We start from the raw sequence: 72,089 nt of genomic DNA, 5'->3' as shown, positions 1-72,089 counted from the left end.
ACAAAAGCCAATGTTTTTTTCCAGTTAACTAGCTCTCTGCCTCATGCTTATGGATGAAAATGTCATCTCTTAGCTACTTTTTCAGCACCACCTCTGCCTGCTCTTGGACATTCTCTCCACTATGATGTTCATAGACTTACCCTCTGAAATTGACAGTTCCTAATAGATTCTTCTATTAGCTGTTTTAGTCTTGGTATCTTATCACAGAAATAGAAAAATAATTAAGCCAGATGACAAAATTTGGGCCTTCTCATTTACTAATAATGGTCATTAGTGATAGCAATAAAAGTTTAAAGATACGGTAAAAATATTTTGTATTTTAAAATCTGACTAAAAATTATTAAAAGACATAGTAGGGCAGTAAAATTTGGACCACAATGTAGATTCTTATGTAACACAATTATCATATATATATATATATATATATATATATATATATATATATATATGGTGTGTGTGTGTGTGTGTGTGTGTGTGTGTGTGTGTGTGGCATTTTTATATAAGGCATCAGAACTTAAGGAAATATTCTTCTTTGGAAATTCCTCTTTGGAAATATTCTAACTAATTTGTATTAACATATAGTTTATTAATAATTTCATTTAAGTAATTTTTAGAACATGAAAGGCTTTTGGAACTGTCAGAGTGACTCTCTAAATTTAGATAGTCTTTTCTCATGAAACTTTATTTTTTAAAAATTTATACAAGGGACTAAACTATCCAAAATGATTTATTCAAATCAAATAGGAAGAAAAATTATCAGTATCATTACTCAAATTTAAGCTATAATTAGTATCGAACTGGTGTAACTCTTCAACTTCATATTCACATTACATGTACAAGCCTGCTAAACTATCACTCTTTCAGAAATGAGCACAGAAAGATTTTCAAAAGTAAGTTTCTAAGAATCACAAAGACCTTAGAGAAAAATTGTAAATGAGTTAAATATCAACACTGAGCAATGGCTCAGCATTTAAGAGTGCTTACTGCTGTTGCAGAGAACTACAATTTAGTTACAAGTACTCACATGATGTGGCTCACAGCTACCTGGAACTTGAGAGGCAGGGGAGTGCTTGCCTCACTCGTTGCCTCTGCAGTAATGTTGCACATACAGCCATATCAGAGCACACACATACACCTAAATTTAAAATAAATAATATAATAGTAAGCTAAACTTAGCTTTTTAGACATTTTTAATCCATTACATTATACAAAAACCTTTTGCCACTATACTCACTGTTACATAGTGGTTTTTCTATGGTCAATATTTCTGTTGTGTAGGAAATTCAAGCCACAATTGAAAATTTTATACAATTATTTATTCTTATAATTTCATGGTTCTTGTAAGCCCTTGACACTAACTAACAAATAAAGGTTGAAAGATTTGTTTTGGTTCAGAGATTCTGGGGTTTTCATCCATCATCACTAATCTCCAACATGTGAAGACCTTTACATAGGGAAATAGAGCATCATGATTGTGAGAACAGGGTAGATCACTCATGTCAGATAGGGCACATAGAGAAATGTAAAGCAGATAGAAAGCAGGTAAATCATCCCAGAGGACATGTTTTCTAATGACTTTCTCCAAGTTACTTCCCATCCAAACTTTTACCACCTCAACTATCAGTAATTCTATCAAGTTATGAATCCATTAGTGAAGTTAAACATTGATGAGGTTAGATCTCTCATCAATGTAGATCTTAGTAGAGCTACTATCTGAAGATTAATACTTTAACACATTTATGGCCACACTTTGCATTTGATCAATAGTGAAGACTCTTCCTGTTTAACCTTGTTGCCTGTAAAGTAAATGAATGATTTGGAAATGACTTTGTAACAAAGATATTCTATGGGATATTCCAAACATATGATTCTTCAATATTTTCTTTTAGGACTGATATAAGAAAATTGCATTTATATTTCAAATAAGCAATAAATAATTCTTAGAAAAATTATGTTTCAAAAATTCCATGGAGACGCATTTTTGTTATTTTTTCCCTTTTAGTTCATCGAAGAATGCATCACTACTTTTACCACTGTCAATAAAAGTCTCTTTCAGTAGACACAACAATATGTGTATCACTTGAGTGATGTAAAGAATTCCAAAGAGTATTGAATTTGCACACAATTGTATTAACAATGAATTATTGTTAATGATTTGTAGAGGAAAGATTGTGCCTAGATTTTCTATCCAAAAGGCACAACAGTACATATTTCATATAAGATATTATTTTTGCTCCTAAACACTTTAAAACTTATTTACACACTCCACAAATAAACTGTTATTACTCTACATATAATAAACTTCAGAAACTATATGACATGTCCATGGTTTAATTTTATTTTATACAATGAATTTATCCAAAGGCATTATAAATAGCTCATTTTATATATCAAAGAAAATTGCAGAAACAAAGCTGTGAAGGAGTTAAGAAGCTAAAATAAGAGCAAAAACGTATTCAGATATGATATGTTTATATTTTAGTTGTCAATGGAAAAATGTTAATTATTCACCATTCTGTTGAGAAGAAAAAAATTCTCAGAATATGTACCAAACAGTGCTGTACTGTTAAAAGTGTATATTACTTGGCAAATACAATGGTCAAAATTAGTTAAACAGCAAAAAAAAATGTTTCTGATGAACAGTCAAAAGAGAACAAATTTAAGCGGTTGTAGGAAAACTTTGGAAATTATTCTCCAAGACCCTTTATCCAAATCTCCTGGACTGTGAATTTAAGATAATGACCTCTGATTTTTTTTAAACTTTATTTGGCAAAAGAGATTCTTCCAGATATACCCAAAGTTACTAGTGTTACTCTTCTGGTTTTTAGTAGTGATTAAAAATATTAAATAAACATTTCAAAGCCTGTATAAAAGTTTATTGAAATATTCAAGAAAAGGAAATGATAAATATTCAGTAAGGAAACAATCTTCAATTTGATCTTAAAAACTTTGTGCTAAACGCTTCTATTGCCTTTAGATTTTCTTATCATACAGGCAAACCTATTACTAAAAAACTTGTAAGATCATATTTTGTCCATGATTACCATAATGTCACTAGATATATATTTTAAAAGTTGTTAATGAATATATAAAATTTAAAATGGTACATATCTAAGGGGTACTATGACATGTTTAAGCATGTTTATAGTACATCAAACTTGAGTCTAGTCTCCTGGAGTCTAAAATTATTGCTACAATAGCAAAAAGGAAAACGAGGGCCTCATTTCATAATCATGGTACTTTGATTTAGTTAACAACTTTAAGGAGCCTAGAAACCCACTATTTTCCAACAAGTTCCTACAAAAAAGACATTTGATACAATACACTGATTTCTGATTCTTTCATCCATAAGCACAGAACCTAAGCAATTATACTACAAATTACAACATAGTAAATTGCAATCTGATATTGTTAAGCTACTATAATTTTGACAAATTGCTAAATAGACACAGAAAACTTAGGCAATTATCATCAAAAATACCATCAATAGAAGTAAAAGTACTTTTATTATATAATACAAAATGTTCCTAGTTTTCTCTTTTTCCTACATCCCATTTATCAATTTTGATCATCTGTGCCTTTGAGGGAAGGAGAAAAGTAAGGGACACAAGACATTATTTTTTTGAAACAAATTATCTCCAAATTCTTAAAAATAGAGCCACCATGACACAATAACATATGATTTTGTCAGGTCAATTGGCATCTTATTGCCATGATACTGTCATGCTAAATTGACTGTCAGTCTAGAAAAATCCCAAAGAAAGAGTCAATTCAGAGAATGACTCCAGGCTGCGGTATCCATTTTCAAGATTCTGAATCTCCTGAAAAAAAAAAATAAATTTATTTATTTTACAATACTATTCAGTTTTACATAATAGCCACAGATTCCCTTGTTCTCTCCCTTTCTGCCCTCCTCCCCTTCCTCCCAGCCCACCCCCCATTCCCACCTCCTCCAAATCAAGGTCTCCCCCAAGGACTGGGATCGACCTGATAGACTCAGTCCAGGCAGGTCCAGTCCCCTCCTCCCAGATTGAGCCAAGTGTCCCTGCATAAGTCCCAGGTTTCAAACAGCTAACTCATGCAGCGAGCCCAGGACCTGGTTCCACTGCCTAGATGCCTCCCAAACAGATCAAGCTAATCAACTGTCTCACCTATTCAGAGGGCCTGATCCAGTTGGGGGACCCTCAGCTATTGGTTCATAGTTCATGTTTCCATTCATTTGGATATTTGTCCTTGTGCTTTATCCAACCTTGGTTTCAACAATTCTCGCTCATATAGACCCTCCTCTTTCTTACTAATTAGACTCCCAGCGCTCCACTCAGGGCCTAGCAGTGAATGTCTGCATCCAGATTCCACAGTCCTTGGATGGGGTTTCTGGCACAACTATTAGGGTGTTTGGCCATCCCATCACCAGAGTAGGTCAGTCCCGGCTGTCTCTCGACCATTGCCAGCAGTCTTTTGTGGGGGGTTCTTTGTGGATTTCTGTGGGCCTCTTTAGCTCTTTGTTTCTTCCTTTTCTCATGTGGTCTTCATTTACCATGGTCTCCTATTCCTTGTTCTCCCTCTCTTTTCTTGATCCAGCTAGGATCTCCCTCTCTCTTTCCCTCAACCCTCGCCCTTCATTGCTCCCACTCATGTCCAGGCTGTTCATGTAGATCTCATCCATTTCTCCGTGTCTTTCTTGGGGTCCTGTTTTCCAGGTAGCCTCACTGGTGATGTGAGTAGCAGTCCAGTCATCCTTGTTCCACATCTAGCATCTTCCTATGAGTGAGTACATACCATATTTGTCTTTATGAGTCTGGGTTACCTCACTCAGGATGATTTTTTCTAGATCCATCCATTTGCCTGCAAATCTCATGATGTCATTGTTTTTCTCTGCTGAGTAGTATTCCATTGTGTATATGTGCCACAATTTATTATCCATTCTTCAGTTGAAGGGCATCTGGGTTGTTTCCAGATTTTGGCTATTACAAACAATGCTGATATGAACATAGCTGAGCAAATGCTCTTGTGGTATGATTGAGCATTTCTTGGGTATATGCCCAGGAGTGGTATAGCTGGAACTTGGAGGAGATTGATTCCCAATTTTCTGAGAAACCGCCATACTGATTTCCACAGTGGTTGTACAAGTTTACATTCCCACCAACAGTGGAGGAGTGTACCCTTTGCTCCACATCCTCTCCAACATTGACTGTCATTGGTGTTTTTGATAGTAGCCATTCTGACAGGTGTAAGGTGGTATCTCAGAGTCATTTTGATTTGCATTTCTCTGATGATTAAGGATGATGAGCATTTCTTTAAATGTCTTTCAGCCATTTGTAGTTCTTGTTTTGTGAATTCTCTGTTTAGCTCTTTAGCCCATTTTTTAATTGACTGTTCCAATATTTTGATGTCTAGTTTCTTGAGTTCTTTATATACTGTGGAGATCAATCCTCTGTCAGATGTGGGGTTGGCGAAGATCTTTTCCCATTCTGTAAGCTGTCACTTTGCCTTGTTGACCTTATCCTTTGCTCTACAAAAGCTTCTCACTTTCAAGAGGTCCTATTGATTGATTGTTTGTCTCAGTGTCTGTGCTACTGGTGTTATATTTAGGAAGTGATCTCCTATGCCAATGCGTTCAAGACTACTTCCTACTTTCTCTTCTAGAAGGTTCAGAGTAGCTGGATTTATGTTGAGGTCCTTGATTCACTTGGACTTAAGTTTTGTGCACCATGACAGATATGGATTTATTTGCAGCCTTCTACATGTTGATATCCAGTTATGCCAGCACCATTTGTTGAAGATGCTTTCTTTTTTCCATTGTACACTTTTGGCTTCTTTGTCAAAAATTATATGTCCATAGGTGTGTGGGTTAATGTCAGGGTCTTCAATTCAATTCCATTGGTCCACATGTCGGTTTTTATGCCAATACCAAGCTGTTTTTATTACTGTAGCTCTATAATAGAGCTTGAAGTCAGGGATTGTGATGCCTCCAGAGGTTGCTTTACTGTACAGGATTCTTTTGGCTATCCTGGGTTTTTTGTTTTTCCATATGAAGTTGAGTATTATTCTTTCCAGGTCTGTGAAGAATTGTGTTGGTATTTTGATAGGGATTGCATTGAATCTGTAGATGGCTTTTGGTAAGATTGTCATTTTTACTATGTTAACACTGCCTATCCACGAGCATGGGAGAACTTTTCATTTTCTGACATCTTCTTCAATTTCTTTTTTCAGGGACTTAAAGTTCTTGTCATATAGGTCCTTCACTTGCTTGGTTAGTGTTACCCCAAGGAATTTTATGTCATTTGTGGCTATTGTAAAGGGTGATGTATCTCTGATTTCCTTCTCAGCTTCTTTGTCCATTTTATATAGGAGGGCTACTGATTTTTTTGAGTTGATCATGTATCCTACTATGTTGCTGAAAGTGTTTATAAGCTTTATCAGTTCCTGGGTGGAATCTTTGGGGTCACTCAAGTATACTATCATGTCATCTGCAAATAGGGAAAGCTTGACTTCTTCCTTTCCAATTTGTATCCACTTGTTGTCTTATTGCTCTGGCTAGAACTTCAAGTACTATATTGAATAAGTATGGGGAGAGTGGACAGCCTTGCCTCTTTCCTGATTTTAGTGGAATTGCTTTGAGTTTCTGTCCATTTAATTTGATGTTGGCTGTTGGCTTGCTGTAAATTGCCTTTATTATGTTTAGGTATGTTCCCTGTATTCCTCATCGCTCCAAGACTTTTATCATAGAGGGGTGTTGGATTTTGTCAAATGCCTTTTCTGCATCTAGTGAGATGATCATGTGGTTTTTTTTCTTTGAGTTTGTTTATATGGTGTATTACATTGATGGACTTTCATATGTTGAACCACCCTTGCATCCCTGGGATGAAGCCTACTTGATCATGGTGGATAATTGTTCTGATGTGTTCTTAGAGTCTGTTTGCCAGTATTTTATTGAATATTTTTGCATCAATGTTCATGAGGGAGATTGGTCTGTAGTTCTCTTTCTTTGTTGCATCCTTGTTTGGTTTAGGAATCAGGGTAATTGTAGCCTCATAGAAGGAGTTTGGTAATGTTCCTTCTGTTTCTATTATGTGGAACAATTTAGAGAGTATTGGTATTAACTCTTCTTTGAAGATCTGGTAGAATTCTGAGGTGAAACCATCTGGTCCTGTACTTTTTTTGGTTGGGAGACTTTTAATGACTGTTTCTATTTCCTTAGGGGTTATTGGACTATTTAAATAGTTTATCTGGTCTTGATTTAACTTAGGTATGTGGTACCTATCCAGAAAAATGTCTATTTCTTTTAGGTTTTCCAGTTTTGTGGAGTAGAGGTTTTTAAAATATGACCTTATAATTCTCTGGATTTCCTCAATGTCTGATGTTATGTCCCACTTTTCATTTCTGATTTTGTTGATTTGGATTCTCTCTCTCTGTCTTTTCATTAGTTTGGATAAGGGCTTGTCTATCTTGTTGATTTTCTCAAAGAACCAACGCTTTGTTTCATTAATTTTTTGTATTATTCTCTTAGTTTCTAATTTATTAATTTCACCTCTCACTTTGATAATTTCCTGGCATCTATTCTTCCTGGGAGACTTTGCTTCTTCTTGTTCTAGAGCTTTCAGGTGTGCTGTTAAGTCACTGGTGTGGGATTTCTCCAACTTCTTTATGTGGGCATTTAGTGCTATGAATTTCCCTCTTAGCACTGCTTTCATAGTGCCCCATAAGTTTGGGTATGTGGTGTCTTCATTTTCATTGATCTCTAGGAAGTCTTTAATTTCTTTCTTTATTTCTTCCTTAACCCATTGGTGATTCAGGTGAGCATTAGTCAGTTTCCATGAGATTGTACGTTTTCTGTAGTTTTTGTTGTTGTTGAAATCTAACTTTAAACCATGGTGGTCTGATAGAACACAGGAGGTTATTCCAATTGTTTTGTATCTGTTGAGATTTGCTTTGTGGCCAAGTATGTGGTCGATTTTAGAGAAAGTTCCATGGGGGTGCTGAGAAGAAGGTATATTCTTTCTTGTTAGGATGGAATGTTCTGTAGATATCTATTAGGACCAATTGGGTCATGACATCAGTTAAGTCCTTTATTTCTCTGTTAAGTTTCGATTTCGGAGATCTGTCCAGTGGTGAAAGTGGGGTGTTGAGATCTCCCACTATTAATGTGGGGTTTCATATGTGGTTTAAGCTTTAGTAATGTTTCTTTTACATATGTGGGTGCCCTTGTGTTTGGGGCATAAATGTTCAGAATTGAAACTTCATCTTGGTGGATCATTCCTGTGATGAGAATGTAATGCCCTTCTTGATCTCTTTTGATTGATTTTAGTTTGAAGTCTATTTTGTTGGATATCAGGATGGCTACCCCTGCTTGTTTCTTAAGACCATTTGATTGGAAAGTCTTTTCCCAGCCTTTTATTCTTAGGTAGTGTCTGTCTTTGAATTTGAGATGTGTTTCTTGTATGCAGCAGAAAGATTGGTCCTGCTTTCTTATCCATTCTGTAAGCCTATGTCTTTTTATAGGTGAATTAAGTCTGTTGATATTAAGGGATACTAACGACCAGTGATTGTTCATCCCTGTTATTTTTGGTGGTAGTGTGTCTGTACTTCTCTTCTTTGGGGTTTACTGTTGTGGCTTTATCTATTGCCTGTGTTTTCGAGTGTGTATCTGACTTCCTTTGGTCGGAATTTCCCTTCTAGTGCTTTCTGTAGGGCTGGGTTTGTGGATAGGTATTGTTTAAATCTGGCTTTGTCTTCGGATGTCTTGTTCCTTCTGTCTATGATGTGTGAAAGTTTTGCTGGGTATATTAGTCTGGGCTGACATCCATGGTCTCTTAGTGTCTGCATTACATCTGTCCAGGTCCTTCTGGCTTTCAAAGTCTCCATTGAGAAATCGGGTGTTATTCTGATGGGTTTTCCTTTATAGGTCACTTGGCCTTTTTCCTTTGCTGCTCTTAATATTCTTTCTTTATTCTGTACATTCAGTTGTTTAATTATTATGTGGTGAGGGGACTTTTTTGGGGGTCTAGTCTTTTTCGTGTTCTACAGGCTTCTTGTATCTTCATAGGCATTTCCTTCTTTAAGTTGGGAAAGTTTTCTTCTATAATTTTGTTGAATATATTTTCTTTGCCTTTGAGTTGGTATTCTTCATCTTCTTCTATCCCTATAATTCGTAGGTTTGGTCTTTTCATGGTGTCCCAAATTTCTTGGACATTTAAAGTTCCTGACTTTGTTGGCTTTAGTGTTTTCTTTCACTGATGAAACTATTTATTTTACTGTATCTTCAATGCCAGAGATCTTCTCTTCCATCTCTTGCATTCTGTTGGTTATACTTGCATCTGAAGTTCCCAATCTTTTACTCAGGTTTTCTATTTCCAGCATTCCCTCTGTGTCTTCTTTATTTTTTTCAATTTCACTTTTCAGGTCTTGGACTGTTTCCTTTTTTTGTTTCATTGCTTTTTCATGATTTTCTTTCAGTACTTTATTGTTTTCTTCCAGGACTTTATTGTTTTCTTCCAGGACTTTATTGTTTTCTTGTAGGACTTTATTGTTTTTTTTCTACTTTGTTTGCCATTTCCTCTAGTTGTTTACAGCGTTCTTCCAATTTTCTTGTCTTTTCCTCTACACAAGCCTCTAACTTCTTCATGATGTTACTCATAAGGCTACTTTCTTCTGCTTCTTCCAATTTTTGATGTTCAGGTCTAGATGTTGGATGCGGGCTAGGTTCTGGTGATGCTGTATTGCTCTTCATTTTGTTGTATGTACTTCTGCCTTGACGTCTGCCCATCTCTTTGTGGTTCCTTCTTGGTATTATCAGTGTACTTTTTTCAGAAAGAGCTGACAGATTCAGGAAGTCTCTCTCTCTTGTCCAGATGGGAGTTCTCTTGTCCAAATGGGAACTCCGAGGCAGGATGGAAGCTCTTATCCGTACTGGAAGTCTCTATTCCAGAAGCGAGGTTGAGAGCAGGATGGGAGCTGGCGGCCAGTCTCTAAGTCTCAGGAAGTGGCTGGGGTCTCAGGCAGATGGTCGTGGGGGTAGGGCATGGAGATTGCAGGGGCTGCCTGGGGGGGGCTTGGAAAAGGGGGATCCCTCCCGGTGGGCTAGAAGGGGACCTGCCCGGTGACCAGAACCTGGGGCCAAGTTGGGCAGTTCTTCCCGGAGTGGCTAGTACCCAGGGATGGGGTCCAGGTTGGGCCCGGATACTTACCTCTGGTCCAGAAGGGAAGTCGGGGGCAGGATGGGAGCTGGGGCCGGTCTCTAAGTCTCAGGAGTGGCTGGGGTCTCAGGCAGATGGGCATGGGTGCAGGGCGTGGAGATTGCAGGGGCTGCTGGGGGGCTTAGAGAAGGGGATCCCTCCCAGTCAGGCTAGAAGGGGACCTGTCTGGTGGCCAGAACCTGGGGCCAAGTTAGGCAGGTCTTCTCAGAGTGGCTGGTGCCCAGGGATAGGGTCCGGGTTGGGCCCGGATACTCACCTCTGGTCCAGAAGGAAAATTGGGGGCAGGATCCTGAAAAATTTTTAAATTGCTCAGAGATCTTTGAGAACAAAATATGTTAGGTTTATAGTAAATGAGTTTTTGGCTTTGTGTATTGCCAAATAGTAGTATTAGGTGGAATAATAATAATAATAATAATAATAATAATAATAATAATTAGAGGGGGAGGAGGAGGAAGAGAGAAGGAGGGAGAAAGGAGGTGGAGGACAAGGAGGAGGAGAAGTACAAGCAGTAGTAGTGGTAGTAGTAGTAGTAGTAGTAGAAAGTAGTAGTAGAGAAGGAGAAGAGAGGAGGAGGAGAGAGAGGAGGAGGAGAATAAGAAGAAGAAGAAAAAGAGGAAGAAGAAGAAGAGGAGAAGAAGAAGAAGAAGAAGAAGAAGAAGAAGAAGAAGAAGAAGAAGAAGAAGAAGAAGAAAATACCTTAGAATTCTATGCTAATCTTCATGCACTATTGCTAAATGTAGATGTACCCATCCTTCTAGACTTCATGTAGAACCTCCTTAGAGCTTCATTTAGACTGTTCTTATACTCATATTCACTTTGAAATAGAATGAAAACTATAAAATACAGTTCTTCCACTATGATCTGTATTACTCCTGACTTCAATAGATGATGAACAGTGATAAGATCTGTTCTTCATGGCTATGAATAAGAGACAAGGGGAAACAATAGAAGAGCAATTCTTTCCAAACATTTTCATGTGTGGTATTTTCTAAGTGAAAAATAATATTTCTCCTAATCATTACTAATGGTTGTATAGGCAAGTTTAGTGTATAATTTTTGTGTTATGTTGAGAAAAAAATGTTTTAAATTTTTAAAGGACATACACACTTTAAACAGGTAAGCATTGCAATTATTAAGAAAAAACAATTGGACATCTAATCTCACTATTCATATTCCAACAATGTGGAGTTGGGGTTGTTCTAATAATAGCATGCACAATATTATGAATTCATTATTTTGGTAAGTTTTGAAATGTTTCTTTTTGGTTGGTATTTTTATACAGAAACCAAGAAAAGAAAAACAACCAAACCTTTTTTTAATTGGAAGAGTAATGAGTTATTCATTTTTTTAATTTTTTTAGTGAATCTACAGTCAATAATTTAAGAAATATTTTACAGCCTGACATTCACAGATGGACAGACTGACGGGATATGTAGTCATTTTTCTTTCTACACTTTTGCTCTTTCCAGGGTTTTACTATGACTTTTTTTTTTTTTTTTTTTTTGGTTTTCCGAGACAGGGTTTCTCTGTGTAGCTTTGCGCCATTCCTGGGACTCACTTGGTAGCCCAGGCTGGCCTCGAACTCACAGAGATCCACCTGGCTCTGCCTCCCGAGTGCTGGGATTAAAGGCGTGCGCCACCACTGCCCGGCATACTATGACTTTTTTATCTTCCTTACATTCTTCTGTTGTTTTTATGATGCATGGGAATTATAGATGACTCAAAATGAAATACTTTCTAGGTTATACAATATTTATCATTGTTATATAAAATTATGGTGAGCTGAATTTAAAAGTATGTGTTCAACTTAGAATGTATGTATCTCACAGACTTCAATCATTCTATCCTCTTTAACCTGACTTTGACTCAATAGTGCCACAAGCATCATAGTTAGAAATACTCAAACCAGATAACCCCATAAGCTAATACACATCAATATCGGTAAAGGGATAAGGAGAGGTAAAAGAAATAGAAACAATTTTTTTTCATATGCAAAGTTTCATAAATTCCCACTTGCATTTCTGTAGACATTTAACTGGGCTTCCAAAATCCATTTGGCTTAACTTCTCAATTAAAAACAATCATTTTCTGAGGTAAATTAAATTGTGATGATTTTTTTCCTGTCAGTCTGTCCATCTGTGAATGTCAGGCTGTAAAATATTTCTTAAAATTGTTTTCTTTGTACTAAAAAGCAACGAGCACCTTTATCAAAGGATCACTACCTCAATAACCAGAATTATCTGATATTGTAATTACTACAATGTTATGAAAAACTTTATCTCTCTTCAGAAAACTTTACAGTATTTTAATAATGTTTTATAGTCCTCAGAGATGTATCACAAATTCATGGCAATACAGAAGAAATAGATTGTTTAGATCAGAGTTCATATCATGTAGATCTGCTACACAGATCATATATCCAATTCCATATATTTACTGATTAATATGTTACACAAAATTTGAATAGTCCTACTTTATTTTTCATTCATCTTCTTTACAGGTATGTGTATGATGTTTATTTCATATTTGTGTGTGGCATTCTTCATGTATGTATGCAAGTGTCTATCTGATCTATCTTCTATCATTTATCAGACTGTGTGTGCATCTGTGTGTATGTATAATTTAATATATCTCATTCTAGTAAAATATAAAACATATCTATTATGGCATAAAATGCAAAATATTATCAGTATCTTTGGCACACATCTCAGCATTTCTTTCTGTCTTCCCAAAATGAATTACACACCATCAAAAACCTCCTATTTATCCTCTCAGTATTGCTGTATTATCTATATCCACAACTCTGTCTACAACCTTATTATAAAATGTACTAGCTTTTCTTCTATAAATATGGTCATCTTCATTTCATTCAGATGCACATTTATAGTAACTAAAGAACTCTGTATTTTTATAGTATTATTTAATAGTTTTTTTCCAGTTTTTTCTTACAGTTCTCTTTCTATAGTTGAGTACCACACTGTTGTAGCATGAATCTTAAAGAGTCTTATTAATAAAATCAAACCTCAGGCCAGTTATTTGGGTGAATGCTAAAAGATCAGAGAATCAGAACAAGCCAAAGCTACCTCACCTTGCCAGTTACTCAGCTATCCTTTTTCCTCAGACCAGAAGCCTCTGAGTCCTCATCCAGAATGGGTCTCAGCTGAACTGTTGCTCAAAAGCCTAAATGCTTCTAGTTTGTGGTCCTCATACCTTATATACCTTTCTGCTTTCTGCTATCACTCCCTGGGATTAAAGGCTCACTTTCTGGGATTAAAGGCATGAGTCACCATGCCTGGCTGTTTCCAATGTGGCCTTGAACTCACAGAGATTTCTAGCTCTGGAATGCTAGGATTAAAGGCGTGTGCTACCACTGCCTATCCTCTATGTTTAATATTGTGGCTGTTCTGTTCTCTGACCCCAGATAAATTTATTATGGTGTACAATATTTTGGGAAACACAATACCACCACACACTGTGATGGCTGACTTTGTCTAGTCATACTCCTCTTGGCTGTGAATTTTTGTTGTTTTTATTACCTTTTATAATCTGAACAATGTTGAAGAGTTTTGGTGATGTTTCATAACATCTGCCCAATTGAGAATTTCATAAATTTTTATGATTAAATTCACTATTACAGTGTAAACTTCAGCTGCCAAAATAATTCATTACAGTTATATTCTATATGTGTTGTTTTTGAATATCAATCTTGTTACTGACTACATGGCTGAAGATGTCTTTTTTAAACTTTTGCACTGTAAATTTACTCTCCACAACCCTTGCTCTCATCTTCTTTTATCCTCTATTTGAAAGGAATATTTTCTCAAAAAATATTTTTAAAAAAGTTATTTCCCTCTTTTTGAGACATTTTCTGCACACTTCATCTGAAACTTGATCTATATTGAAGGTTTCTCACACCACATCACTTTTATTTACTAATTTTTCCATGTATTATATCAATTTTGATTCATGATTTATTTTTACTCTAAAAACAATCCAAGGCTACTTTATTCATTATATTCCCCACATTGTTCCAGGAGTTGCCATTGCAAACCTTTACATTTGGTGTTCTACCTTTTGATATACTCCTTATTTGCTTTGATTTATTTTGATCAATGAGTACTTTTTGCCACTGAAAGATACTTTAGGCTTAACTCCTACATTCCCTGTTCTAGTATGAAAGTGACCACTTCTCAAAGGGCTACTCATTTTTTCAAATAGAAAGTTGGGTTAAAAATTATTTGAGCATTATGGATGCTTTGCTACTGAAATATCATTTCTTTTGGACTCATGGAAGAACAGAGAAATTTATCTGTGTATCCAAAATTGTATTTGTATACATATTGGTAAGTGCACATTATATATTTATTTTCTACATGTTCATTAAGTTAAACTTGAATGCACACTAGTGTTCAGAATTTTAACTCATCATCACAAATATTATTCTAGCCTACACCATTATTTTTTTGAAAATTGAAACTCCAACAGTGAGAAATATGTTTTCTACCATCTGCCATTCATTTACTTATTAATTTCCAGCATACATGGAAATCAATATTAAAATTCTTAACACATGCCCCAGTGTGAAACTGCTTTATCAGTTGTATCATAGTGTTATTGCATCATTTCTATAGACTTTAGTATTAGAAACTGCCTTCATTTTCAGAATTGAACATCTTTTTCCTCATCAAATGATATTTTATACATATTTTAAAAGAATTATACTACCAATTAAAGTTTAAATGCAGAAATTTTTGCCCTTTCCTTGTGAAGTCTAGTTGGCTTTCCAAACAGAAAGTGCTATATAGTCTAGTTTTTGAGATTTCATTGAAATCCTAAATGGACCCCCACAAGATATATATTTTATAGGCTTAATTCACAATTTACCATACTAAAGGGTGTTAAAATCCTTAACAGGTAGAGACTACTGGGATGTCTTCAAATCATTGTGAAAATGTCATTAATAGATATGACAACTGACCTTTTCTTTTTTTTTCTTGTTTCTTCTCCATTAAAAGAAAAATACTACTCTGTTCAATGTTCTCTGACATAATATATTGCAACAAGTCCAAAGCAAGGAGTTCAGTTGATCATTAGCTGAAACTTCCTAAACTGTGAGCTAAAATAAACATTTATCTGTACAAGTTGATTATCATAGATATTCACCATGATAAGATGAATGCTGCTTAATAGAAAATTGATAGAGAGAGTGGGGTTGTTCCTATGACTATACTTCTTAGTGTGATTCAAAATAACTTAGAAATGATGAATGGAAAAGAGTTTTTTAGGGTGGAGCTCTGGGAGTCCAGTCAAAGAGAGGGAGGAGGGATTATATGAGCAAAGGTGTCAAGATCATGATGGGAAACCCCACAGAGACAGATGATCTGAGGTGTTGGAGCTCACTGACTCTGGACTGATGGGTGGGGAACCTGTATGGAACTGAACTAGGCCCTCTGAATATAGGTGACAGTTATGTGGCTTGGGTCCAGAATTTAACCCTAGTGTGTAAAACTGGCTTTTTGGAGCCCATTCCCTGTGAAGGGATAACTTGTTCAGCCTCAATACAGAGGGAAGGGGCTTGGTCCTGTCACATTACATGCAAGGATTTGTTGACTCCTCATGGGAGACCTTAGCTCCTCTGGAATGGATGGGGGTAGTGAGGTGAAGAGAAGTTGGGGGAGGTGAGCCAGAGCAGGAGAGGGAGGGGGTATTGTGGTTGGTATATAAAGTGGTAAAACAACTTTTACATAAAAATAATAATATTTGAAGCAACAATAACATAAGCACATGGATTATTATGACTAATGCTCACAAGGAAATGAGGATTTTATTAGAAATTGGACTATGGCCTGATGGTGGTAATGCACACCTTTAATCCCAGCACTCAGGAAGCAGATGCAGATGTATATTTGTGAGTTTGAGGACAGCCTGATCTACAAAGTGACTTTGAGGATAACCAGGGCTACACAAAGAAACCTTTTCTAAAACAAAAGCAAAAACAAAAATAAAGAGAAAATCGGGATTAGTGTTTCCCCTTACTAATTCATAGTAAGCAAGTTGACTGCATAATGAATATGATTTGGAGATTTAGAAATTGTAAATCTGGGCACCAAATTGTAGCTGGTATTCATCATCACAGCACTTGGAGAGGTATAAGCAGGAATACCATTGCATGTTTGAGGCCAGCCTGCTCATGACCCTATTTCAAGAAATTAAATTCTGCTTTAACTATTTTCAGAGCATGATCTTATAAGAGAATCCTGAAACATTTTGCTCATTTCCAAGTGCTTAAGACAAAATAGTTCTTTGAGGTATCTGTAGCCTTGTTTCAAGTAGACCCAAGTACTGCTCATACTGGTAGCACCCTCCATGCTATGCAGCTATTGCAGGCAGGCAAATTGCAAGAATTTAGAGATCTTTATAAAACTGTGAGAGTAAAGACAAAAGACACTGGATATTGTTTCTTTCCCTGTTGGGTTGACAAAATGCCCCAAAGAAACAGTTTCACAAAAGAAGTGTTTGGTTTTGATGAGGGTAAAGGAAGATAAAGGCCATCAAAGCTTACTAGGGGCTTACAATGAGTCAAGTCACTAGCATTGCAAAGACACTAATTAGTCAAGAAATAGAAAACATTTCTGGTATCCAGTAACCTGAAACAAAATTCAGAATCTTCCTATTATCACAAATGTTACACAGCATAGTTTTATAATCCCCCAATCTTCTGTTTCGTCAATTTTCCAACCTTCTTTCTTTTCCCTGAGCTAATATTTCTTTTCCTTCTATACTTTTACCTTTTCTTAAATATTCTATTTTAAATATTACCAATCTAGTAGGCCCATTCCTCTTTATTCACAGCCTATAAAATCAAGAGCCAAATCTGTGTGCCTCTGGTTATTGAGCAAAAGAATGAGATCAGCATTGTAGTTCTGACTCTGGTAGAGACTTGTTATTCTAAACTGCTCTGAGGTCATTAATAGATAACCATCTAAACCTTGAAAGCTTAATACCTTGCTGGGGGATTTCAGATAAAAAAGAAGGACCATTGTCCTCTCCCTTAAGAGCCAATCCAAATGAGCCTGTCAATCATCTGGGTAGAAAGTAAAAAAACCTAAGTGAAAGCTACCTCTTCTAGAGGCATTAGAAAAACACTATAAAGCCTATCTAAAATGTTGATGGACATGATGACCCCTTTACCCTTTGCTTACTTTCAGCACTCGAGAGTGTATGAGACTGTACTCTGCTCCATAATTGTCCCTTTTGCCACAGTCCAACTCTCACCTCTGAAAGTGCTAGTTTTCTCTGTAGTAAACACTATCTTCCACTGAGTGCTTTTTCTGGTTCACCTAAATTCTTTTAACAGAGATCAGAAGGACCAAGGAGCCAAGGGACATTCTGAACAAGATTTCAGTTTTAAATAGTAAAGATTCCTTTGGGTTTGATATAGGGAAATGTTAACAGGGGTTTGCAATGAAATATCCTCTAGTAAGTCTGGTGAATTACAGCAAGAATAGTAGAGTTGGGGAACCAATAAACCAGAGAAAAAAGGACATTCCTTCTAAACATAGGCTTTAAAGAAGAGCTCTCTGAGCATATAGAGAAAGGGTCTCCAAGCTTAAAGAGGAAGGGTATCTAAGTTTAGCAGATACTAGGTAGAATATAAGTTTGTAATTTAGGAAATTAATCCTCTTGATCCACCTCATTTGCTGTTTCTTCAGGGTTTAGTAGCTTAGGAAAGGTACTAAATAAGTTCTAACATGTTGTTCATCTCTCAATCCAGGCAGAATATGTGATCTAACATGTCCCATAGAAATATAACACATAATCTTTAAAGACTACTTTATTTTTCAAAGAAACCCTCATCTAAGATGTAGCATTGACTTTTCACATTTGTTAGCTTACTTCTCTATCAGTCACTGGATAATAATTGATGATATGAATGCTCTCTGGTGTTAATTTATTGGCTCACCTTTTGAAAAGAATATGTTGTTTCCTTTAAGTTTTGACTGGTTATGAAAAAACTGATAAACATGCTCACTTTTAGTTTTATGTGAATATAAATTTTCAAATCAAGTGAATAAAGGATGTGATCATAATTAGAAGGTGGGATATTAAGACTATGCTTAACTTCATAAAAAATATTCTGTCAAATTGTATTCTAAATGGTCAGCATTGTTTTGTTTTGTTATCAGTAATTAATCCTCCTCTTCTACATCTTATGCTGCAATTTGAATCTCTAAGCCTATTTTGATTTTCAGTCTTTTTAGTAGGTATGCAGTATTTTCATGATATGGTTTAATTTCCATTTCCCCAATGAAAAATGACTTTGAAGAACTTTTGCATACTTATTGGTCATCAGTGAATCCTCTTTGGTAATGTGATGATATTTATATAATGAATTTTAGTTATTTTTATTTCCATATCCCCCTTTCTCCAACCCTCACTTCCTGCGGAAACTCTTTCCCCAAAAGTCCAATGTCAACTTTCTTGATTTCTTTATTTGTGTGACTCAGTGAGTTTAATGAGTTTCTTGTGTGAAAACGTGGGAGGTAATTTACTGGAGCATGAATAACTTCCCATTTGCTATACCACTCAAAAATAATAATGATGACGCACCCTCCTCCACAAAAATCACTTGCCAAAATTTTAGTCCCTCAAAGAGAGGTGAGTCTTATAGGGTTTGGAATTTACTGATGGATTTTTACATCCACATTTATATTTCTTAATAAAACACACAATCCATGAAAACAATGCCTAGTGAACTTTATAAATGTCGAAGTTCTCTGTGAATGACACAATAAAATATTGATGAGGTCAATCTTCTGTATGTTTCACACTGGCAATCACAGATACAGTAAGTTCATGAATGTAGCAATTATGTCATGTACAGGAAACATCTTTTTGCTAAACATTGACCCATCCTTTGAACCTCACAGTCTTTCTATTCCATCATCTTCAAAGTTCCCTGAGACATAGAAGGTTATATAGCTATCACATTTAGGGCCATGTATTCCATCAACATTTATTCTTGACACTTTGGACAGTTACTGAATTAACTGCTATTTGCTCTAGGAATAACTTTGTCACACGAAGGCCTGATGCAGCTATTCTATGACTATACATACAAGTACTTAGAAAGCATTTTAGGAGAGTATCTATTTAGCAAAACAACAGTAGTGGGTTCCACCCAAAAGCCTAAGATCTCCTTAATCACAGACTTTACAGACATTTTTCTGTCACATTTACAGACATAAATAGGCACCGGTTTCTTCTTATGGAACAGATCTCAAATTCAATCTAAAATTGGTTATCTACATAACAATCTGTATTTATATGATCTTAGTTATGGTTATTTATTTGAGAGATGTGAAAGCAGTATGTCAAGATCTGTAGCACGAATCTTAAAATTTCTTATTAATAAAATCAAACCTGAGGCCAGTTATTGGGGTGAATGCTGGAAGTTCAGAGAAGCAGAACAAGCCACAGCTACCTCACCTCGACAGTTCCTCAGCTGATTCTGTTTCCTTAAGCTGGAAGCCTCTGTGTCCTCCATCCAGAATGGGTCTCAGCTGAAATGTTGCTCAAAAGCCTAAAAAGTTTAACCAGCCAAATGCTTCTAGTTTCTGGTCCTCAGACCTTATATACCTTTCTGCTTTCTGCCATCACTCCCTGGGAATAATCACATTCTGGGAATAAAGGTATGAGTCACCATGCCTGGCTGATTCCAATGTGGCCTTGAACTCACAGAGATCCAGAGGGATTTCTGCCTCTGGAATACTTGGATTAAAGGCATGAGGGCCACCATTTTCTAGCCTCTGTATCTAGTGGCTGTTCTGTTCACTGACCCCAGATAAGTTTATTAGGGTGCACAATATTTTGGGGAACACAATACCACCACAAAGATCAATGAATAAATTTATAGGATCATATTAATATGGGCTAGTGTCTGAATTCAGTATGCACTAATGCAAAGTTTCTAGTTCTCATGTGTGGGAACAAGGAACTGGACAAAGACACATTGGTAGTATAAGACATGGGCAATTTATTAGGAAAAGAAATAGTACTCAAAGGATGAAGTGGGTCAGAACAGATGAAATGTTTAATATCTGGAAATTAGAGCTGCTGTGGTCATTTGCATAGTGTGCATTTTCTGCCTTATTTGCATGGTGCAAGCTTTCTTGTGTGATTCTACATAAAACTTCATGCATTGTATATCTCATTAACAATCAGAAATGCTAGCCCAGGGGCATGTGTTTTAGTATTTTGATATTTCACAGATTTTACCTTTAGGTACACTGTGCTTTGGTGCTTCAGCCTTCCTCTTTGACAATAGTCCTTTTCTACAATGATAATTTTCTGACCTTTTTGTAAGGCCTGTTGAACCTCATTTTCTACTTTCTTCTCCTGCCTCAATCCCAATTTGATGGTATTAAGAGATCGAATTGACTCTTACTGTTTAGGAACTCCATAGTGTTTTTGCATGATGGCTTTAGCAGATATCATTCCTTTAGTGGTGGAGAATGATGTCTTAATGTGCATGTTCTTGCCTTCGCTTACTATTCTTTATCTCTGTGGTAATAGACATTCCAAAAAATGTGAGGTAATATCATGTTTTAATTCTCAGTGTCCCATAGGTCATTTAGCTTCTATTCACCCCTCTCATTTCTTTACCTTTCCCATGCATAAAATTTTCCAATAATAAACCAGGCTTCGAGAACTTAATATTTTCCCTGTCTTTAATTGAGTCTATTGCTGAACCTTCATTTTATTCTGGGGAAACTATTTGTTGTTGTTTGTGTTGTTGTTTCTATTTGTTTCTTATTTGAGACAGGATGTCTCTATATAGGCCTGGCTGTCCTAGAACTTGGTTTGTAGATCAGGGTGGCCTCGAACTCAGAGATATGCCTGACTCTGCCTCTTCATTGCTGGGATTAAAGAGGTGTGCACCACCATTGACAGGACTGGGAACACTAATTTTGGCATCATAATTTCTTTTCTTTTCTGTTATGATTCCTATATTTTTGATATTATCAGATTTTTTTTTTTTCGAGACAGGGTTTCTCTGTGTAGCTTTGCGCCTTTCCTGGAACTCACTCAGTAGTCCAGGCTGGCCTCGAACTCACAATGATCCCCCTGGCTCTGCCTCCCGAGTGCTGGAATTAAAGGCGTGCGCCACCACCGCCCGGCTATTATCAGATTTTTTAACCTATAATGTTTTTCTGAAATTTTTCTTTAGTTCTTGGTCCACATGTCCTAAATGGGTATGAATAGCTTTTTGGGAATACTTAGGAGATGTTTTAGAATAAGGTTTTCTACTGAGCAAATGTAGTTATGCAGAATTTGTTTTGACAATTTTATTGTGTATGAGTCTTCCTGTGTGTGTGTGTGTGTATGCATGCACTTGCATTTGCATACATGTTTGTGAAAGGATTATGCCTTCTTCATTTTTTGTACATTTTCAATTTTTGAATTAATATGAGGTATTTGGAGAATGTTGCTTGTTTGTTTTGTGAATTTTTGAGAAAGGGTGTTTGTCTGCAGTTCTAGCTGTTCTGGATCTTGCTATGTAGACCAGCCTGGCCTTGGACTCACAGAGAACTATTTGCCCCCCTAGTGTTAGGATTAAAACCGAGGGCAACCATGCTCATGACAAGTTAAATAACTGAATGAATGTTCTCTTTCTCCAATTTTGGAAGACTGCCTCTGGGGCCAAAATATTCTTCAGTAAGATGTGGTTTTAATCTTAGGATGAGCTTGAAAGGCTGAATACTTTCTCTGACCCATTCAAACTTTACTGAGAATTTGTATAACATTCAAAAACCTTCCTTTTCACCATTTAAATACAGTCAATATCTTTATTGTAAGTGTTCCCTTGTTTAGGTGATATTGAAATACTGTCAAATTTTTAAATGTTGAGACCTGTGTGTGTGTGGTAGGGGTCATTAGGTAAAGTGCTTTCTGAAAATAGTAATGTAGTATGTAAAGAGCAGTTTCTAACTTTATGTTATATATATATACAGACTCATTCCTGAAACATTTTGCCTTCTGGATTTGTGATATTAGTCTCTCAGCTGATACTTGTAACATTAAAATACCAGCATCACGAGATTTTCAGAAGAACCTCAAACTTTTATCTATGACAGAAACATGATGTCATTGAACATCTTATCTTTATACAATGCCCAGCCTCAGAGATTTTGTTTCATCAACTGAAAACAGAATATGATGTTCCTTATGAATAAAACACAGATGATTTAAAATGCTTTAATTTCCCCTAAATTCTAACTTTGAGTCTTTAATTGCTCAATATCTTCACTCAAAATTTCTTGCTTCAAATATCAGGATTTCTTTATCTTCCTGTCATGTTTAAAGGTAGTATTTGTTTTTAAGGGTAATATTTGTCTTTTATCACTATTTCAGTGTCTGAACTCCAATATAAGCAGTAAAGAGATAAGTCCTCAGATGGCTGTCAAGCAGTTTAGAGCATTAGAAATAGTATTTCTTCTGTTCCTTCTAGTTCTAGTGAGGAAACAGAGATGAGCTGTGAGTTTTTATGGATTGAGACCATGCTGTACTCTGAAAGGAGTTAAAAAAAGAATGAACAAAAGCTGTAAACTTTTTTGTTTTGAATGTGGTTGCAAGTTGGGTTTCTCTCTCTCTCTCTCTCTCTCTCTCTCTCTCTCTCTCTCTCTCTCTCTCTCTCTCTCTGTGTGTGTGTTGTGTGTGTGTATGTGTGTGTTCTTGTTAATCTGTCGGTAACTCTTACCCTCATTACAACAATCCTTATCTTTAATATGTTGGTATGTTATAGGCATTTCAAGTAATCATTAACATGATCATTTCCACTTCTTTTAATATTATGAGCTATATTTTTGTACAATGATGTTATCAAGTTGATTGATATAATTACTTTGTCTTTTATTTAAAACAATTCCCTTTATCTGTTAGTGTTTTTATAGTTCCTCCAAAACTTTCATGTATTAAGATTTATTTATTATTATTCTATGTGTATGAGTGTTTTGCCTGCATGTGTGTATGTGCACCATTTGAGTATCAGGTCAGAAGAGGGTATCTCATTCCCTGGAACTAGAGTTATAGACTAGTGTGAGATGCCATATGGGTGCTGAGAATTAACCTGAGTCCACTGTAATCTCAATCAGTGCTTTTAACTACTACACAATTGCTCCAAGTCCCCAAACAGTATTTATGGTAAGCATTCTCATTGAGAATATTTTGATATCTTCATCACTGTGCTGTGGGGATTAACTTTTTATAGATCTTGCTATTCAGTTATATAAACATTGCATACTCTTTTGTAGCTTCTAGTATTTTTATTTTGTATTTGATATTTCTTTTGTCACTTGTTTTAATCTAGGGAGTTTTACTAACCCTGTAACTTATTTTGCATCTGTACTTATCCAGCTCTTTAGACCATGAATTTACTGTCATTAAAAGGATTATGTTTCTCATGATTAAAATGAGTATGAATTCTTATTCTTACATGTCATTAAAATTTTACTTTTATAATTTTCAGTATATATATATATATATATGATTTATTATCATTTTAAGAACCATTAAAAACAGGTACTATCATCATATTCAAGTGAATTTCAGTTATTTTTTTTTAAAGTTGCTGTATTTCTCAGATTTATATTTTGGCCTGTGACACCTGAATAAGTGTAGCTGAAAATGCACATCACACATCAAAGTTTAGTTAAACTGTAATCCGTGTTCCCCATATTTTTCCTCTGGTAGTAAACTCTAAAAGAAGCAAAGGTGGGCATTTTAGTGAAGAGCCCCTAGTACAGAAAAAATGATTCCCAGTTCCTCCAGTTTTATATAGTCCCCTCCATGCAATTCTTAAGTCAAGGCCTTTCCTTTAGAAACTGAGAGGAAAGCTGTATTTGGACGAGGTAAGCCTTGGATCAGCAGTTGACAAAAGAAAGAAAGAAATACAAAGAAATCCAATGGGACAAATTCAGAACAGACTTGACCTAGTTTTTTACATGCCTTTCACTAGTTTATACATTTTTAAAGGATTATAAGAAATATAAGAATAGTATGTGACAGAGAAAAGTGTGCATACCAAAATGTAAAGTATTTACTACCTATCTTTGCACAAAAAAGTTTCCTAAGCTATATCCTAGATAATCAGATAGGTTTAAGAGACTGAAAGAGGAAAGGAATGTACCTTTATGTTTGGACAGAATTCTTGGAAGAAAGCATGGAAATTACCTTGCCAAATGGTCTGATGCTCAACTTCTAGGCCTCCACTAGAACCTACATACAAATGGTACATATACATAAACTCAGACACACACACACACACACACACACACACACTAACACACACAAATAAGTAACTAAATAAACAAATAAATACATATTCTAAATTTGATATTAGAAGATAAATTCTATCGTTTCTGTGTGTGTTTAATTTTTTCTACTTCACTGTACAAGAAGATCTCATTTTATCTTATCCAGCCACCAGTTTGTGATAGAGGCTACACTATTCTCAGATTATTAAGTATTTGAATAAATGACAACAACAGATATCCCGGATCTCCTAGGTCAGACCATGAATTATCTTATCCTGTACAATCTCCTGAAACAAATTCTCCTAACAACTCAAAAATTACATGATAGGTACACAAGTAAACATTGTTGTATTTGCACATATTTATCAGTGAATAAATATTTGTATGTGTGCATATGTGTGTTTATAACTGTATATGTAAATATATACCTAATAATTGTTTTTTTGTTTTTCACTCTGGAAAGACTGACATATACAGAATTTGACATCAACAGTGATTCTATTTAGAAACTGCTTTTTTAAATGGTTTATTTAGTTTTTACATTTATGAGTCTTTCACCTGCATGGATATATTTGTACCATATGTATATAGTGTCTGTGGAAACCAGAAGAAGGTTTTGGGTCCCCTGGACCTGGGTTTACAGGCAGATAAATGAGCTGTTATGTGGGAGGTTTGAATCAAATCTGGGACTTCTGTAAGTACAACAACTGCTTTTAAACATTGGGTGCCTGCTGCTGAAGTGAGATGATTAAGAGAGAGGGATTGGGAACATCATATGTTGGATAAGCCTGATGAGTCTAGGATCATTGAGCCCTGAATTCGGATTTTCTCCAGCTCCTAGAAACCACTTTTACTAAAAATCATTGACAATGTACTCAGTTCCACAAATGGGCACAATGGAAGCCTTCATTTTACATTTTTCCTTTACTTTGCACATAGGCATGTTAATCACACAAAAAGTGCCAAATTGGAGAATTATGATACCTAACCTATCCTAAGTTTGATGGTTCAGCCTCTTTAGGCCTGAAGACACAAAGACAAGAGTAACTGAAAAATCTTACTGACACTTTTTTTAGAATGTCCTCTTCTAGGTTTCTCAAAGACAGCCTGAGTTACCTTAGATTCCAGAAAAGCAGAATCTGATAGGATAGTCCATCCCCCAATAAGACAAATTTTTAATTTATTTTATTTTACAATACTATTCAGTTCTACATAACCCATGGTGGATGAGACTGCATACTAGAGCAATGGTAATTTTCTCCTGAGAATCAATTTATCTTTACAAACAATAAAGAATTCTCCAGACCATATTGCAGAACCAGAACAGAAACAATGCAAGACCACACCTCAAAGTAGAACTGCTTAATTGTACCTATCTTTTGCTAACTCCCCAAATTCCTCTCCCTTTTAAACCTTACTGTACTAACTGTAATATTTTAACATTCTGAATAGATTTGTGTGTTTCCAGATTTGCTTTTAATTAATATACATGTGTGAGTTTTATGATGATGACTATTTACAATGATAAAGACAAAAGTGATAGTCCACTTTGTGAACTATTTACAGAGATACACAAGTTGTTATTTATGATATTTATAAAACAAATCAGGGCAAAGGAAATGAAGGAAAGTGGAAGTCAGTTAAGTTTGGAGAATACAGCCTGACTTTGGTGTGAACAAAGCTTTAACCAAGAGGGAGGGTTAAACATTGGCATAAAAGTCCTACAAGGTTGGGAAAATAAACTGAATTGAATTTCTTTTTGCAAGCAAAATTTTAGCAATGCTTCATTAAAAAAAGACTAATATTTAATTTTGCTTACAATAATGTGATTTTTGGCATAGAAAAAAGAACAATAACACAGGACTTCCTAAAAAAAATCCTTAATTTTTAATCACACTATTAGTAAAATGTATGTATTTTGAATATTTCAGAGGAATGAATGAGTCTTAAAAGACACATTTCAAACATTACAATTTCCATGAACCCCTTAACCATACATTAAAACCAGATCTGAAACATTTAGAATCTTTCATGGTAGACCACTCCTACTTTCACCATCCAAGAAGTGAACTATTAAATCTGTTTCAAATAGCAAAACTACAAAACAAAGTGTAGAGTTTCTTCGTAGTGGGTCTATGTTAATGAATTTAGTACAATCTAAAGTTCTGTCTCCACTTTTAATATCTGACATATTTCCTTGAATTCCTGTTGTATGCAAATTAGAATACTCAGATAGCTCTTTTAAGTGTAATGTACCCATTCAGGGGTATACGTTTTACTTCCCTATGGTGGTATTTTATTTGTACTGAAATGTGATTTTAATTGTATGTTAATAAATGAAGTTACCCGGGGTCAAAGCTATTAGAGCCATAGCAAGAGCGTGGTGGTGGTGGCACATGCCTTTAATCCTAGCACTTGGTAGAAGAACTAGGTAGATCTCTGTGTGGTCAATGATACAGCCAGCATTGGAGACACAAGCCTTTAATCTCAATACCATAGAAGACCTGGAGGGCTATAGAAACAGGTAGTGAGGAGGCAGTCACGTGTTTGAGTTTACAACCAATGAGAAGGCAGAACAGAAACACTATATAAAGTCAAACACACAGAAAGTAGGTCTTTTTTTCGGAGAAGAAGGACCACCGCAGGAGGAAGGGTAAGGTTTTAGCTCTGAGGTCTGACCTCTTGGCTTTCTTCTTTACATTGGTTCTGTGTTTCTTATTTAATAAAATGGTTGGTTACATCTATACTTCCCTGTCACAGATCTGCCTGGTAAGATTTGAGTCTAGAACCAGGATAAATCATGGTCCTGTATCCCACCATGGATCTCAAATCACTTTCTATCATCTTCCTCCAGGGGAATCACTGGAGCTTTTCAGATTATAAAGAATTAATTTTCATAGATAAAGATAATAAAATGATTATCACTAGGGGTGGGTAGGATATTTTTCTTCTAAGGGTAGGGAAGTGTTCTCACATTATCTGCAGCCAACATTTCTATTTGGTCTTTAAAGAAGAAAGGTGAATCTTAGAAAACAAGAATAGTTCATCTCAGCTTAACAAGATGGCAATTCCTATTATTGCCATAGAGCGTACACATTTTTATTGTTTATTAAAATGAAAACATTCATTGTTACCTAATGGCAGCTTCTCCAAATGTGTTCATATGATCCACTAGGAAAATTTTGATCTAATCTAGCAGAGCCAGCAATACATCCTAGCTGTCCACCTCAAAAGTATAGCAATTTCTAGTTATGTCTTTAATTTAATACATAAATCTTGATTGAGTTTCTTCAACTAAGAATTGTCCATTGTACTGATGACAATACAATATTTTTTCAAAATGAAAAAATGCTAATAGCAACCACTTTCATCTTATTTGCAAACTATTTACATATCATGGGGCTGGAGACAGAACTTGGGTTAAGAGGACTGGCTGTTCTCCCAGAAAACCAAGGTTCAATTCTCAGCACCCACATAGTAGTTGATGAATGTCTGTGACTCTAATTCCAGGGAATACAACATTTTCTTCTTGTCTCCACATGAACTAGGCCTGCACATGGTGCACAGACATATGGGCAGTTCAAACACCCATACACATAAAAAAAAAATCTAAATATACATTTCAAACAAATGGTGGGACTCAAATCAAACTAAAATTCAGCCTTCTATCACATTAAAATGTTCAGAGGTACAGTGTTATGCAGCACACCAAGATATCCATTCTAAGGTAACTGATAAGTTGTTATACTTGGTTCTTCTACAAGTACAAAATAGACATAAAAGCCCTAGTAGATCTCTTCAATTCTTAAAGACAATTCATTCCAGCCATTGCTACAAAACATCAAAAGTCACCAGTTTAGAGAAGATCTCAGCATAAGAGAAAGCTCGGCAGTATGTCTAGGTTTAAATACAACGTCTCAATTTCTTAGATTGTGGAATCCAATAGAAGCAATGATACCTCAACATCAGTGTCAAATATGAGTGCTCTTAGTGACCACAGTTTAACCCTCAAGATAACTAATCTCTTTTGGGAATTAAATTTTCACTTAATACTGAGTCTTAATAGATAACAAATCTTTAATTCATGGTTAACCAATCATCATGCATCCTGAAATGCCCATAATAAACTAGATGTAATAATTACTCCACAAAATATGAAAAGAAAATGTGTGTGTGTGTGTGTGTGTGTGTGTGTGTGTGTGTGTGTGTGTGTGTGTGTAGAGGCTGGTGAAGACCTTAAATACACAAGAAATTTGTATAAACAAATGTCACAAATGTTCTTTTTCTCCCTCCTGGTGAGCCATTTTTCTCTCCCAGTACACACCCATGGTGCTTTGAAAGGTCTGTGTAAGCAGTTGACAGAAGAAAAATGAACAGCCTTATTTACAGATGATGTCCTCCAATATAGTAGCACTACCCAAAAGTAGGTGATTACTTCTCTATAATGGCTTTAAGGGACCTACTTCAATGGAAGAAGAAGATAATCTTTTTTCACATTTATATATTTAATTATAAATAATTATTTATATGGAGGAGGTTGCACATATGCCATGAAAAGCACATGGAGGTCATAGACAACTGAGAATGGGTTCTCTTCTCCTACCACATATATCCTGATGAAACTGAAGTCATTAGCCTTGACACAGAATGTCTTTATCTACTTAGCATTCTTACTGTCCCAAAAAAGTAATATTTAAGAGTTGGGTCTTTTGAGCACTATTCCTAGTTATTCATTTTTCTTACAACAAAATTTTTAGAGATATAATTTTAAACACTTAAATATAGAGAGAGATTTATTATTTGACAAGTTGATTGGGAACTTGCACAAATGTAATCACACAAAGATTGACAAAGAATTATGTGATTAGATTGTTACAGTGAACCAACAGTATGAAGAAAAACCTTGATAGGAGAGGCTATTTTTTTTAGAAGTGGATACTTTTACTGATTAAAAGAAAGAGAATACATGTTGTATGGGCACCACTCAATCTGTTTTCATGTAAACCCCTGCCATTATATAATATATCCAAAAAATAAATGATTATCGTCAAAAAGATAAATGTTAGAATTTTGTATCAGTTACTTTTCTTGTTGATGTAACAAAGTGACTTACAAAACTTTAAGAAAGTATTTATTTTAGTTCACAGTTGCCAGGGAATTCCAACATGGTGAGGAAGTCACAGCAACAGGAGCTTGATGTGTCTGATCACATAGCATCTACAGTCACTAAGTAGATAGTGATGAATGCTAGTGCTCAGTTTACTTTCTCCTTTTGACACATACTGGAAATTTCAGCTCATGAGAAGCTGTCAACCACTCTTAAAGGGGTGATCTTCTTACCTCAGTTAACCTAGCATCTTGAAAATTCCTCATACACATGCTCAGAGTTGATTCTAATAAACAGCTATAGATCTTGTCAACTGGTAAGCATTACTAACCATCATCACATGCAAAACTGTAATCATCAGAAATAATTTGGCTATTGAGATAACCAAGATCACATTCTAGCATCAGAAGAAAGCATTTTCATATATTCTACAGCCAGGGACCTGGAAGCATATTTCTTCTGTCCCAGAAGGGGCAGTCTTTTGTTCTTATTGTAACAGATACTTACTCTGGAAAGAGATTACACTTCTGGGCTTATAAACTTTCGGCCATGTTTAAAATGTGAGAATTTACAGAATGTCATATCTAATAGAAATGGGGTGAGGTATGGATACCAGGAAAGAAATAACCCTATTGAACTTGAAATGACAACTGTCACTCAGCCACATTGGGACTGTTCATACTTCTACATCATAAGACAAATTAAAAATGGAGCTACAGTGTAGGGAAATCAAATATACCTCTCTAGTAGATATAAGAAAGAACAAGTCTATAATAGAAACAATTCTTTAAGGCATTTGTATAATTACAGCCAGTGGAAAACTCAGTGAATAAAATCTAAGCAAGAATATTAATGCTGTCTTAGCTAAGTTTCTTTGGCTGTGATAAAGATCATGACCGAAAGCAACTTTGTGAGGAGAGTGTTTATTTGGATTACATATCCTGAGAGACATTCCATTGGGGGAAGCCAAAATAGGAACTCAAGGCAGAACCTGAAGGCAGTAACTGAAGCATAACAATAGAAGGGTGCTGCTTACTGGCTTATTCAACTTGCTTTCTTCTATGCCCCAGGACCACTATCCATGGAGTTCACCTTTCACTGTAAGCTAGGCTCTATCACATCAAACATTAATCAAGAAAATGCCTCAGAGGCTTTCTCAAAGGTCAGTATGATAGAGTCAGTTTCTCAATCAAGGCTCTCTCTTCTCAGATGACTCAGGCTTGTTCAAGCTGACACAAACAAATAATAAATGGTCTAAACACGTTGGAGCTAAAATTTTTGTTTTTGCTACTAGATGAATATCCACAATCAGCTGAGGTATTTACTAAGAGCAAAGAATATATTATAGCTATGGCAGAAGTATTTATAAATGATCAGTTACAAAAAGAAGACTTATTTTTGAGTGTGAATGTTTTTAATACATTTTAAAGTTTATATATATATATATATATATGTTTTCTATTCATTTTATTTGCTTATCACATAAAATATATTGAGCTTGCATTATAGTGAGGTTGGTTATTTAAATTATGACATGAAAAATCCTATTTGAAAACAGTCAGTACATTTCATTGCAGATTTGAATAGAATAGATATATGTTTAACAGAACTGTAGCCTTGATAGTGTCTTTATTTGACCATTAATTTGTTAATGAGGATGAATATAGGAGCCAAGTGGACAATCCCTAAAATAGTGATGATTAATTTTATGTATCATCTTGATTGGAAATGAAGTGATCATAAAAATATTATTTCTGGGTTTATCTATAAAATAATTTGTTTATTATCTTAACATTAAAAGGGTTCTGTGAAATATATTCCCTTCTACAGTCTAGACAGATATCTTCCTATTTGCTGAAGGACTGACTAGAATACAAAATAAGAGATGACATAATTCTGTTTTTTTCCTCCTTCCCTGACTCTAACAGATCCTCTCATTTTCTCTATCTTTCATAAATTTTCTTTGCATCCTTTTTGTTGTTGTTTTTCTGTGGGCTTTGGCCCCAAATTGAATATTCTCAGCTCTATTTGAGACTAGTTGCCAGATCTCAGAAGTTCTAAGCCTCAGTAGTTATGTTAACAAATTCTTCAGAAGATCTTATGTATGTGTATTTTTACAACAATAGAACACAAAGGTAAATCTATACATTACTATATCTCATTGATTCTATTTATTTACAGATTCATGAGTTTTATTTTAATTACATTAAAAATACATTATTTTATAACACTCTTCAGATACCTTTTCCTGAATTCTAAGGTATTAAACTAAAAAAAATAATATAAGTTAGAAATGACACTTATGTGATATTTCTTTTTATAAAATAATTAAATTTATTCATCTATTTATCTATTTATTTAGTGTATGTTTGTGTGTGTATGTGTGTGCATGCATGTGAGTGTGCATGCCATGATATATGTGTAGAAATCAAAGAACAATTTGCAAAAGTTAAATTTTTTCTTCAACTGTGTACAGTCTTGAGAATCAAACTCAATGTATCTGTAACCTGAAGATTTCCTGTGTGCTGGCCAGCTGGTGGTCAGGACAAATCTCTCCCACAAGTAAACACACAGAGGTTTATATTAATTATAAATGTATTGCCATGGTTCAAGCTTTTTGCCAGCTCTTATATTTTAAGCTAGTCCATAACTATTAATTTAGGTATCACCACATTTCAGCACAAATAAAATATCACCGCATTTCCCCTTTTTTCTAATAAAAATTTTAAAAAGTTATAACTAATATTAGAAAAACTATATACAATAAGTACAAAAACTATATACAATATATACAAGCAATAAATATGTCAACAATGTCTAGTCCATTTGAATTTGACAAATTCATAAAAAATATTCCATTATCTATCCTATTTTTCTAAGTCCAAAATGCACCCAATTCACTTTCTATCCTAACTTGTATTACCAACAAAGAACCATCTTATAATGTCCTTCAAATTTATACACTTCACACCTCTTTAGTGAGTTTCTTTTCTGAACTCTAACTATCTAATCTTTAACTCCCTCATAGACCCAAGAAGGAAATAACATTACCTGGTAAGACAGGAAGTACAAACAAGCAACTTCCAAAAAAAAAAAAAAATGTGAGTTGATTGAAACAGCCAGCTGCCTAGACAGTCACTCATGACAGACTCATTTGTGAATTAAGATGTACACAAGGCCTACAGCTTGACCTCACATTTGGTGAGAGTATTTCATGTACCAGATAAAACTGATTTCCAGCAGAAGGCTGATAGAGGAGATGCCAGTCTGCTGTCCAGGTAGCAGCATGTAATGGCACACAGGTAAACATGTGGTAACATATAAATTAACAAAAATGGGCTGAGTTTAAGTTAAGCTAGTCTGTGGTAGGCCTGAGTTAATGACCTAGCAGTTTAAATTAATATAAACCTCTGTATGTTTACTTGTGTCTGAGCAGCTGCAGGACTGCGGGGCCTTGGGAGCCAGGCAGGACCAGGAAAACTTCGGCTACATTATCAGGCTTGGTGGAAAGTGTCTTTAACACAGCACCACTTCACCAGTCCTATGAGTGATATTTCTGGAAATAAATCTCATAGGTAAAGAACAAGGTACAAGTATCTATAGCATGGATATAGTGATTGTACTTACATGGAAGTAATTCTGAAGCAACATTGCAATCTTTGCTTAACCTTATTGTGCAACTCTACATTCTCTGGCACTTGCTTTTCAGTCTGTATTCATTATGTATAGGTTTAACTAATAATTCAAAATTCACTCAATCATGTACTATTTATATTTTGATTAAGTTATTATTAGATTTAATGTTTATTCTACAAAGCATGGACAGACATGAGGATTTCTTTGGAAAGCAAAAATAAGCAAATAACAACCTCTGTGTTAAAACAAATAAGCATGAACAGAAATAATAATTATATGTAATATATATATAATACATATCTTAAAATAATCTTATTGTTTGAATACACAGCCATTATTAGTTCCTTAAAGAATACAGCAGTACTGAATTATCTCTGATGCCTGGTATTTTAGGATTTTCATGTTAAATATTTATGAAGATCATCAAAACCAGAACATAAAGTAGTACCTGTGAAGTTATTTATTTCTATTTTAGGAAATTCACAAAGACTAAACAAAGCATTGCAATTAATATAGCCTTTAAAATTTTAGTACTTTCTTATTTTCCAGCTTTGATAATGTAGGGGGTTACATTTAAACACTCTATTCCTCAATTCTGACACCTGAAAGTAGTTAATGCTGTGTACTTCTCTGAGTGTAAGTTGGATTAGCAGTGATTCTCAACTTATAGGTCATGATTGTCTGTCTGTCTGTCTATCATCTCTCTCTCTCTCTCTCTCTCTCTCTCTCTCTCTTCTCTATCTATCTGTCTATCTATCTATCTATCTATCTATCTATCTATCTATCTATCTATCTATCTGTTCATCCATCAGTTTCACTAAGTAAATGAAAAATACTTAAAACTCAACAAATTCTGTTTCTGTTCAGTTAATTGTATTATGATGCTAAAGAAGACTTAGAGGAGAAAGGAGAAGAAGGAAGAATCTTGTTACAAACAACACTACAGTGGAAACTTGATGGTAACTAGTTAGTAACAGAATCAATCTTTCATACATTTTAGATTCATTTTTTGTCATGCTAGAGATTGAGGTTGAACCAGGGGTTCACACATGCTGGCCAGCACTGTACTACTGAACTGGATCTCTAGCCCCAAAATTTTTAGATTTTAATGCAAAAATTACATATATACCACTTGAACTTAGTCACTTATGACGATGATGTACTGTGTTAAAATGGATTAGATGGTATTTGGTAACAGATATGGTATATGATGTGAAAATCTCTTCTAACAAAGACAATGATAGGAAAAATTGGAATGTGGATATTGAAAAGGATACAGAAAAAAATTAATAACAAACATAATTATAACAGCAAAGACAGAAACATGACATACTAGAAATAGAGACTTAAAATGTATATTCATAAAGACTGTGAGAGCAGAGAAAGCCAGAGGTTGAGCCAATAAGCAGCATTCTTCCATAGGTTCTGCTTCACATTATTGCTTAAATTCCTGCTCTGATGTCTCTTAATGATGTGTGGTGTCCTGTAAGTAGTTAATCCAGCTGAGCCTGTCAATCACGTGGTTAGGAATCCAGTCCCCAGGAAAACTGCTTCACCAGAAGACATGCCAGGAAAGAGGGTCTAATTATCCCACTAATGATATACTGGCCAAAGTCTAAGAATGTTTTTCCTGGCATTGTGTGCTTCCTCATTCTGTGAAGCTGTCTTACCTTCCTTTGTGCCTCAGATTTGTTCTCCTACATCACCAAATACACAGCTATCTCTCTTCCTTCATGTGTCTATCAAGATTTTATGCTTGCCTGCCCAGTTGTGTTTCTTTAAAAGTCTAATAAATTTGTCATAGATTTAAAAAAGAAATGACTGAGAGAAGTTTCACTAGATAGTTCAATCCAACACATGAAATCAGAAAACCAAGAAATAGATCAAGAATATCCATATTTTTAGATGATGGTGTATACCATTAATCCCAACATTTGGGAGGCAGAAGCAGGTGGTTGTTAGTTGAAGCCACTCTTGTTTTCATAATAAATTCTAGCCTAGTCAGAACTAAATATTGAGACATTCTTTTAAAACAAACTGACAGATAGATAGATAAATAAATGATTATAAATTTTAAGTTTTTTTTATGATATGTTTCATATTGTGGGTGAAAACTACCTAAACTATTTGACAAATGTTGCCAACAATTAGTCTTCTATGTGGCAAACAAAGTAAAGTAATTTCTGCACTTACTATCACATAGTTAAGTTTTGTATAACATAAGCAAAAGTGTCTACAAAATTACAATTTAAATGCTAAAGGAAAAATAACTTTATATTCACATAGTATTTGGAAGGCTTCATAACACTGACAAAGGACCTAATTATATAATAAAATTAATTGGTCTTACATTAAGTCAGTGTAAGACAACTGAATGTAGCTTAGTGGTTAAGAGCATATACTGCTCTTTCTGAAGATCTGAATTCAGTTTCCAGCACTCATATTGGGAAAATCACAAAAAGCTGTAACTGTAAATTTAGGGGATCTGATGTCTTCCTCCGACTTCTGCAAGCACAACAGTCATGTGTATAGTCACCCACCCAGATACATGTATATACATAATTAGGAGTGAGATTTTTAAAAAGAAAACTAAAAAAATTATGATGTATAAATTTGCAAAAAAAATACCAAGGGATAATTAATTTAATAACAAAACTTTACTGGTACATTCTTTTGACAATTATTTTATTACACTCCTTTATTTATTTATTTGGGGGATGGAAGGAACATGGGAAGCAAGAGATCAAATTCTGTTCTTCAACCATGTGGGTTCTGGGGATCAGATTCAGGGCTTCAGGCTTAAACACAAATGTCTACCTATTGCAGCATCATGCTGGCCCTATGTGTATGCACTTATCAGTCATTAGAATACTAGAACTTGCTGTTGTTGTGTCTCTATTTGTTCCATATATGTTTATCCTTGGGAGAGAACTAAAAATAATGTATAAAATATATGTCCTATCATGGTCCAGGAGGGCAAACTTTACCTATTTCTATTTAAAAATCAATGCACTCTAAACACTCTGGATTCATCTGCTACTGCTCTTCTACTCCTTGCAAACATCATCAATTTTCTTTAAAAGTATTAATCACACTTTCATTACTCAGATGCCTTACCTGAATAATGCCTCAGATGCATTACTCAGATGTCTCTTTCCTGTTGTTGGAATGTTTCATAGACCTATTCTCATGAAATTCTTTATATGCTTTAAGTGTGCTGTCAATGGTACCTTATCAATGCAGCAAAACCAGGTGACTCTATTTAAACTATATTCATACTCTGTCTTCATAAGACCATGCATTTTACTTGAGTCTGGTTTTATTAATCTTTTGAGTTTGCATGCCAAGCATTAAGTTTCATTGTGGTGTTTTCATATACACAGTCATTATGCTTCATTATTATTCATTCCACTCTTTTCTGTCCATGTACCCCTGCTTCCCTCTGGCTAGTCTCCTTTATTCCCTCAAATAGTCCCTCCACTTGTTGTTTTGTCACATGAATTCCATGACCATTTATCCAACCTTAATTTTTTTCCATTTCATATACTTTAATACCAAATACAGAAAATGAGTGGGGAATGGAATGGGGCTTTTAAAACCTGACAGCATGTCACCAGTGAAATCTCCTCCAACTGGGCCACAACTTATCTCTCTTAAGTAGCCAACAACTGGGGACAACTTATTCAAATGCTTGATACTTAAGGAGGATATCTCATTCAAAGCACCATAATCAATTTTCTGTTTCTTTTTCCTCAAATTCTTGTCATGTAGTACTTGTCAAGGAAAAGTCCTGGAAAGATATGTGTCTGTAAAAGCTGCAGTGATTTGAAGTGGTTGGAATATTGCAGGCCCCAAAGTGCATTCTCTTATTTGGGCCTATCTTTTGCCTCCAGAATAGCCATTCCTGACCCACTTCTGTGTTGAAACTAACATCCTAAGAATAAATAGATAAAAGTCTATTTGGAACCTCTTACTTTACCAGACTGCTAGCTTCCACAAACCCAGAAACTAAGAATGTCATCATGTATTATGATGCCTATAAGAGAGATTCATATACTTCCATATTGCTATAATTGTATCTCTGTTGTACCCATAAATGTACTTTAAAATTGCATTAATTTCTGGAAACACTATGAAAACTTTGTAATGCTGCTTCCATGTTATAATATGGAATTTGGGGTACCTAAAATCTGTGTTACCAGACCATTGTTGCTCAAATAGTCTCTAGAAAAAACTCCTGTTCCCTTTGCATTGAGAGCTGTGTTTTGTGTCAAAATCATCATACAATCTATGTCTGTTGAATAGCTTAAAGAATATTAAAGCAAAGAGGCAATAATATATCTAAATTTCATAAATTGGAAGGCAGCAATTAATAATATTACTTAATTTGCTCACTAGATATATTAATAGTACAGTTCACATATTACATTATAATTAGTGAAATGCCACTTAAATTTTAACAGACAGATTAAGATTTTGAAGAGCTTGCAAAATATAAATTTCTGATTCTGTGCTTCTCTAATGATAGTAGTATAGATTCTTCTTGTTTAACAAAAAACTAAGAAATTCCAATACTGTGGTGATATATTGTGTTCCCCAAAATATTGTTTACCCTAATAAAGCTTATCTGAGGATCAGAGAAAAACACCAGCCACTATTGTAAACATAGAAGTCAGGCAATGGTAGCACATGCTTTTATCTTAGCATTTGGGAGGCAGAGATGCATCCAGATCTCTGTGAGTTCAACGCTCCACTGGGGAACAGAGCCAGGCATAACACCTGCCTTTAATACCAACACTAACCATAGAGGTCTGGAGGTCTGTACAGGCCGACAGAAAATGATGTATCTGGGCAGAGAGAGGAATTGAGATGCAGAATAGAAAGGCATATAGGCGTATACAGGAAGTAGGTGTCTTTGAAGACTGAGGGCTTGTAAGGTGAGGTTGGCATGGCTTTTCCTATTCCTCTGATCTCTTAGGTTTTTAACCCCAATATCTGGCTCTGTTTTTTTTTATTATTAAGACCATTTAGCAATTGATCTAACACAATACTGTTGGTTCAAATACTAGAAAAATACTTTACAGACATACTATATATAATAAAAGAAGAATGGGGCCTATCATCAGAATCTCAATGGCTTATACTGAATGAAATGAACAAGTTAACTGAAGACCTGCTCAGAAAAACATAGAATCAATAGAATCAAGACAACAGGAAGAGTGGGAGACAATGTTTTCAGAATGTATAAGGTAATCGAACACCTTAATTACCAAAAGAATTATCTAATAAAATGTGTATACCTTCAAATTAGATAGGCAAATGTCTGACAAGGGTATAAAAACTGATCTATTATCAAAAGAAATTGAAGATAAATTGCTAACTTATAGAAAATAAAAAGTGTTGTACATTGTTGCTAAGAATATCAACTAATATAATCATTTTGGAAAACAATACAGAGGAACTTCAAAAAACACACTAAAAGTGGAAATATCATTTGATCCAGCAATTATACTACTGTATGTGCATTCAGTGTCCTGGAACTCTCAGCAATCTCATTTTTAATGCAGTGCTATCCACAGTAGTTAAGACTGTGCTTTATATTAATTTATGAGTAGATAAATAATAGGTGATACTATCTTGGCTGGAGGCCAGAAATGTTAGAAGTGTTTGGGGCTGTGCTCTTTGGCCTGGTTTTCAAATAGTTATTCCAGGTTTCAGAGAGTAGGAAAGCTAAAGCAGTCTCAGGCCATTAAAGTTTTGGACTCCATCTGCCATTTTCCTGTTATCACTAGAAATATAAAATCCAGCTTTGCAATTCTTTGGGATTTAAATTATCAAAAAATGAAAGTACTTGAATTTTGTTCTAAGTACCATTTCTAGCCCTGGTTGAGGACCTGGGATCCCAAGTCACTCAAAAAGCAAGATAGAATGAATGAAGTTTCCTCTGGTGAGTTAATGGATGTTTCCTTCCCAGAAGCTTCTTATCAGAAGAGATGCTTATAGTTTGTTACCTCATGCAATATTGTGAACCACTACAATGCAGCCTGACTGCCTTTCTAAGGGCATGAAGTCCTAACATTTCCTCTATCGTATCTTCACTTCTTTCAAGATACTGTTGTGGATATTGCTCTGTATAAATAAAATGCTGATTGGCCAGTAGCCAGGCAGGAAGTATAGGTGGGACAAGCAGAGAAAAGAATCCTGGGAACAGGAAGGCTGAGTCAGAAGATGCTGCCAGCCTCCGCCAAGAGTACAATCATGTAAGATACTGGTAAGCCACAAGCCATGTGGCAAGGTATAGATTTATAGAAATGGGTTAATTTAAGATAGAAGAACTAGATAACAAGAAGCCTGCCATAGCTATACAGTTTGTAAACAATATAAGTCTCTGCGTGTTTACTTGTTTGGGTCTGAGTGGCTGCCGGACTGGTGAGTGAGAGAGATTTGTCCTGACTGTCGGACAGGCAGGACTGAAGAAAACTTCAGCTACACTAGCTAAAAGTTATATCTGCTTTTCCTGTTACTCTGGGCTATTTTACTCTTCCTCTGAAGCACTTTGTCTTGTTGCCATCTGGCTGCTTGCCAACTTTCATTGCAAAAGACATTTCTCTCTTCTTTGTTTCCATTTCCCTTTTGACAGCTGCTAAGATTTACAGCTTGCCTACCCTATTGTTTTTCTCTTAAACTCTAGAAAATTTTTCTGGCATTTCAAAGAAAAGAAGAGATGCTACGTACACACGTTGTGTAGTCACACACATATACAAGGTAACAGCCTAGTAAGATACAGAAAAGGATGAATCCAATCCTTTAAAACAACATTGATCAACTCAGCAGATATTTTGCTAAGAAAAATATGTCTGACATATAACATAAAATAACTATATTCTCAGTCATATATGGAAACTAAAAATTGGTCTCATAGAATTAAAGGGGAATTTTGGTTTCAGATGCTGAGAAGGATAGTTGGAAGACTGCTAATAACAGGTTCGTGAATGAGTACAAAATTAGGTAACATAGTGAGTAACATGCTGTTACATAGTACTGTTTACTATGTGAGACAATAATTAACTACACAATTCAAAATAGCTAATAAAGATTTAAGTACTCAATGACAAAAGGAAATTTAAATGTTTGAGATAATTGACATGTTATTTATACTAATTTGATCATAATATATTTTTTGTCTTAGTTACCATTACATTTCAACTTGATACCCCTAGATCACATGGGAGAAAATCAAGTAAGTAGTTTTTTATCATTTTGGCCTATGGGAATGTCTCCAGGGAACCATACTGATTGATAATTGATGTGGAAGAGCCCATTCTGCTGTTGGAGGTTCCATTTCCTGGGAAGGTGGTCTTGAATTGTATGAGAAAACTAAGTATGAGCCAGTGAGCTACCAAGAAATCAAACCAGTAAGCATCATTCATCCGCAGAGGTTTCTGCTCCAAGTTCCTCCTGCCCTTAGGACCTTCAATGATGGATTGTGTAAGACAAATATAGCCTTTCATCCCAAAGCTGCTTTTTTTTCAACTTTAAAGACTGGATTTATTTGGAGAAAAACAAAAAACCTCAACCCAAAGGATGGGATTTTACATCTCAAGACATCTCCCAAGTAATGTCTACAGATTAAAATTATTTTCATAGAAGATTATTTTTGTACAAATTTTACATGTATTCAGGAGCGGGACATAAGTCAACTCCTGCTTTTATTTTAACAGAGGAGCAAAAGAGGAGAGTAGGACAGAACAGCTTTCTTCTGGTGCAACTATCTGGAAGGGAAATATACATGAAGACCTTTTCATTGTCTACAACCAACGGTTTTAAAAAACCCATTCAACCGTGGGTCTCTCTCTAAAAGTCCACTTTTTTGCTACTAGCCAATCAAGTCCACAGGGCAAGCGACTTGCTATGCCCACTGCTGCAGCACAACAAACCAGCACTCCTGCACAACAGGCCTAGGGCTTGCACATTAAGAACAAGGTCTCCTCTGCCTGCAGGTACCTGCTGTCCCACAACAAGGAAACTTGCCCACTTTGGAGCTGACCCCTACACAAAGGTGCAGATCAAAGCAGACAGGTCATCCTACTGTGCAAGAGAAGCCAGGACCTTATTTAATAGTTCTTTGCATTATCCTTTATTCTTGAGGGAAGTCAAGAAACCAACCCCCTCTAAGCAGAAAACCACAGTCTAGGTCACATTACAAACCCAAGCACTAACGTGGGGTTCCAGGGAAAGAAAAGGATAGAAACACCCCCAATCCAGGCTGAAAACGTTTAACTCAACTCTCCCCATTTACATACCCCTATTCACCACCCAAGTCCCTCAACTGAAATACTCTGACCTCCAAGGGGGCAAAAGCAGCAGGAGCAGACAAGGGCAGGAATCAACAATACCACAGAGCCTCAGGCCACAGCTTCTGGTGACCACGATAAAATTCCTGTGAGAGCAGGGACTGTTTTTGGACGGCTGACAGTGTCATCAAGAACATGAGACAACCAGAGTGACAAGGTTTTGAAAGAATGTGGATATATTCGAACCTTAGAAAGGACAGATTTTAGAAGATGAATTTCCCACACCTGCTATGTGCTTCCTCATCAGGGAAACGATCCTTCTATTCATGTGTTTATAGGAGGTCATGCAATTTCCCTTACTACCTGGTATAAAATAACTGATCACTCCCTCAAAGCTTTTCAAACCATGATTGAGTTTCCCATTCATTTTGGTCCCCAAGCAGTACTACACGTTAGTGACCTGTAGACTCACTCCCAATTACCCTCTTGGGGGGTAAAAAAAAAAAATTCCCCCTAGGCTGGCCCCAGTTAAGTCAGAATTAAAGTAGAAGGACTGGCAGCCTCTGGGAGACTAAAAGAACTTGAGAGATTAAATCTACCTTTCTAAGGATGGGAAATTTATTCAGATGAGTTTTGGGAATTCATAGGTACCACCACAGGATAAGAATTAAAAGGTAGACATCGCACTCTTCCTTGTACCTTTCTCTATTGCCTCACTGTCAGGACATTTCTGCTGAATGGAGCCCCAGGCACTAGTCACACAGGTAGCCCCCTGGTATCATCAGAACACATCACAACTTCCCCATTCAAAAGCAGTAGCCACATCTCTGGCTGCAGTGGTGATTCTCCAGTTACTTCAATACTTTAAAAGGCTGCAGCAGCATGCAAAACAATTTCATCTCATTAAAAAAAAAGTTAAGAAAGGTCTTCAGGAGATGGTGAGTTTTGTTTTTTCTTGTCTGGAAAGAGGTTTGATTTGTTCTTGAATGTTCCGGGGTGGAGACTAGAAGAAAGCACAGCACGTGGAGGTCTACTCAGTGTGGTCGTCTCCCTCATTCTCATCTTCACCATCTACGGAGAGAGCAGCATACTTGCTTGCAGAACTGAACTTAGAGGCTGGATTCTCCTCAGATTTCGTTGGCTCAGGTGCAGATCTGGAGTCTTGATCTTTTTTGCCATCTTTCCTATCCAACTCCTTCTAGTGATCATTGTTCCCTCCTTCTCCAGGACCACAACTGGAGTTCCCAGTTAGGCCTTTTGGGACACTCATCCCATCTATTTTACTTTCATCTTTCCTTGATGGTCCATCCTCAGAGGGCTGAGTTGAAGCCACCTTCCCTCCACCACTTGTAGGGGACTGCTGCTCTGTGTCTGAGATCGAGCAGGAGGGTTTAGAGCCTTGCTTCCCCCACGCATTCTCCTTTGGTGGAGGGGCTGGCATTGCCTTTAGAGGCTGATCAGGTTTAGTAGGTTTGGAGGTTGGAGAGTGACAGTCTTCTTCTTTATTGAGAGTTTCATTTTCCAGGGACTTCTCACTCTCTCTCCTTCATGGATTTCTGCCAGATGTGGCTGAGGCCCCAGCCTGCGATGACTCACTTCCTGTCCTCGACTGTTCTCTTTCCTGAGTTTCTTCACTTCGCCAACTTGGGTGTCTCTCCTGTGGCTGGACGGTCTAGTTTTGGCTCATCCAGCTGCCGCTGCAACTTCTCCTGATCCTTCTGTAATCGTTCCTCAACTTCTCCTTCTCTAGCAGCCGTGTCCACAGGTTTTGCCCCTCCAAAAATAGAAGCCACTCAACTGGACTTGGAGGTGCTAGCAGAGGAATCATCTTCCTTAGGAGTACTCCGAGGCTTTAGATTCAGTTTGGGTCTTTGAGGGGTCCTCTGTCATCACGCCTATAATCGTCCCTAGGGTAATCATCCCTGGAGCTCCATGATTGATCGTCCCTTCTGTCATGCTGGTCTTCATAGCAGTCCCCACCTCCTCTGTAGTCATCATCCCTATGGTACCTACTACCAAATGCTCTCCTGCCCCTGCTTATCCGGGAGTCATAGCCTCGGTCATAGTCTCTGCTGCCTTGGTCATCATATTGATCCCAGCCCCATAGTGGTACATATCTCAGTGTGGGCCGTCCCGGTACCCATCCCGGTATCTGTCCTGGTACTGGTCTGAATCGTAACGATTTCGATACTTGTTTCCAAAGCTATCGTCACCTCTTCTAGGCGGCTAGTCATCAAAGCTGTCGGTGGCGGGACGGGCCCTCCAGTCTGTGAATGTTTTGCCAGAATCCCGATGTCTGTCTCAACCAAAAGAATGATCATCCCAGTCTTTATCCTGTGCTTGATTAGCAACGTCCATTGGAATTCTCCTGTTACCTAGAGACTCTTCATTGAGACTCAGAGCACTGAGCAGAGAATCCAGGTCCTCAAACTCCGCATAGCCAAAGCCTTTCAACCTGTCTGGATTGCTGTTTTCACATGGTAAGCATACAGCGCTGATATTTAGTCCTCTAAAGAATTCCTTAATAGAGTCTTCTGTCACATCATAGGGCAGGTTCCCTAGAAAAGCACTGTAGGGTGGCAATTTGGGAAGACGGCTCTGGTTGATATTGGGTTCCTGAACAGCCTGTGGAGTGGTAGGAAAAATGGATTGGTCATTTGGAGGTGCCCTGTACACATCATCATCGTTACTGTGCCAGGTTGTTGACACATCTCCTTCCAGATCATCTGTTCCCTCAGCTGGGCTGCGGACATAGGTGCTTCCTCCACCAGTACCACCATCCTCAGTCAGAAAGGTTGTTAGGGAGATGGTCTTCCTCATCTTAGTCTTTTTTTTTTTTTTTTTTTTTTTTTGCCGAGGCCGCCATGTTAGGAGAAGGAGAGAGAACAAAAAGGACACAGATATCCCAAGCTGCTTTTAGTTAAAGTGTTTTATCACCGTAACACAATGAAACTGGAACAGAATATATATATATATATATATATATATATATATATATATATATATATATATGTATGTATCTGTGTGTGTATACAAAATATCACACCATACCATTAAGTATGTACACTATTCTGATTGACTAATATTATATAATACAATCCTTCTTAAGAAGACATTCAGAATTAATTAATTTATGTCACTGTCAAAACCAAAGCCTAACACAAAAAACTTAATATGTGGAAGAATCATAAAAATAGGAAAGGAACTTTGAAAATTAAATTAGTATTTGGAATTGTCAATTTGTCAGGGGATTTATTTGAGAAGAAGCATTCAGAAGTTTAGGTAGAATAATTCATCCTGTATTTTAACCTTGGTGATTGATGAATATTCACTTATTTTGCTTTATAAAATGATTTTTTAGTTTATGTGTTTATGGGGGCATTTACATGTGAGTGCAGGTACCCACTGAATCCAGAGGCAATGGGTATCTCTACAGCGGAGTAACAGGCAATTCTGAGATACCTAATGTAGGTTCTGGGAAGTAAGCATGAATCCTCTGCCATAGTGTTATACTGAGTTCCACTGAGCCATTTCTTCATACTCCTCACTAGTATTTCTTAAAGTTGTCAGAAGTCATGAACACTCTTGTATTTAGGAGCTGTTTCACAAAGAAAAGAGGAAGCAACAGTAGGATAAAGTGTCAAAAATAATTAAGAGGACAGTCAATGCACAGACAATTCCTGTGTGTTATTTGCTTCAAATGTTTACCACACTTGACACACACTAGTGCCACAGAGAGAAATTAGCTCTTGGTCTATTGGAAACAGAAACTTTACACACAAATATACGCATATAAATGTGCATGCGCATGGACAAACACACACACACACACACACACACACACACATACACACACACGCCAGCAATTCTGTATCCTATCCAACAAACATTACACGGGCTTGGGATTTCTCAGGAGAATAATGGGCAGCTTTTCCTTTGAGATTTTTCCTTGTAAACCACCATTGACTGCTTGTATGTCTGATTTAAGTGCTTTCAGCCATGGTTGCTGTAGGCAGTTTGAATATTTTGTAGATTATATTCAGAAGAACAATCTTAGAGAAAGTACCTAGTTTAAAAAAAAATCTGCTTGTAATACTAATATATTAAAAGTTCCCAGGCTTTAATATCCTCTGCATGTTTCATGATCTGGCTTTCCAGGGCTCCTTGGGGCTTTTAGAAACATTTGCTGTCAGAACTGCCATTTAAAGGACCTCTTGGGAATTTCACAAACAGGAGAAATTGGCATAGATGAACAGTACTAAACTCCTGAAGTTATTTCTTTAACTTAAACCATTTTAACATATAAATTCTGTCATAAAAGAAATTTGACTATCTGTTTCCAAATGTTACATTACTTGTACTCTAATGGGGTAACTTGAGTGTTCATAGAATTTTCAATTCAAGAAAATTTTTCTTGGTATTGTGTATAATATTTAGACGGGTGCTAAATGCTTGATTGGCTTTTATAAAAGACTCAACAATAAAATGGATCCTTTCAGTGTATGAAAGTGATTAAGTATGGTGCTTAAAAAAATGTGTGGTTTACTGGTTGTGTAATTCATGCAGAAAGAGGGGAATAAACTGTGGACCAACAACTTTGGAGTCTCCATGGGACTGGCTAGGCCATTTGCATAGGCAAAACACTTGTGCAGCTTGACCTGCATAAGGGCCCCCCTAGCAGTGGAATTAGGATCCATCCTGGTGCATGAGCAGGCTTTTTGGAGCCCAGTACCTATGGTGGGACATCTTACATAACCTTAGTGCAGAGAATAGGGGATTGGACCTGCCTCAAATGAATGTACCAGGCTCTGCTGGCTACCCATGAGAACGCTTGCCTTGGAGGAAGTGGAAATGGGGGGGTGGATTGGGGAGGAAGCCTGGGGGGTGGGCAGAAGAAGGGAGGAAAGGGGTATCTGTGGTTGGTATGTAAAATTAATAGAAAATTTATTAATAATAGAAAAGGAATTTACAAATAAAACATTGGCTCTTGTTCTCTACCAATGTAGCAAACTCATGTGTGTGTGTGTGTGTTTCAAAATTGATAGGAAAAAACCTGAATGTAAGGTACACACATATGTCAACATAGATAAGTGCAGTTTTGTTTGTGTGATTTTGACACATCTTACTTTATGCAGAAATTAGTCTGTCTGTACATGGTCGAGAACATTCAAATAATCACATATAATCAGATGTGCAAGACTGAATTTCAAACATTTTAGCCAACAATGCTACGCTTGTCTATGATTGCTCAAGTATAAAACTGCATCCATTCCTTAGTGACTACAATAGATTTCTTAACTGTCAGTTGTTTAAAGCTGGGACTTTGAGTATTTCAGATTATTTTACTTAAAATATGAGTAGTTTTACAAGTGTCATTCAGGGATGGAAGACCCAGGACATCATTGGTATAATGCAAAATGTGGCCAATCTAGGCTTCCAGGAAATGACAGTAGAGTTATTTGAGGCACAGCCTTATCAGGGACAGAGGTTACACACAAACAGAGGGAATGCTGGAAATAGAACATCTGAGTAAAAGACCGATAATTTCAGATGCAAGTATAACCAACAGAATGCAAGAGATGGAAGAGAGGATCTCTGGCATTGAAGATACAGTAGAAGAAATAGTTTCATCAATGAAAGAAAACACTAAAGCCAACAAAGTCATGAACCAAAATGTCCAAGAAATCTGGGAAACCATGAAAAGACCAAACTTATGAATTATAGAGATAGAAGAAGGTGAAGAATACCAACTCAAAGGCACAGAAAATATATTCAACAAAATCATAGAAGAAAACTTTCCCAACTTAAAGAAGGAAATGCCTATGAAGATACAAGAAGCCTATAGAACACCAAAAAGACTAGACCCCCCAAAAAGTCCCCTCACCACATAATAATTAAACAACTGAATATACAGAATAAAGAAAGAATATTAAGAGCAGCAAAGGAAAAAGGCCAAGTGACCTACAAAGGCAAACCCATCAGAATAACACACAATTTCTCAATGGAGACTTTAAAAGCCAGAAGGACCTGGACTGATGTAATGCAGACACTAAGAGACCATGGATGTCAGCCCAGGCAAATATACCCAGCAAAACTTTCAATCATCATAGACGGAATGAACAAGACATTCCAAGACAAAACCAGATTTAAACAATACCTATCCACAAACGCAGCCCTACAGAAAGCAATAGAAGAAAAATTCCAACCGAAGGAAGTCAGATACACCCTTGAAAACACAGGCAATAGATAAAGTCACAGCAGTAAACCCCGAAGAATAGAAGTACACACACACTACCACCAAAAATAGCAGGGATGAACAATCACTGGTCATTAATATCCCTTAATATCAAAGGATTTAACTCACCTATAAAAAGACATAGACTTACAGTATGGATACGAAATCAGGACCCATCTTTCTGCTGCATACAAGAAACTCATCTCAAATTAAAAGACAGACACTACCTAAGAATAAAAGGCTGGGAAAGAACTTTCCAATCAAATGGTCTTAAGAAAGAAGTGGGTGTAGCCAACTTGATATCCAACAAAATAGATTACAAACTAAAATCAATCAAGAGATCAAGAAGGGCATTACATCCTCATCACAGGAAAGATCCACAAAGATGAAGTTTCACTTCTGAACATTTATGCCCCAAACATAAGGGCACCAACATATGTAAAAGAAACATTACTAAAGCTTAAACCACATATAAAACCCCACACATTAATAGTGGGAGATCTCAACACCCATTTCACCACTGGACAGATCTCCCAAATCAAAACTTAACAGAGAAATAAAGGACTTAACTGATGTCATGACCCAATTGGACCTAATAGATATCTACAGAACATTACATCCTAACAAAAAAGAATATACCTTCTTCTCAGCACCCCATGAAAGTTTCTCTAAAATCAACCACATACTTGGCCACAAAGCAAATCTCAACAGATACACAACAATTGTAATAACCTCCTGCATTCTATCAGACCACGATGGTTTAAAGTTAGATTTTAACAACAAAAAATACAGAAAACCTACAATCTCATGGAAACTGAATAATGCTCAACTGAATCACCAATGGGGTAAGGAGGAAATAAAGAAATTAAAGACTTCCTAGAGATGAATGAAAATGAAGACACCACATACCCAAACTTATGGGACACTATGAAAGCAGTGCTAAGAGGGAAATTCATAGCACTAAATGCCCACATAAAGAAGTTGGAGAAATCTCACACTAGTGACTTAACAGCACACCTGAAAGCTCTAGAACAAGAAGAAGCAAAGTCTCCCAGGAAGAATAGATGCCAGGAAATTATCAAAGTGAGAGGAGAAATTAATAAAATAGAAAATAAGAGAACAATACAAAAAATTAATGAAAGAAAGAGTTGTTTCTTTGAGAAAATCAACAAGATAGACAAGCCCTTACCCAAACTAACCAAAAGACAGAGAGAGAGAATCCAAATCAACAAAATCAGAAATGAAAAGGGGGACATAATATCAGACATTGAGGAAATCCAGAGATTATCAAGTCATATTTCAAAAAGTTCTACTCCACAAAATTGGAAAACCTAAAAGAAATGGACAATTTTCTGGACAGGTACCACATACATAAGTTAAATCAAGACCAGATAAACTATTTAAATAGTCCAATAACCCCTAAGGAAATAGAAACAGTCATTAAAAGTCTCCCAACCAAAAAAAGCCCAGGACCAGATGGTTTCAGCGCAGAATTCTACCAGATCTTCAAAGAAGAGTTAATACCAATACTCTCTAAATTGTTCCACACAATAGAAACAGAAGGAACATTCCCAAACTCCTTCTATGAGGCTACATTTACCCTGATTCCTAAACCAAACAAGGATACACCAAACAAGGAGAACTACAGACCGATCTCCCTCATGAACATTGATGCAAAAATACTCAATAAAATACTGGCAAACAGACTCCAAGAACACATCAGAACAATTATCCACCATGATCAAGTAGAACTCATCCCAGGGAAGCAAGGGTGGTTCAACATACGAAAGTCCATCAATGTAATACACCATATAAACAAACTCAAAGAAAAAACCACACAATAATCTCACTAGAAGCAGAAAAAGCATTTGACAAAATCCAACACCCCTTCATGATAAAAGTCTTGGATCAATCAGGAATACAGGGAACATACCTAAACATAATAAAGGCAATTTACAGCAAGCCAACAGCCAACACCAAATTAAATGGAGAGAAACTCAAAGCAATTCCACTAAAATCAGGAACAAGGCAAGGCTGTCCACTCTCCCATACTTATTCAATATAGTACTTGAAGTTCTAGCCAGAGCAATAAGACAACATAAGGAGATTAAGGGGATACAAATTGGAAAGGGAGAAGTCAAGCTTTCCCTATTTGCAGATGACATGATAGTATACTTGAGTGACCCCAAAGATTCCACCCAGGAACTGATAAAGCTTATAAACACCTTCAGCAACATAGCAGGATACAAGATCAACTCAAAATCATCAGTAGCCCTCCTATATACAATGGACAAAGAAGCTAAGAAGGAAATCAGAGATACATCACCCTTAACCATAGCCACAAATGACATAAAATACCTTGGGGTAACACTAACCCAGCAAGTGAAGGACCTATATGACAAGAACTTTAATTCCCTGAAAAAAGAAATTGAAGAAGATGTCAGAAAATGGGAAGATCTCCCATGCTCATGGATAGGCAGGACCAACATAGTAAAAATGGCAATTTTACCAAAAGCAATCTACAGATTCAATGCAATCCCCATCAAAATACCAACACAATTCTTCACAGACCTGAAAAGATTAATACTCAACTTCATATGGAAAAACAAAAAACCCAGGATAACCAAAAGGATCCTGTACAGTAAAGCAACCTCTGGAGGCATCACAATCCCTGACTTCAAGCTCTACTATAGAGCTACAGTAATAGAAACAGCTTGGTATTGGCATAAAAAACGACATGTGGACCAATGGAATCGAATTGAAGACCCTGACATTAACCCACACATCTATGGACATATAATTTTTGACAAAGAAGCCAAAAGTGTACAATGGAAAAAAGAAAGCATCTTCAACAAATGGTGCTGGCATAACTGGATATCAACATGTAGAAGGCTGCACATATATCTGTCACCGTGCACAAAACTTAAGTCCAAGTGGATCAAGGACTGATGTAAAGAAAGGTTACATTAAAGCAGAGGAGCAAGGAGTGAAGAAGTATGTAACAGCAAGGTCATTGTCATTTAAGAAAGGACCTCAACATAAATCCAGCTACTCTGAACCTGCTAGAAGAGAAAGTAGGAAGTAGTCTTGAACACATTGGCATAGGAAATCACTTCCTAAATATAACACCAGTAGCACAGACACTGAGAGAAACAATCAAAAATGGTACCTCTTGAAATTGAGAAACTTTTGTAGATCAAAGGATACAGTCAACAAGGCAAACCGACAGCCTACAGAATGGGAAAAGATCTTCACCAACCCCACATCTGACAGAGGACTGATATCCAGAATATATAAGGAACTCAAGAAATTAGACATCAAAACAACCAACAGTCCAATTGAGAAATGGGCTTTAGAAATAAACAGAGAATTCTCAACAGAGGAAACTCCAATGGCTGAAAGACATTTATAGAATTGCTCAACATCTTTAATCATCAGGGAAATGCAAATCAAAACAACTCTGAGATACCACCTTACACCTGTCAGAATGGCTAAGATCAAAAACACTGAAGACTCTAGAGACAGCCAGAAGTGACCTACTCTGGTGATGGGATGGCCAAACAACCTAATAGTTGTGCCACTGGGAGTCTGATTGGTGAGAAAGAGGAGGGTTTATGTGAGCGAGTATTGTTGGAGCCAAGGTTGGATAAAGCACAGGGACAAATGGCCAGACAAATGGAGGCACATGAATTATGAACCGAAGGCTGGGGGGCCCCCAACTGGATCAGGCCCTCTGAGTGGGTGGGACTGTTGATTGGCTTGGTCTGTTTGGGAGGCATCTGGGCAGTGGTGCCAGGTCCTGGGCTCGCTGCATGAGATAGCTGTTTGAAGCCTTGGACTTGTGCAGGGACGCTTGTCTCAGTCTGGGAGGAGGGGACTGGACCTGCCTGGACTTGGTCTATCAGGTCGATCTCAGTCCTCAGGGGTGGCCTTGATCTGGAGTTGGTGGGAGGGGGGGTGGTCTGGGGGAAGTGGGAGGGGGCAGGAGGGGGGAGAACAGGGAAATCTGTGGCTGTTATGTAGAACTGAATAGTATTGTAAAATAAAAAAAAAAGAAAAAAAAACACTGAAGACACTTTATGCTGGAGAGGATGTGGAACTAGGGGAACTCTCCTCCACTGCTGGTGGGAATGCAAACTTGTACAACTACTTTGGAAATCAATATGGCGCTTTCTTAGAAAATTGGGAATCAATCTCCCCCAAGATCCGGCTATACCACTCTTGGGCATATACCCAAGGAATGCTCAATCATACCACAAGAGCACTTGCTCTGCTATGTTCATATCAGCATTGTTTGTAATAGCCAGAACCTGGAACAACCTAGATGCCCTTCAACTGAAAATGGATAAACAAATTGTTTCACATATACACAATGGAATACTACTCAGCAGAGAAAAACAATGCCATCATGACGTTTGCAGGCAAATGGATGGATCTAGAAAAAATCATCATGAGTGAGATAACCCAGGCTAAGAATGACAAATATGGTATGTACTCACTCATAGGAGGATACTAGATGTGGAACAAGGATAACTGGACTGCTACTCACATCGCCAGTGAGGCTACCTGGAAATCAGGACCCCAAGAAAGACACGAGGATCACCCAATGACAGAGAAATGGCTGAGATCTACATGAACAACCTGGACATGAGTGGGAGCAATGAAGGATGAGGGTCGAGGGAAAGCAAGCAGGAGATCCCACCTGGATCAAGAAAAGAGAGGGAGAACAAGGAATAGGAGACCATGGTAAATGAAGACCACATGAGAAAAGGAAGAAACAAAGTGCTAAAGAGGCCCACAGAAATCCACAAAGATACTCCCACAAAAGACTGCTGCCAATGGTCGAGAGATAGCTGGGACTGACCTACTCTGGTGATGGGATGGTCAAACACCCTAATAGTTGTGGCAGAAACCCCATCCAAGGACTGAGGAATCTGGATGCAGACATCCACGCCTAGCGCCCGGTGGGGCACCAGGAGTCTAATTAGCGAGAAAGAGGAGGGTTTATATGAGTGAGAATTGTTGAAACCAAGTTTGGATAAAGCACAGGGACAAATAACCAAATGAATGGAAACATATGAACTATGAGCCAAAGGCTGAGGTGCCCCCAACTGGATCAGGCCCTCTGAATAAATGAGACAGTTGATTGGCTTGATCTGTTTGGGAGGCATCTAGGCAGTGGTACCAGGTCCTGGGCTCATTGCATGAGTTAGCTCTTTGAAACCTGGGACTTATGCAGGGACCCTTGGCTCAATCTGGGAGGAGGAGACTGGATTCGCCTGGACTGGGTCTATCAGGTCCATCTCAGTGCTCAGGGGAGGCTTTGCTCTGGAGGAGGTGGGAATGGAGGTGTGCTGGGGGAAGGAAGGGGGCAGGATGGGGGAGAAGAAGGGAATCTGTGTCTGTTATGTAGAACTGAATAGTATTGTAAAATAAATAAATAAATAAATAAATAAATAAATAAATAAATAAATACATAAATAATTACATAAATAAATAAATAAATAAATAAATAAATAAATAAATAAATAAATAAATAAATAAATAAATAGAAAAAAAAAACCTGGACACCAATCTAGCTACAAAACCTTCAAACTACATTCTGTCCTGCCTGTAAGATGTGCTGGGACAATACTGGCACAGAACTCCTGGTAGTGGCCAACCAATGTCTGGTTTAACTTGAGTCCCATGGCATAAGAGGGTGCCCATGCCCAGCACTGTGTGGATAGGCAGGAACTAAAAACTAGATAGCCCAGAGAACTAGGTTGGAACCAAAATGATTTGCCAACAAGTAAACCAAAACAAAACAAAGCAAAAACAATTGATTTCTTTTTAATTAAGAATTTTTTTTATTCATTTTACATGCCAACCACAGATTCTTCTCTCTTCCCTCTTCCCACTCCCCAGCTTTCCCTTGGCTAACCATCCTCCATTCCCTACTCAGATAAGGTAAGGCCTCAGGCTGAGCTCCAGGACTCCAGTTGAAGAGAGAGAAGAGGAATTCTATGAAATGATTCTTAATGATATTCTGCTACATACATAGATTAGATCATTGACTTGTCCAGTTGTCCATCTAATAGAGGCTTTCTCCAGCAGCGGATGGTAAGAGGTACAGAGACCCATAGCCAGATAGTATGTAGAGAGAAAAAAAAAGATAAGTTGGAGATCTCTATAGGAGCCCTTCCCCTCTGAGCTTGTTGAGACCCTTGGAAGATTTGGCTGAAATATTGTAAGAGTCAGAGGGGGTGGAGGGCACTAGGAGAACATGGCCCACTGAGTCAAGTGGCTCACATGGGTTCACAGAGACTGAATATTCAAGCATGAGAACTTCATTGTTATACACCAGCTCCTCTGTGTATATTTTATGGCTGTTAGCTTGATGACCTGTTTGGCTGTCTTCTCTTGGACAGCCTGTTCTGTTCTAAAGGGAAATAGAGGGGAGGCGAATCTAGGGAAAAGGTAGTGGGGGGGGGGACACGGAGGAATTAAGGGAGGGGAAACTGTGGTTGAGATGTATTGTATGAGAGAAAACTCTATTTTCAGCAAAAAATAAAAAAAATAGTTTTGCATTATGAATTTGAGGGCCCCTTAAAGCCTCATGACACAATTTTCATAATAGATGAATATTTAGGATTGTTGAGTATATATTGCATAACTGAAAAGTGAATCTGTGAGCTGTAAGGTTTCAAGGTATTTCATCTTTTGTGTAAATTATTTAAAGACAAATTGTTTTCCATGCTGTTTTTATTGAAGCACTGAGTTTTTATAGATCTCAAAGATATATATTGAGATATTAATATGTAGCAATCATTTGACCACATAAATTCCTATATTTTAATATTTTTATGTCATTTCTCTCTTACTATCCACATAACTTTACTAGTGCTGTAAAGGGCATATGTTGCCATAGACCACTTTGTCCTATTTCATGTTGCTCCCTGGTAAATTAGACCAATGTCCATGAGATAGAGTTCACAAGGAACATTTGATGCACAGGAACACTTGACAGCAACTCATCTATGTGAAAATGATTTTAAAGCGTAATAATAAATCACATTAAACCAAATATATTATAAGTCTCTTATCTTAGCACAAATCTGAAACTGAAACTCTCCATTGACCATTTGTAAGCATTAAATATATAGGCAAGTAAGTGTGAAGAAAGACAAATGTGGCAAAGGTAATAAGGAAATAGAAGAGATACAACTATAAAAATTATATATTTGCAAGTATATGATTGAGGTTTACCTACTGAGGTTGTTATGCTTGCCTTACTGATTTTCTCAATTGTAAATTAGCATGCCAGTTATGAGCACATTGCTTTAGTTTTTCCATTGATCTTAGAATGTTCCATAAAGGCATAAAGCTCTGAAATTTGAGCTTCATTGGCTTAACAGGAAATTATGTGTCTTCATCCTACATTTCATTATTCAAACACCTAATTTACAGAATGCTATTATGTTTATCTTTAGACTAAAGAGCAAGGCTATTCCTGAAGGAATGAGTACACGTATTATAAAGTGTTAGTATAAAATATTAATATAAAGTATTTAATCCTGGAGATGAAATAGTCACTTTCTTAGAATAGTTAAAGGGATATTGGAAGTAATACTGTTATGTTCTGTCTATGCTGCTGGCCCCAAATCCCTAAAATCCCATATATATATATATATATATATATATGTGTGTGTGTGTGTGTGTGTGTGTGTGTGTGTGTATAATGTATAAAAAGTAACTTTTTATGATGGCTCAGTGGCTAAGGGAATTGCTGAGCAATCATGAGAACCTGAGTTCAGATTCTTGGCAAGCATCCAAATAAATATGGATACTGTAGCCTGTTAGCATTGCAGCTGCAGAATCCCTACAGGGATATGGGAGCCGTAGAGAACAAAATCCCTGTAAGACTGTGAGCCAGCTAAATTGGTATATTAATCAGAGAATATTGGGAGATCTTGCATCAGACAACGTGAATAGTGAAGATAAACTGACACATAATGTTGTACTCTGACTTCTACATGTATACACAGATATAAAACATAAAAAATGTTCTTGTGACAGGTGATTGCACATATTCCAGAAAGAGGGATATACGTATTCTGACTTTAAACTCATAGTATTAGAATTTTTCTTCTTTTACCAATTATTTGGAATTCATGGATAATTTAATGGAGAACATCATAAAAATGATTTTAGATAATGAAGTACTAATGCAATAGAGCAGGTACCCATGATCTTCCATAAAGAAGAATGCTTGTCCCAGGCACACTACAGATATAGACATTTATCTGTAGTAAAAAGTGCATATTTCACTTCACCTTAAGGAATATAGCTTGTTGTCAGGGAATTAGTCACAAAAAGAACAATAAATGTGATATATGTTCTTGTTATTTTTTAAAAAAAGTTTTGTATAATTAACTTTTTGGAGTGTGAAGTACCTTGTAGTTTAAGTATAGCTTAGTGGAGATGACCATGCTCTTAGTAATTCTTTGAAGTTTAATCAAATGCAATTTACCATTAAAATAGATATAAACCTTAGAGAAACATATTAAAGGTTTTCTCAAACTGCCAGGGCTCAAATATTAATATGAATAAATAAACCTTTATCAGAAATAAACACAAAATCCCTCACACTGTGGGAATAATTTAAAGACTGGAAAAATACAAATAAGTAGAAGCTTTAACAATTATTTAATTGGACAATTAATCTCATCTGTCTTAATAAAAAATTGCTTATTTGTGTAATGACTACAACTTTAGTAAAATTCCTTCTGTGTAACTGCCAAACACCCACATATTTCTCTAAGTTCAGTCTGTGGGTTTCTTTATTACCATTGCAATAGAACTATGGAAATAACCAACATTGTTATATGGAAAATATTAGCATACTATTAGAACTTTTGAAAGTTATCCTTTCATGCATCAGTTTGGAACTTTGCATTGATTGCATGCATGAATAAAATTAAATTAAAAATTAATCAAATTAGTTAAAGACACAAATAATAAAAATTACAAATATTATTGAGAGTTTTACTCTTCATTTATCTTGCTTTTGGAAGAGTAATCTGTAATAATTATGTAATTAGGCAGTACCTTGTATTTGTCAGGATGAGGAGCTTATATTTCAATATCTCACTCTACTACTGGGGTTTGCTTTAATAGAATAACATGAGCAATGTGGTATGAGCAAAATCAAGTAAAGCACAGTACCTTGAGATAAATAAAATACTTATAATGAGTTCAATTTATAGAGTTTATATCTACTGGAAATCATAATATGACTCCCTTCAATACTCAGGATTTTAAAGCTAAAGAAGATTAAAATGCAGAGGGATCTTCAGTTCCCTTTATCTACCTGCCTGAAGCAGGACATAAACCCTACTTTACGGAAACACCTTCTATCAGCTCAAGGCCATGCACTTAGGGATCTGCAAAGTGGTCTGGTTCCATGAAAATCTTCCTATGTACTGGCATTTCATAGCTGTGTCTCCTCATTTTTTTTTGGCTTGGCTTGGCTGCTATTATTTATTTTCTATTCCTAAAAATTATGAGAGTGTCTTGCTTTGCCCAATCCTTTGCCCTTCTTCCTAATGGAAGTTCCTAAGTACATGGAGATTTTGCATGTGTTATATCTTGGTAATTAATACTTGTACTTAATTTAATCCTAGATCTGGCCAAAGGGCCAATTTAAGAGCTATGATTAGGAGAAAGGAATTCCATCTCCTCCAGAGGCATGGGAAGTAGGAAGCAAAGATCTACAATGATTAGTCTACCTTTTCACCTACATAGTAACAGTGAAATTCTGATAGTATTTCAGTAAAGGGATGTTCTAAATCTAGTATTTAATGCATGCACCTTCAGCTGATCACACTCATCATTCCTCCTGTATTGTACAATTTGATTTAGTCACATTATATCCTGAACCCTACTTGACTCAATAATCCTGGACAGTTTAAATGCACATGAAATTCTATACTCAACTATTTCTCAGTATCAGCTACTTGGTTAGATTTTATATTCTACATTCAAATATTCTGACATTTTAGACTATTTTTTTTTTTGCTTTCTTAGATACTTATGAAAGGGTAAATACTTTCTTCACTGTATTAAGCACAGTTTGCAAGTTTATGTTAGGGAATTATTGATAAACATAAGCTACTATGATGTCACATATTAGTGTCAAATGAAAAACTGAAATGCAGGTAAAATATATTCTTGTTTTTCAAAAGTACATTGCTGCTTCATCACAGACACATTTGGGTATGGTAAGAAGGATACGTATGAAAGGAAAATGTCTCAGTGGGTCGTCCTTTGATTAACTTGTTGCTTTATTTTAATAGAGGTGCTTTACTTTAGAGGGAATAATAACAAAATATATGAACAAACATGAATTGTCATGTGGAGATTATACTAGGGAAAATACACTCAGACCTTCAAAGAGTAAAACTCAGACATTTTGAGGAAAAAATATGTGGGTTTATATGTATTATCAAGCACAAATATAAAGATATGCATCTCACTATAATACTATGGTAATCACTGGGGAGGAGGCCCTTTGGAAAGAGAAAATAAAAGATGTCTTTTCTAGTATTCATTGGGGAAGGATTTTGTTTTTCCTGTCCAAAGGATCACAATCTATTCTGGGGTCCTTCTCCTCTTTCCTAGAGAAACTGAGAATTGCTTATATTAGATTACTTACTAAAAAATATCTCTGTAACTTAAATGAAGATGTATTCATGGTCAGTTTATGCTCCTTCTAGTGGTGGATGAGATGGCAATGGTATATGACTAAAGATGATTAACAATGGTTATACTATTACCACATGATTAGCAAAAAAGAGTGCATATGGAAACAGGGAAAATAATTAAGACATGTTTAAATCATTCTCTACAGTGCTCTAAATTGCTTCATATTTTGTAAATAGTGTTTTTTCAGACTGCTTTTGCCTGAGAAACTATATTTTTATAACTCTATTTTATAAATGAAGTTTTGACTACATTTAAATAAAGTATTTATTTATTTTATGCTGAAAATTTACTGGAGCTTATATGATTGGAACTTGCATGGGTGGCCACAAAACATTTTGCAACAAGATTTTTTTGCAACAAAAGTTTGATCCAAAATAAATATATATTTGTTTTAATTATGACAAACACTAGCGAATATGTAATATTTATATATACCTTATAAGAAAATCATTTGAGATTAATCATTTTCTCTTCCTCCACAAAACAAACAGCTCACGTAAATCTCTTTAAGCAAGAGGAAAAGAAGACAAACAGATATATAGTCATGCCTAAGACAGTCACCATGCTACTTTTAATGAGGAAAATACCAAGATTGAGGCAAAGAAAATATCTGAAGATACATATGGTTGGGTTTGTCAAAACCTAGGAGACAGTCCATGGAAAAGAAAACAGGTGGCAAAGTTAAACAAAATGTTAAATGGAAAGAGGATTCCCTTGGGAAAATCAATTACTTTCTATAAGATTTCATTTTTTGGTTTTCAATGTTTTATTTTCAGATAAGAACAACCTCAGTCCTAAATCCAATAAGACATCACAAACCTTAAGTTGCCACTATACTCTCTTTAGCCTTGGGTCCTTTTTGAACCAATGATGACAATTTCTCTGCACTCTGAGTAGGTAGTTGCACCTCTGAAATTTACTGTGGGCAGAACCTTGGTGCTTGCATGCTTGCATCAGTCCCATTATGATAAAGGTAATGACTATCAATTTCTCATAAAAAAAATGACCATGAGAGAAGCTTTAAACACTTTCTAGAGCAGCTTGTCCTCAAGGCATTTGTAGAATTTCATTTTTTCCCTAGTCCTTGATTTGCTAGTCAAATAAGTGGAGAAATTTCAAAAGACGTACTGGTGTTCTGTTTTCAGAGATTACGCTATGATGTCTAAACCTCAGAATCGGCTCTTCTATCTGCCTGGTCTAGGTGACTGTGGTGACCGTCACTTTGATTATGGCACCAAAGTAGAAAATTTCATCTGCTTCTTTAACAGCTGCCATTATAAGCCGTCACAAGACATGAGCTGGATAGTAGGGTTGAAGTCCAACAACAGGGCAGGAAAAGTGTCTGTAAAGCCAATATTGCTTCATCTCCAATGATGTGATGAAATAATTGATGATGCCTTTGAGGTTTGTTGGTTCAAGATCTTTATTCTGAAAGTTTGCTCCTTCCAGCTTCAGCCTGATGTTTCCTAGAAAGTATGGAGTCCATAGTAACAATTTCACCATGCCAGCAAACAATTCAGTTAACAAATTTTTCGTAGTCAAAGAATGTTGACCTTTGAGCCATACTGATATGAGACTATTAAAAATTAAGAAAGCCTTCACTGCTATGTTCTAGTTTCTTTGATGAGGGAAGGTACTCTGCAGGCTATGGAAAGAGAAACCTGGACATCAACCTAGCCACAAAACCCTCGACCTAGAATCAGTTCTGCCTGCAATATGTGCTGGGGCAATGCTTACACAGAACTTGTAGGAGTGTCCACACAATGTCAGGTTTAACTTGAAACCTGCAATACAGAGTGTAAATGGATTTCTAAATGGTCTTATTAAATAAAAAAGAGAGCCAAATATAGGGGTGAAAACCTTAGAAATCAGGGAAATAGTGATAGCCACCAACCTTACCTCTCTAGCTCTGTAGCTAACAAAAGTGTGTATTATCCACACCTTTACTGCCTTGCTGTTCTGCCCTCTCAATGGCTCTTAGCCCAGCTAATCTCACTTTCTTGTCACTGCCTGTCTGTACAGATTTCCAGGTCTCTATGGTTGGTACTGGGATTAAAGGTGTGTGTCACCACGCTTGGCTGTTCCCTAGTGCGTCCTTGAACACACCAAGACCCTGCCTGCCAAGTGATCAGATTAAGGGCATGAGCTTTATTAATATACAAATAAAATATCACCACATTTTAGCACAAATAAATTATCACCACAACAGGGCCCATGCCTGACACTGCCGGAATGGTCAGAAACCAGAGACTAGATAAGACAAAAACTTAGGGTAAAACCAAACAGGACTGAGTATACATATGTAATGAATCCTTGTCCAGTTCTCATAACAGAGGTTTCCACAGGCAGCAGATGGGAGCAGAAGCAGAGATCCACAATCAAACATTATGCAGAGAGAGACTAAACTGGAGGTATCCATAGAGTTCCTTCCCTTGGAGCTCGGGACTAATCCGTTGAAGAGAGATAGGAAAGACTATAGGAGTCAGAGGGGATGGAGACACCAGGAGAACACTCCCCATCAAATTAACTGAACAGGGCTCACAGGGACTTGTAGAGACTGAAGCAGCAATCATGAAGGCTTCATGGATCAGTGCCAGGTCCTATGTGTATATATTAATGCCTCTTAGCCAGGTGTTTTTATGGGATTCCTAACAGTGGGAGCAGGGGTGTCTCTGACTCTTGTAGGCTCTTTAAACTGTTTTCCTTCTATTGGGATGCCTTGTCCAGCCTTGAGGGTGTTTGCATATCTGATTGTATCTTATTTTGTCATATTTGGTTGCTGTCTCTTGGAGGCCTGCTCGTTTCTGAAGAGAAACAGAAGGAGAGTAAATAGGGGGGAGAGAAGACATAGGGGGTGGAGCTTGGAGGAGTGGAGAGAGAGGAAACTGTGGCTGGGATGCATTTTATGAGAGAAGAATCTATTTTCAATAAAAAAACATTTCAGAAATGAATACAATTGTATCAGCAGGGATTGTAAATAAATAGAAATCACCTTCTATATGGTAACAATAAACCTTCTTTTGTAGTATTCTCCTGGATCATTGTGTGGGTGTAGTTTGCGTTTCTTTTCTCAACAACCTGAAGTTGAAATTAAACTGTATGTATACAAAGAGAAACAACACTGTAATTGGTTTCTAGGGCTCCAGACACAGGATGGACCAGGTCTCTCATAGAATAGAACCAAGGTCTGTGAGGCGTCTCACAGGTACAAGCATATTTTATGCTGACTGCTCAGAGTGTGGACTCAAGAAAGTAGTACTGAGCACCAGACCTTGTATATTTAATTATTTATATGAATGTGTTTTATTTTGATAAGAACCACCACTGGAATCTCCTCTAACTACTCCAAGGCTCTTCTCTCCTACTTCACTCTTAAATTTAGTTGAGAAAATAATGGGCAGTAATGGATAGAATCCAGTGACCCTCCTTCCCCTCTTCTACTAGGGAAGCATCTTATTGTCATTAACATTGAACTAAGTATCTCTGTACTATTCTGTTCAATTAGTTGCCATAGGCAAGGTACTTTTTACTGTAAAATGACAATTGGAACACACTATACTCAGAGAAAAATAGCTATCCTGCAACATATTTATATTTGTTCTAGGCCACTGGTTATCAACCTTCCTAATTTTGTGATCTTTTAATACAGTCTCTCATGTTGTGGTGACCTCCAGCCATAAAATTATTTTCATTGCTACCTCATAACTGTAATTTTCCTAATATTATGAATTGTAATATAAACATCTGTGTTATTTGATGGCAAAGGGATCATGACACAAAGGTTTAAAACCCTTGAACTAGGTGATGGTATATGATTAAAACAAATTAATTTTGTAGATGGATGAGATGATGTGTGCTAGGATATGATATTATCTATACTTAGAATAAAGAAAGGGTGAATAGAGGGTAGAAAAGGGGATTTGGGTTTATGTTCTCACTTTGCAAATACTTAAATCAATTAATTTGTTAATAAAGACATCCAGGGAAAAGAAAGGAGGACCTGTGGAAAAGATTAAAATATATTTGATATTTAGAAACCAATTCTTTAATACATTAGGGGAAAAAATAGCAAAATACTCAGAAAATTGAGTGGTAAAAGATGATGCTTATAGAAGCATCTTATGTTCCTCTAATGTGTTGAGAAGGTCTTAGATATTAGCATTTCTTATTTCTCTCTTTATAATTAGTGGCAGCTGTCTGATTGCTCTTCAAAATCTTGGCCGTTAAACAAGGAAAGAAGAAATTTTCAATATCTATCAAATGTGTCCCTATGAAAAGGAGATTCTTTTGGAAGGGCAATCAAATATTTTACAGTGAGAAAGGCTGGCAATGCTTCTGAATTTTCATTTATACTATTTATAAAAAAGTGATCCCAAAGCAATTTAAATATTTTGCTTTTAAAACTATATCCTTTTTGAGAAATGCCTTATATAATGAAACTGGTGATAACATAGAGATTTATTTTTCTCCTCAATAAGAATTAGGGATCTTTCTCAAATCACAAAGTGTACTTCAGAAATAACCCATTAAAGCCTAAATCAATATAGAAAAAAAGTTCTATAATATTGAAAAGTACAGCATATTCTCTATCCCAATGTAGTTTAATTCTTATGAAAAGACATAACTCTTTACTCTTTTGCACACAATATGATACTACCTATAAGATGCAATTTGATATTGTGCCTGAAGAACTTGATTAAGTAAAGGATGTGTGATACTATTTTACTTGTTGGCCCTCTTTACACAAATCTGAACAATTCACTTTTGAACAAATATTCATAATTACAGTTCTAGGAAGTGAATGGAATCAATTCTTCATAAAACATGAGCATACATGTTTAATTATTTGGCAAAATGCAGTATCATTGAAAATTTTTAATTACTTAACTAATGAATTGCTTTTATGTTGATGAATAAACATAATCACAAGTGTGATAGATAAACCATAGATATTTATTAGTTGTCTAATAGTTTCTGAGAGTAAGTAGTCTGGGTATGCTGTAGAAGGTCATTTTCTAAAATCTCACAAGGGGGAAATGTAAAATATTACTTGTGCTGAGTTTCTCTCTGGAGGTCTAAATGGAGAAAACTGCTTTCAAGCTTATGTCAATTGCTCTCAGAATTCATTTTCTTATTTTGATAGGAATGAAGACACTGGGTTCTTGCTAGGTATTTCAACATTATCACTTTCTTCATCAAGCCAAAGCAAACAGATTTGAGGTACAGTATACTCTAAATACATTAAACTTTAAATCTCACTAAATTATTTTAAGAAGTCCACTTTTGTTCAACTGTTACTGACTGAATATCTACTAAGTAAAGTGGGGGATGTTTTGTTACAGTTTTGTCTCTGCACAAATTTGTACATCCTTCAATAGTGAAATTTTATAAGTGATAGCTAGAAAGAGTATTTTCTTGGTATCTGGACTCTTTAAGAATACAAAAGACAATGTATATTACATTTTTGTGAGATGAGAATTACATATTTTCTTTATGATTGCTTTCAAAACATTTACCATTTTCTCCTTGTCATAACTGGATTTCATACCAATTAGTCATGTAATAATTATTTGGGAGAGAGAGAGAGAAGACAGAAACAGCTATCAAGTGTCAATTTACAATAAAATCAATTAGTGTTTATCTATGGACTTAAAGGTTTGCATAGCAATTGGATGATCTTTCATATTTTCTAATAGTTTTTATTTATTTTTTAAAATGATTAAAGTAAGCAATCTTATAATTCTAGGTTATGTAAATTATTTTGATCTATTAGTATTGCTATGAGAGTGCATCAGTTTTTTGCTGGTCTTGATCACAGCAACTTGGAAAAAAAGAAAGGAAAAGAAAAAATGTGTATTACATATTTAATGAATGAATATGCAGTCTTATAATCCTCAAATATTTATTCCATGGGATCTCAACAGCTAAACAGAAGAGAGAAACAGTACCCAACTCCAGCAGGGACCCTCTGGTAAACAAAAGTCCACATCTGCCAGGGAAGCAGGTATGCTGACTGTATATGTTCCCCTCTCCTTTTTTCCCTTTTTAGTTCCTCCAGTCTCATCCTCAGCTGTGTAGCAGCACACCTCCTTTGGTATAATTTTCCTCTCTGACCCCATCCTACATGGATCATAAACACCTTCAACTTTCCTTCCTCTAACTTATGCCATCATCCCTGCCTCCAACACTAGCAAGAACTCCCTGGGAACACACCAGATGGGCAGGCCAGGGAAAATGGTCCACATAAATATCCTACAAGGCAACACATAAGTATCATGCTCTCCTAAAATCCAGAGAGAAAAGTGAAACCAAGGAACAAAAGAACTACCCCCCAAAAAAGACAAACCAGATATCAGCATCTAAAACTATAATCATCCCAATATTGGATATCTAGACACCAGTATAAAAATCAATAAATAAAAACCAGGGCAATATATCTCCCCTACACCCCAGCAACCATACCAAAGCAAGCCCCAAATATTCCAAGATAGCTGAAGCCCAGAGAAAATAATTTAATACAGTCTGCATGAAGATGAAAGATGTCCTTAAAGAGAAAATGAATACATCTTTTAATGAAATCTAGGAAAACACAAACAGTCACAGTGAATAATTAAAACTGTTCAAGACCTGAAAATGGAAATAGAATCAATAAAGAACTTCAAATCTGAAAGAATTCTGGAAATAAAAAAAAGTAGGAATTCAAACAGGAAATATGGAGGACAGCTTCACCAACAGAATATAAGTAATGGAAGAGAGATTCTCAGGAATTGAAGATACTATAGAAGAAATGGTACATCAGTCAAATAAAATGTTAAATCTAAAAACCTCCTGACATAAAATATCTAGGAAAACTGGGACACTATGGAAAGAAGAGTACAGAAAGAAGAATCCCAACCTAAATGCCCAGAAAATATTGTCAACAAAATCATGGAAGAAAATTTTCCTAACCTAAAGGACATGCCTATAAAGGTACAAGCAAGAATACTGTGGTGGTTTGAATAGGAATGGCCCCCATAGGTTCATATGTTTGAATCTTGATCATTAGGGAATGGTGCTACTTGACAGGAATTAGGAGGTGTGGCCTTTTTGGAGTAGGTGTGGTCCGATAATAAGAAGTGTGAAAATGGGGATGGGCTTTGGTGTTTGAAATGCTCAAGCCAGGACCAGTGTCTCTCTTTTTCTGCTGCATTCAGTTCTGGATGCAAATATCTCAACCACCATGTCTGCCTGGATGCCACCATTCTCCGCGACAGAAAAAAATAATGGACTAAATCTCGCAAACTGTGAGCAACTATCAAGTACATGTTTTCCTTTATAAGAATTGCCAATGTCATAATGTCTCTTCACATCACTAGAATACCAACTAAGGTACATACAGAATATCAAATAGATTGGGCCAGAAAAGAAAGTCCCATTGGAATATAATCATCAAAATACTAAATATACAGAATAAAGAAAGAATATTTAAAACTGCAAGGGCAAAAGACCAAGTAATATATAGGCTGACCTATGAGAATTAAACCTTACTTCTCCATAGGGTGTCTGAAATCTAGTAAGTCCTAGAATGATGTGCAACAGGCTCTGAGAGACCACACTATTATATTCAACAAAAACTTTCCATCACCATAGATGTACAAACTAAGACATTCCATGATAAAGACAACTTAAAAATATTTCTCTACAAATCCAGCTCTACAGAGGTGTTTGAATAGAATCTACAACATCAGGAAGTTTATTACATCCATGACAACATGGGGAATAAAAGATTATAGAGTAGCAAACTCAAAAGAAGGGAAACATATACATACACTACTACCAACACCACAATCAACAAGTATAAAAAAAAAAAAGGAATCAGCAGTTGCTAGTCAGTGATAAATATCAATATCAATGGACTCAATTCTCCAATCAAACAACACAGACTAACAGAATGGTTTTGAAAACTAGACCCAACCTTCTGCTGTATCCAAGAAACACTCCTCATCATAAAGGATAAAAATTACCTCAGTGCAAAGGGTCGAAAAAGTATTTCAAGCAAATGGACATAAAAAGCAAGCAGAAGAGAAGAGAAATGATTGTAGGAGCCAGAGGGGTCAGGATGCCACAAGAAAACCCACAGAAATAAATAACCTGGACTCATAGGGGTTCACAGAGTATGAACCAACAACCAGGGAGCCTGCATGGGACTGATCTAGTCACTTTGCAAATATATTACAGTTGTGTAGTTTGGTCCTCTTGTGGAACTCTAACAGTGGGAACAGGCCCTGTCTCTGACTCTTACTGATTTCTGGAACCCTACTCCTTACCTTACTCAACCTTCATCCATGGAGAGGCGCTTAGTCTTATTGTACCTTGATATGCGGTATTTTGTTGATATCCATGGGAGACAAGCCCTTTCCTGATCAGAAATAGAAGAGGAGTGGACTTGGGGGAACATGGAGGAATTGACAGGAAGGAGAAGAGAGAGGAGAAATTGCTGCCAGGAATCAAAATAAATAAATAGATTTTAAAAGTTTAGTACAAGGAAAAGAGAAAATATTTGAATCATCAAAATCAGAAATGAAAAGGGGAGCAAAACAAGAGTCACAAAGGAAATCTAGAGAATCTTAAGACCAAACATTCAAACCTTTACTTAATTAAATTGGAAAATCCTTTTAAAATAGAAAGAAAAATAAAAACAAGTAATTTTCTCCAGAGGTAATACTTACAAAGGCTAAATAAACAATGTGAATATACCCATAACCCCTAGTGAAACAGAACAAGGTATTAAAAGTCTCCTGACTAAAATAAAGCCCAGGGTCAGACAATTTTAGGTCAGAATTCTAGCAACATTTCAAAGAATAAATAACATCAATACTGAACATAAGGGACATCCCCTAATTCATTTTTATGAGAACACAGTACCCTGACAGCCAAAAGACATAAAGTCCCAACAAAGAAAGAGAATTACAGAACAATTTCCTTACAAACATGCATACAAAAATATTCAATAAAACACTTGCATACTGAATCCAAGAACACATCAAAAAGATCATCTACCTTGATCAAGTAGACTTCATGCCAGAGATGCAGGGATGCTTCTATATACAAAATCAGTAGGTGCAATCTACCATATAAGCAAACTGATAGGAAAGCATGTTCATCTAATTAGCTACAGAAAAGCCCTTGGACAAAATCCAATACTACTTCATGATAAAAGTACTAGAGAGTTTAGGAATACAGAGAGCATAACTAAACATAATATAGGCTAGTTACACCAAGCCTGCACCCAACATTAAATTAAATGGAGAGAAACTCAAATCAATTCCACTAAACACAGGAACAAGGTAAGGTAGCCCATTCCTCCCATACCTATTTAATATGATACTTGAAATTTTACCTAAAGCAATATAGGCAACTGATGGAGATCTAAGGGATATAAATTGGAAAGGAAGAAGTCAATGTATTTTTATCTGAAGGTCATATGATAGTAAACACATGAGACTGAAAAAAATCCACCAGGGAATTCCTACAGCTGACAAACACTTTCAGAAACATATTGGGATACAAAATTAACTCACAAAAATAAATAACCCTTCTATATACAAAGGACAAATGGACTGAGGAAAAATATCAGGCAAATAACACGTTTTACAACACAGCCTCCAATAGAATAAAATATCTTAAGATAACTATAACCAAGCATGTGAAAAAGTTCTATGATAAAAATCTTCAAGTCTGAAGAAATAAATTAAAGAAGACTTCAGAAGATCAAAGATCCCTCATGTGCATGGATCAATAGAATTAACATAATAAAAATGACCATCCTACCAAAAGCAATCTACAGATTAAATGCAATCTCCAAAAAAAGTCCACAGATCTTCATATGACAATTGTCAGCTTCATGTAAAACAAACAAACAAACAAACAAAACAGGATAGCTAAAAGAATCCTGAAAAATAAAAGAAACCCTGTGGGTCTCATTCCTGATTTTAAGTTGTACTACAGAGATATAGTAATAAAACCTGTGTGGTAATGGCATCAAACCAGACACATTGATCAATGGAATCAAATTGAAGGCCAAGACAAAAATCCAAACACATATGGACATCTGATTATTTGTCATTTGGCCTCCTGAGTCTTACGTTGATCTAGTATTTTCTTACTATACCCCTCTTTCTTCCCTTTTGGAATGAAGATATATATTATGTGCCATTATGAATTGGAAATGTGCAATTTGCTTTTATATCTATATGAGGTGACAATAAAGAGATTGCCTTGAGTCTCAGAAAACACTGAACTTTGGATTTAAACAGTGTTGAAACTGAAAGACAATGGGGACATTTGGAGTTAAATTGAATGAGTTATCCATTGTAATATGACCATAGTATACTTGAGGCAATATTTAGTGGCTTGAATGAGAATGTCCATCATAGGCTAAGATGTTTGACAATTTCCAGTCCATGGCATAATTGGTGGAGATACAGGATTTGTGACCTTGCTTCAGGAAGTACCATTCCCAAATTACTTTCTTTGTTCCCTGCTTGTGGTTCAAGATATGAGCACTCAGCTTCTGCTTTAGATATCATGCTTTGTGCTTGCTGCCATACTGTTCTGACATGACAGTCTCTTACCTCTCTTACACCATAAGACAACACCATTCCTTCCACAAAATGTCTTTGCCATAGTATTTATCATAGAAATAGAAAAGAACTGACTATACCATTCTACCCCAGTAACTCCCCCTCCCAAATTAATAACATTTTTTATAACACACTGAATTCAAATAAGTGTTGTCCATATGTATGTGTATGGGAGGCTATTCATTAAAGCATTGAAACTCTACCAGTGGCCACATCTTCAAAGGGAATGATTCTCCTCCAGCAGAAGCTATCAACCACCAATAGCTACTTAGTAAGGTGTTAGGCTGCAGGTTAACTCACCCATTTTTGCCATGATTTTGGCTGGACTGATTTTATGTAGATCTTAATTCAGGTAAGGAAAGCTGTTGTGAGTTTATGATTGTGATAGCCATGTCACATACAGAAGAAAGCATTTCACAGATTAACTTCCTATATTTACAATATTTATGCCCCTTCTTCTGAAATTTTCCCTGTGCCTTGTTAGAAGATGGATGCTTGCTGATTATTCATTATTTAAAGCTGATTACACACTCTCTTTTCAGCACTTTGACCATTTCTGTGTCTCTTCATTTCTGTGTCTCTTCATTCTCTTCTGACCATAGTTGGGATCAACCCATCCTGGGTCAGATCCTATTTCTACTCCCTGCATCCACAGTTCTTAGATTTCTTTTTGTTAGAGGTGGAACTAATTTTATTTAACATATTGATATTTTTCTCTTACAAACAACAGGATAATCCAAAATATAACAATGAAAGACTGTTATTAATTGATATTACATTACACATATTTATTTTCATAAATGATCCACCATTTGAATCTGTTAGTCTTTTACAAAATACTTTCATATATAAGAAAATCTTTTTGAAATCAAAAGACCAATTATGAATTCAGTGTACAGAAAATGTAGTTGTGAAAATCCTTATCTGTAGTGGGTGGCCATTTTGTCTTTCCAGGATAATTGGAAATACCCATCTTCCAGAAATCATAAGGCCTTGGATATCTGTTTACAGCAGAAAGAAAAAAATCTATTAGTACCAATCTACACGGGGTAAAAATCTCACTGTCTAACATCTATCAATCTAGAAAAGTTGTGGTTCCAATTCAATTATAAACCAAGCTGGCTTTGGAGATTGAATTGGCTCCCTCCTTCTCTAAACCCAAGCATACTGCTAAAAGAAAAGGTTGAGAGATTCTTCAGTCCCATATCAGAAGAGCCCTCTGGTGTGGGACAGAAGGAAACCAATGAAAAGGGACCATTGTCTTCAAGATTCTAATTCTCTCCATGCTTACTCTTGATTTCTCAGAATTCTTTCTTACATGTCATGTCATCTTTAAATCCAACCTGTCCGTTTTGATAAAAAATAAGTTTTCTCAAGAGCAATCTCTGAAGTCTCCAGAAGGAAGATGGGTCCCCAAGAACAACAACTCTATCCAATCCAGAATGATGCCATGGTAATCATCATCATATTACACTTCTTGCCAGAATTTCAGAAAATCTTACCCACTACTCTGAGACTTGCTGCAGAATCTACAGTAGTCTAACTGAGATTTAACTCTCTGAGCTTTCTTACAGTACCCAACATAGATATCATCACCCCCTAAAGAGCAGGAAGCAATTCTAAGAAAACGATGCCCCTTCTTCCTACGGTTTCATATTTCTCAGTGTTATGGATGACGGTTATAGGGTTGTGGGTGGAAGAAAATATTAAACTCAGTATTCTCCTTAAGAAAAGAAAAAGTGTCTCAAAAAAGGGAAAAGAAAAAAGTAATGGATAGGTATAAGATATTATGGTAGATTATTGTATTACTAGTAAACAAATTTAGTAAAATAGCAGCCTTAGATAATTTGCACTGTAATTTGCACTGTTATGGATTCTCATATGTTGATACAAACATAAACTATTTTTATATTCCTGTTTAAGATAATTTGTATATTGATACAAATACAGAACTATATTTGTTATAATGTACATATATTTCTACTCTTATTTGAAATATTTGTATATTGATACAAATGTAAATTTATATCTGTCATACTGTATGTATGTTCTACTTCTGTTTAGGATATTCTGTATATATATATATATATATATATATATATATATATATACATATATTTAAGATTATTGGCATATTGCATATTGCACTATACATTTCTACCTCTGTTATAAATATCTTGTGTATTGTCACAGTTTTGAAGTCATCATCCTTTACCATACATTTCCTTATAGACTGTTTACCTTGTTTATATGAAGCCTTAGTCTTTAGGTTATTTAGGTAGATGAGACTTATAGATTTATAGTCACCTATGCTTGTCATCACAATAGTTACGTTAGTTAGGTTATCCAGATTTACAGATACATAGGTCAGATGGACAGGTAATCTTCGAACACTTCCTAGACCTAGAGAATATGGCATTTAAATAAGATAGAATTCTGTTGACGAGAGATACAATTGCTCCTGGCAGCACTGATTTGATCCTGAGAGAACGTTGGGCTTCTAAGACATTTCCACTTGGAAGTTTGTCTTCTTCTTGGCACAAAATGTCCTTTTTGGAAAAGAACTGCCCTTTCCTCAACTACTGACAATACAAGTGCTTTCCTTCTGGACAAGTGGGACACAATGAAAAGTGACTTTTGAACTCTGCTAAGACAGGGTAAGATGGTCTTTCAGAATTCCTGCTTCTGAAAATGGTCTGTCAGATACTCTAGGCCTGTAGCCAATTTGAATGCACCAACAATGCTGAGAAACATTAGGTGACTGTCCAGGCTGCCAGTTGTCTCTGTCTATTCTGGCAAGATTCCCAAAAGTTGCTTGCATCCATCTTCCATTTCTCAGGTACCATTACATTCTTTCTCAGGTCTTTGATGGGATTGAAGACTAGCAGTTATACTTACAACTTTATATATATAATCTTAGATATATTAAGCATTAGAT

At 36.1% G+C, this 72,089-nt stretch overlaps 1 pseudogene; it reads right to left on the bottom strand.

Annotated features, from left to right (window-relative positions):
* Positions 1-42,475: 42,475 nt before the first annotated feature.
* LOC114688337 lies at positions 42,476-45,051 on the bottom strand (annotated as a pseudogene).
* Positions 45,052-72,089: the final 27,038 nt, after the last annotated feature.

Source organism: Peromyscus leucopus, chromosome X (genome assembly GCF_004664715.2).
Source record: "Peromyscus leucopus breed LL Stock chromosome X, UCI_PerLeu_2.1, whole genome shotgun sequence".
Taxonomy (NCBI): Eukaryota; Metazoa; Chordata; class Mammalia; order Rodentia; family Cricetidae; genus Peromyscus; species Peromyscus leucopus.
Note: the sequence above shows the minus strand (reverse complement) of the source record. Positions and strands in the feature narration are given on the sequence as shown.